Source organism: Nelumbo lutea, chromosome 6, assembly GCF_056320005.1.
Source record: "Nelumbo lutea isolate HS-2025 chromosome 6, American lotus-T2T, whole genome shotgun sequence".
NCBI classification, from domain to species: Eukaryota; Viridiplantae; Streptophyta; class Magnoliopsida; order Proteales; family Nelumbonaceae; genus Nelumbo; species Nelumbo lutea.
In genome coordinates this window covers 17740992-17796100 of record NC_142689.1, presented here as the reverse complement: position 1 = coordinate 17796100, position 55109 = coordinate 17740992, and the positions used below count along the sequence as shown (strand labels likewise).

The 55109-nt window shown below is 36.9% G+C and overlaps 2 protein-coding genes across 4 annotated transcripts; one reads left to right on the top strand and one right to left on the bottom strand.

The window, feature by feature from the left end:
- The first annotated feature begins 9445 nt into the window (after window positions 1–9445).
- NUP1 (nuclear pore complex protein) lies at window positions 9446–28703 on the top strand. Of its 2 annotated transcripts, none has more exons than XM_088952295.1 (9): window positions 9446–9805; window positions 10637–10725; window positions 13640–13755; window positions 14670–14886; window positions 15006–15314; window positions 15388–15477; window positions 15585–16253; window positions 25057–25535; window positions 26784–28703. In XM_088952295.1, exons 1-9 carry the CDS (start codon window positions 9556–9558, stop codon window positions 28291–28293), a joined length of 3729 nt encoding a protein of 1242 aa, XP_088808421.1. In that variant the 5' UTR covers window positions 9446–9555; the 3' UTR covers window positions 28294–28703. The 2 variants fall into 2 exon arrangements, with proteins under 2 accessions (XP_088808421.1, XP_088808420.1); XM_088952294.1 differs by having other exon boundaries at window positions 9448–9799.
- A 15256-nt stretch (window positions 28704–43959) lies between these two features.
- YAB2 (Plant-specific transcription factor YABBY family protein) lies at window positions 43960–50025 on the bottom strand. Of its 2 annotated transcripts, none has more exons than XM_088949728.1 (6): window positions 49592–50025; window positions 46860–46979; window positions 46349–46472; window positions 46144–46192; window positions 45923–45998; window positions 43960–44394 (listed from the first exon to the last, which is right to left on the bottom strand). In XM_088949728.1, the coding sequence occupies exons 1-6, from the start codon at window positions 49658–49660 to the stop codon at window positions 44278–44280; spliced, it is 555 nt and encodes a 184-aa protein (XP_088805854.1). In that variant the 5' UTR covers window positions 49661–50025; the 3' UTR covers window positions 43960–44277. The 2 variants fall into 2 exon arrangements, with proteins under 2 accessions (XP_088805854.1, XP_088805855.1); XM_088949729.1 differs by having other exon boundaries at window positions 46349–46466; window positions 49592–49890.
- Between the last annotated feature and the right edge of the window lie 5084 nt (window positions 50026–55109).

The following is a 55109-nucleotide window of genomic DNA, read 5'->3' as shown; positions in this document are numbered from 1 at the left end:
ACCAAATTATAATATATATGTTTAATATATTAAATATTATATATATTATATGTATATGGTTTTGAACTGATAATAATCGGGACACTATATCATGACACAGAACTGACTTGTCAATTCTAGAATCATATAATTATAACCAAGTCAATCGGTTCAGGTCCATCGGGGTCGTCAAGTCAGACCGACCCATTGACAATCCTATACTCAGGGGCAAAGCTAGGCTCCCAGGGGAGTCATGGCCCCTCCTATGGTCCCAAAAAAAAAACCCACTTGTAATGCACTTTCTTTCCCCTTTTCCCTTAGTCCCCACCCTAATTGTTCCCCCCCCCCCTATGGCCCATCAATATTTATTTCCCCCCACCCCAAATCCACTTTAGGTTTTGGCCAAAAATTATTGCTTTGCCCCTGGTCCTACTGACACTATATATATTGGGTCTTCCATAGATAGAATTGAGAATAAAGCTTACTTGAGTGATAAGGCTACTGATGTAGAAAATAAAGTCATTGTGATGGATGTACAAAATAATGTCCCATGCATTGACTGGCACAAGGGCAAATAGCTAGGCTATTGGGAAATGAAATTATTGGATGCAATATTGCTGGTCATGATGAGGGTAATAAGGGCAAGGTTTCTAATAATACAAATATTGTAGATGGTGAGGTCATAGAGGCAAAAACTACCATAAAAGATCTAGATATTGAGTCGGTGTTTGAGGTTTTCGAAAATAAGGTAAATGACCATGTCAATGTTATTGACATCTTGGATTCTTTTTTCATTTAGGTTGTGTTTGGTTTGAAGGAAAATGTAGGGAAAGGAAAGGAAAGGAAAGGTACGGAGACCTTTACAAATCTTGTATTGGTTTCCCTATCTTTCCATTCCTTTCCCCTACCTTTTCCTTCAAACCAAACATAGCTTTAAGGTTGGTGTTAGAGATTCTTTTCTTATTGAGGTCGTTTATGACATAGTGGCTCTTGACAGTTGAAAACCCCTGGCTATTATGCCCAAGACTATTAATGTTACAGATGAGGTCTTCCAAGAAAATTATGTTGCTCATTTGGTGTTGGAAAGGTTGGAAAAGCTGCAAGGCCAGTGCACTAAATAGGGGATGGATGTGATGGAGGTTCCATTGAAAGATTGTGGTGATGTTTATCATGAATAATTCTATTGCAATTATTCTATTCATTGCAATTTCGTGGCTAAAGTGAATAAACTTTTAGGGTTGAAGATCCACCCTTGTGTTAAAATTGGTAAACTGACGATGAGTATAGTTTGCTAGGGATGACAATTTTTAACATACTTGGTGGATACCCACCTTGACACACTTATTATTATTACTGTTGTTGTTGTTAATAATAATAATATTATTATTATTATTATTATTATTTTGCTTGAAGGACAAGTTTTGGGTGGGGCAAGTTCTATGATTCTACAACCTATAAAGATACAAGTAGGGTACAGTTAAGGGTGTTCAAATTCGGTTGATAACCAAAAAATTGAATCGAAACAAACCAAATAAACTAGTTCAATTCAATTAATTCAGGCATTGGTTCGGTTTGGGTTTTTTTTTTAATTAGTTATCAATTTTGATTTAGTTTGGTTGGGATTTTCAACTAAACTAAACTGAACAAAAAATCAAACTAATGCTTTTATTTAATTAAGTATATTAAATATTAAATATTTCATTTAGTACTTTATACTAACTAATTATTATCTTTCCCAATGACCAATTTGACAATTCTCCCTTGGGCTTTAGCCCATTCTAACTTTTAATTAATAATAGTTAATTAAAACCTAAATTAATTATTAATTGTTCATTAATCTTTAATATTGTTTGTGAATAATGGCCAATTCAACAATTGGGCTTTGGGGCCATTTTAACTTTTAATTTATAATTATTATATTAATTATTGAATGCTTATCATTTATGTGGAATTAGGGCCCAACCGAACCAAAATGAACTAAATTCGGTTAGGGTCAGTTCAGTTTTAAGCTCTTGTTTAGTTCGATTCAATTGGAGAAAATGGTAAAACTAAATAGTCGGTTAAGTCCTTAATTCTAACCGAACTGAGTGATTGTACACCCCTAGGTATGGTATTAGACTAAACCCAACCTACATATTGTTGGAGAGCATGCAAACTTTATGTATTAGATGTTGAATTTTATTGTAAAATTTGTTGTTTAATGTGTTTTTTACACATCTTAGTCAAATAATTGTAAAATTTGTTGTTTGTTTGTTTTATTTTACTTATTTATTGCTTATATATAACAAAAAATAATAGCAAATTATATGTGGGTTCTAACCCAACCTGTCCCTACCCTTGAATGTGAGGAGGGTTTTGCATGTTCATGTGTAGAGAGGGTTTGGATTCTCAAAATCCAACCCACTATGGGTTTTAGGCGGGTATGGATTGGGAGGTTTAAGGAAGTGGATAAGATCTAAAATTTACAAAACCCTCCCTGAATCTACCCCATTGCCATCCCTAGTTTGCTTAGCACTTTGCCATTAAGGCTATCTATACCCGCTCTACATGTTAGGCATTAAAGGAATATTGCATGATATGGTGGCTAATTGCCTAATTATAATAGTTTGTTTGCACCAGACTTCTTTGTTGATATGGTGGCTCATTAAGTGACAAGAGGCTTAGAGCATAAGTGAAGCCATAAATCATCTTCTAGAGGTCTTGATGAAATAGTTTGAAGCCTTGTCTACGAAAAATGCCTCTGATTATGGTGGTGGAGGTTGGGGTGATCCTTGATGTGACCAATATGTTGGGCACAAAGCATGATATATTTGAAAAGCATTACAAGAGCCTTCAATGATCAAAGTTGGAGTGACCTCATCTATTTTTGTATAGATATTTTATAAATTGTATATGTGAATGTCATAATTTATTCTCCTATAAATTGTACGAAGAAGTATGGATACACCCGATGCAGAATTATGAATTCCAGCCCCCCTACTACTAGCCCTCTCCCCCCCTATAAACCACATCCTGCCCATGGATTTGGCATCAATTCACGGTCAAGATGCATTCCTCCTGTACTATGGGGCTATAAAATTTTGTTCTAGGCCAATTGGTCATTCTCCCTATATTGTATTTGTATTATCATATGTAACTATATTGTAACTCTTTTATTGTGAAGGTGTGCGTGTTTCTCTTATTATAAGGTCATTTCATGCGACAAGGTTTGTGTGTAATGGTTTTAATTCTAACAAAATGATACAATTTTGCTAAAGTTACAAAATCTATGACATTGTAGGGTCTATTTAGGTGATTGTTTTGTCTGAGTTCACCATATCATCGGATCACGAGGTTGTGTTAACAAGGTCACCTATGAACAGGGCCTCTAGGAATGAGGTTTGTGTATGATGCATGTGGCTCTTAAAACTTTAATGGTTATAGTAAATTTATGTGTGCAAGGCCATGAGGTTTTCTGGACTTTAACTTTTATAATAGAGTTGGGCTATATGTGCATGACCACAACGTTTTTCAAATCAATTATTCTTTGACTGGTAGGCATGTATGAGTGTTGTATTGCTTTTATACTTGATTTAAGTGTTTGCTTGGAGCATTGAACTTTTTCATCATCTTTTGGTATGAAACTTTGATATGATTTTTCGAATTGGATATTATTTTGAGTAATAGGCATTAATTGCATTGGTGTGAAACTTGCAGAGCTGCACTTGTGTGAGGCACGAAGCCTTTGTACTATAGAGTCAGAGCTCATGAGGGCACATGGTCTTTTGGTATTGAGCATTTGTATTGTAGAGTTTGAATTTATTAGGGTGTAAGGCCTTGCAAAGTGCAATGAGAAGATCGTCGGTGATTGTATGGACGTGATCAACACAAGGAATATAAGTATCAATAGCAAGAGGCATGCATGTATTTGCATTTGGTGAATTTGAAACTTTAAAGGGATTAGATGGAAGTGGCATCAAAATCAAGCCTCCTATGCTAACATCTAAAAAAAAGTGGAGCAATACACAACAAAATAAACACAAAAACAAGAGTTAGAGCATTTGAAGCCAATAATGGAGAGGATGAAGTAGGAACATGACACATAGGAGCAAGACACTTATCCCTAAAACATTCCCCTTGAGAAAATAATAGTAGAGAAAAAATGATTGGATTCAAATATAGTAGCATTCATGGTAACATACCGACTATTTGACATTGGATCATAACAATAATGCCCCTTTTTGTTTTGGAGTGTACCCCAAAAAGACACATTTATTGGATTTAGGATCAAGATTAACATTGCAAGGACCAAGTATGTGAACAAAATATACACCCCCAAACTCTTAAATGATTATAAAGTAACTTACCATCATAAAAGAGAATGACAAATGGTGTTTTAAACCTAAAATAAAGACATGTCGCTAATTAGGTGCACAACATCACGACAAAAATGAATTGGAAATTAAGCATATATCATGATATTCTTAGCCACCCCAAGAATATGTTGATTATTTCTTTATGCTACTCCATTTTATTGAAGAGAATATCACCACTATGATGAACAAACATATAATCCAATGGATAATTTGCTAAATCTTTCCTAAAACAATATTTGGCATTGTCTTTCTTGTTTAACTTTAAGTTTTACTCCTAGTGGAGGGGAATTGTTCTCTTTGGCATTATTTGATCTAAATAACTCAGATTTCATTCTAAACCGTGCAAGAATCATCTAATGAAACTGTTAAATTAAAGAATGCATTTCATCGTGTCAACGCAACAAATAAAACCAAGAGAATCATGTGTAATCATCTATAAACAAAAGGAAATATCGACATCCACCCATGAAGGGAATAAAGTAGGGCCCCAATTATCAATATGAACATTGTCAATAGTTGAAACACTTTTTTATTAATTAAAGAAAATGAATGTCTACAATGTTTTACGAATTAACAACTTTCACACTCCATATCAAACATCTCGAGTGACTTAAACAACTTATGAAACAAAAAATGAAGATAACCAAAAGAAAAATACCATAAATAATTATGCCATAGCACAACCTAACTCACAATTTTTTCGTATGCATTACTATTGATGCTCACATAGTAATTTTGATAATTTGGAAGTGTATCCAAAAGGTAAATTCCATTCACCCCACTACCACTTCCGATCGTCCTCATTGTCCCCATATCCTAAAAAACACAATAATTAAAAATAAAGGTAAACAATGACCCTCTTTGTCTCTTTCTCTCTCTCTTTTTTTTTTTGTTTGGTGTCAGCTTGGCAACACAAAGGCAAATCTAATTAAATATTAACTTCATTTATTTTACTATATTTTATAGTATATTTACAAAATATGATGGCATTCTCTCTCATAAACTTGTTAATATATTTTAATACTTATTTTTTTTGGAAAACCATCTCATGATACCTTTTTTTTTGAAGGATAAAACAAACTATATTACTCAGGAGAACAAAATACATAGTTTTGTATAGAGGGAAGAAAATAAGGATAATGAGATAATAAAATATGTTCCTCCAAAATGTGTTTACTCCATTTTGCTAGTTCATGTGCAAGAACATTATATTTTCCGTTGATAGCTGCAAATTTGAGATAATTAAAGAAAGAAAGAAGGTTGGTAGTTGATATGAGAAGTCCTAGAGTATTCCAATGTAAATAAGACCTATGCTCGAGTGCATTAACAACCATTTGAGGATCTGAGCAAATTAACATATTGGATTTCTCAATTTGGTGAGCATGAGATATTCCTTGGAATATTGCAAAAGGTCATGCTTCTTCTACTGATGTCAAACATTTTCTTCCTCCTACAACTTGTAGACACTCCAATTGAGTATTTAGAACAATAACTCCTTAAGAGAAATATGATTGAGTAATTTTTTCTGCATCTGTAAAGATGATACAATCAGTATTAAGATTAATATGTAAACATAATTGTGGAGGAAATATTCGATTTGGAGTAGAATTTGTTGAATTATCCAATATTCAATTTGATTAAAGATAAAATTAGTTTTCCAAATAATCCAAATAATGGAGAGACCATAATCCTTAAAAACTCTTTTCATTTTTCGCAAACCAAATATAGTATAAAGCAATGGCATACCGACTCAGAATTTTCCAAAAATCATATTTATTGGGATTTTTTGTTCAATATCAATTATGCATTCAATCCAGTTAAGATAAGAAGAAGTGTTTAAAATAATGTTACAGGGAGAAGCAAAAGTATAGATTGAGGAAAAGAACATTCTAGGAGCAAGTGATTGATGGATTTTGGATTGGTTTGACAAAAGACACAAGTTTGATATTGATCTTGATTGAGTTTTAATTTTGAATGGAAGATAATTACTTATGACATGCCGTACTAAGAGTTGATACCAAGGGGGGCATGAAAGGTGCCATATCCATTTAATACAGAACTTTAACAACATCAAATAAATATTGGATTAAGGGGGCATTCCAATCATCATTTTGTATAAGATCAGTAAAAGTATAATTTAGGATCTCTACAATAATAGGACAATGGATCATTTGAAAAGAGTTATTATGTTGGATCTAATGTACTCGAGAAATTGGACTGGTGAAGTTTACTGAAACAATGAAACCAACCTCATGAAAAAGGGTTTGAATTTTATGATCAGTGGATTTCCAAAAATAAGAACTGATTTGTGGAATGGGTTGAGGAAAAAAATCATTCAAATAGAGATATTTAGATTTTTCAAATCTGAATCCAGCATTTATGTTGTTCATTAAGGTAACGCCAAGCAAGCTTTTTGAGAAAAACTAGGTTAATTAATTTTATTTCTCTGAATCCTAGTCCACCATGAGTTTTAGTTAATGTTAGTTTAGTTTAGGAACACTAGTGATAAGGATGAGGATTGTAATTGGATCTTTTTTTCCACCATAAATTTTTAACAATACGATCCATGGCATAAATGGTTTTTTGAGGTAGTTGTGCTACTATGATCATGAATGGAATGAAGCACATATTGAATAAGAATTCTTTTACCTGCTTGACTAGTGGATGAAGATTTCCAAGCATTATGTTTATTTCTAAGATTATCCAGAAGGAAAGAGAGTTGATTGTGTTTATTTATACCCCAAATTAAAGGAAGCCCTAAGTATTTAGAATTATCATGGAGGTTTTTCATTTGAAGTTGTCTCCTAATCATTCTTTGGTGACAAGGATGAGTGCTTTTGCTAAAATAGATTTCTGATTGTTCCAAATTAATTAATTGTCATGAACTTTGTTGGAAGTTATCAAGGATAATTTTGAGATTATCTAACTCCTCTTGATGACTTATCATAAATAAAAGAATATCATCAACAAAAAGGAGGTGACAAATAGAGGGAGCTCTAGAGGAAATTTGTATTCCTTGAAGCTGACTTTCATGTTCAACTTTTTGGATCATTCGAGTTAGACATTCCATGGCCAGAATCATCACATGATACTTGACTCTCCCCATCCCTCTCATAAAAAAATTTAATATCTCTTACATTTTTTTTTTCTGAAGATTGACCATCTACTACATGTACTTGATCTCTCTCTCTCCTCCCATACAAAATTTAAAATACTCATTTTTTTCTCAAAAACCATTTTAATTTTAATATGGAACCCTTTATATGTTTAAGGCAAAATGACTTTATACTTTAATGTGTTTTGTGAGATTACTACTACATCTAAAATGATCATTTTAATAACTTCCGTGTGATTTTACTAGTCTTAGTTTATAAGATGTAATTATTTAAATCTTGACCATTAACTTTTTAATTTATTTGCAATTAGGTAGGTTTAGGGCAAGGGTCATATTCCCTATTCCCCTCCCTAACTTTGAAACAAATCCCCATCCTCAACCACAATCCTTATCGGCGATAAAAGCTACCCTCCATCCTTGATACATAGCAAAGACAAGTTCTCCATTAGGGACCCAAATACATTAAACTTATTAATTATTTTCTTTTGTTGGAAAATATATTTGCTTAAAATAAAAGAAAATTTTCCTATCTCCATCCTCAGCCTCACAGGGTTGGGGAAGTCGGGGTGAAAAAGTGACATTCTTAAGTGCAATAAAGATGAGTAATGTTCAACACACATAAAATATTGTAATTACCAAAACCACCCCTTATTATTACGACCATAAATAAAATAATTTTATATGAAAATAGATTATATACAAAATTACAAAAATGAAACAACTTCAACACATTTCTAATAATTATATATTCATTATATTAGATAAAAGTGAACGCAATAATCGAGAGTTATTAGCTAAAAATAGAAAACGAAAAAGAATAAATATATGTATTTAGAAAATGACAACTTAATTAACTATTATTTATCAAATAAAAATTTAGTTAGTTGAACTTAGATTACTTTCTCTATCGAAAACATTAATATAAACAGAAGTAACGTAGATGATTTTTTGGATAAATTTATTATAATTGTTATTTTTTTATTGTGCATCATAACATTACTTTTGATATTTCCTCTATTTTTTATTTTTTTTGCCTATATCTCAATTTTCAGGGTTTTATTGCCCGTGCTACTATGCTAGTTCTATTTCTAATCTCTAATGCTATATTTGGTTGCAATGCGAATTTATTTGTATTGATGCAAAACGGTGATAGTGCAAATGATTTTGGTACAAGTTACGTTTTTTTGTTTTGTGGTACAAATGATGATAGTTCAAAGTTTATTTTATTTTGTTTTGTGGTACAAATGAAGTAAAATAAGTCCTGAATAATAAAATGAAAACCAAAACAAAATTAAACTAGAATTTGCATTCTCAAGCATTTATAGTAGAGCAAATAAAATTGCACTGCAACCAATCATAGGCTAAAAGATTTTACTTGATTGCACTGCAATTCTATTTGCACTAATACAAACACATGGGATTGTATATGAAAAGAATACGAATTCTGGTTTAATTTTATTTTGGGTTTTACACTTTTACTTTACTCCACCTCAGGTTTCTTCTTACTTCATTTGCTCAGCAATCAAACAAAATAAGGTAAAAGTTGAAACAAAAATAAGTAAAAAATTGCACACAAATTAATCGCACTACCACAAATTTACATCAGTGGCCAAACCGCTGTACATATTTGTACTTGTATTCTTCCCAAACCGAGTACTTCTCCGCGGACAGATCTTCCACAGTTCAAATGCCTCTCTCCAACCCCCGCTGAGGCGCTGAACATTTAAAAAGCTTTCAAACGCGCTCCTTTAATTTGTCTTGCGTGTCTATCTCCCATTGGATCACGTCACCTTTGATAATCTCCACTAACCTGAAAAAACCAACCGAATCATCACATACTCCTAATAGTATTGTAGATACTTCAACTCAACAATCTCGTCCGTCCGATCACAGATCTTGGACATCTAGATCGAATACATAGTGGGCGTAGAAATACCGTATAGTGTATGCTTATACGTTACCGATTACCAAAACCGAGTTTTCTCTCTCTCATTCGTATCGCGTTGTTGCTATTTTTCCTCTTCTTCTCTGAGAAATGAAAACCCTATTATAGGTATTTGTTGTTTCTCTTTCCGTGTCCCTGGTTTTGCTTCGAATTCAGCTTTCATGGCGACGGCGGCGGGAGGGGCTTACGAAGGAGGAGCAGGTGGCAAATTCCGGAAGAGGCCGTTCCGAAGAGCGCCGACGACACCTTACGACCGGCCGGCGACGGCTATCCGGAACCCTGTTGAAGCAAGGAGGAACGGGTGGATTTCGAAGCTTGTCGATCCAGCTTCGAGGATAATCACGAAAAGCGCCCAGTTGTTATTCTCGTCTGTGTTTCGCAAGGGTCTTCCTGCTCCGCCGCCCGGTACAGGTTCGATTCTCTATGCATTTGTCTAATCACTTGCTTCGCGTTGTTTGGCTCTTCTAGTTTTGCAAGCCATTGTGTTTTGAAGCTTGTCATTGGGGAGTTTTGGGGTTCTCGTAATTTTAGGGTTTTGGTGTTTTGTTTTAAGGCTTCTATAATTGGGCGATTGGGCACGGGAGATTTGGGTGAAATTCGTCGTCGTTAATGTTTGTTAGCAATCAAGTGAATATAATAATTGGCTTCTATGGAAAGGCGTCGCTTTTTCTTTTTTGCCAGAGATCGATTGGGAATGACGAAGTAGAGTTTGTGTCTGAAGTTGAAGTGGATGGTTTTTTCTGTTTTTGGAGTCTGAAGGCTGAAGCTGGAGAATTTTGTGGAATACATAGTAATGCAGATTTTGATTTTAAATTGGCAAAACTTCTAAAACGATTTTAATTTATTACTTTTTTTATAGTCAACTTTAATTTGTTACCATTATTTTTAGTCAGGAAGAACTTTAAGTTTTGCAATATTTGGTTGCTTGTTGGGGTATGGCACAGTTGTTATTTCAAATAATCACATTCTTTATTTTTAGAATATTTTAATTTCAATTATTTACTGGTAATGCCTTCCTTTGATAAGTTTTCTGTATCTCATTACTGTTTTTTCTTTTTTTTTTTTTATATTTTGATTTTGATTTGAGTTAACTCTGCCAAGTGTCAATTGAATTATGTTTTCTTCAACGTGCTCGAGGTGGGTATCATCTATGGGTTGCTTTACTGTTATTTTCTTTTGAGTCGGGACTGTTGTTTTACATTATTATTAATGTTGTTTCATATGAATTTTTAATGTGAACAGAAGTAAACAGAGAACTGAGGCTTGAGGCTCCTGAAGAATTGAGGAAGGAGACTCCTGAAGAATTGAGGAATGAGACTCCTGAAGAAATTGTAAGTCATAAGGTTTCTTATACTTTTTCTCTTGTGTCAATCATTACAGATGGGGCCATTCATGGTGTGTGTTCTGACTAGTGTTGCATGGTATCTTCTGAACAGATGTCACAAGAGAACTTCGAAACTCATTAAATTCTTGAGGAACACTTTTGTGTGTTGTTTCTTTCTCTCATTGCATATTTGACATAAACAAATAATTATTTACACATTGAGTGCCAATTTTCCTACAAAATGTCATTAATTAATAAAGACAATCTTATGAAAATTTTTCTATAGGTTTATAATGCTAAAATTGAACAAAATCTGTAGTATCTTAGTAGTTTCATTATTTTGTCTTATTGAGTCACTCATGATCCTGCATCACTAGTTCTGAAATTTATTCTATAGTTTTATAATACTATACCTGAACAAAATCTCTAGTATCTTAATAGTTTATACTTGTTTATAGATATGTCTGCAAGTCATTTTTTTGGTCATGCCTCTGGTCACTCCTGGACATGCATCAAATTCTGATTCTTGTGTCCGTGTCCATGCAACAATGGTTCAGAAATATAGTTGTGGTTCTTTGGAAATTTAACATGTTCTTATTCTTTTTTGCAAAAAGACCTTATTTTGCATTAGATGTGCATGTGTCTGTCTGAGTGAATCTAATTGTTAGCTTTTTGTTCCAGACAAGTTGCATTTTCCCCTGATCTCAATTATGATGTACCTTCTGCTGCACTGGATTGTGTGTGTGTATAATATACATATATACATATATATATATATCTTTTTAATTCTTGTGATTTATCTAATATCACCTAATCTAAACCTTGATTGAATGCTGTATTTAGAGTCGGAATCTCATATCTATTTATGATCACTTTAATAACCTCATTATAAATAGTTTTTGGACATTGTGTTTGTTGTCATTGCAAATTATCTCAGCTCGAGAAATTAACTTTTTCTAGTTCATGGTTTTAATTTTCTATTTCTAGGGAAGTTGGTAATTAGTCATGATCTTACATATATGACAAAAGATCATTTTGTTGGTAATGAATAAAAAAGGACATTTTATTAGAAAAGAAGAGAAGATACAAGAAGGTGACAAGATATCACCCACAAATAATGGGAGAAAAACTCAAACACCCTAACACCACTACCAAGACCCAAAACCCTCAAGGGATTGAAAGCTCTCTGTTCTCATCTTCAACTTCAGACATGATCCTAACAACAACCAACTTCTGCTCAGACTCCACATTAGAACTTTCCATATTCAAAACAAACATCAATTCCAATTTGCTAAAGGTTTTTCTTGCAAAATCTTCCCCTCCTATAAAAGATAATCCCATCAATTTGCTTAGTTGGACTTCGGTTTCCACTATCTTTTCCAAATCCACATTTTTTCTATTTTTCTCACTTGGAGTACAAAATCTGAGTTGGAGTTCTTCTCATTCGGTCTTTGTGCCTCGACTAGCTTTTTTTTTTTTTGATAAAAATGCTTCAGCTAGCTTCAACTTTGACTTCCCCCTCTTTGGTTCAGTGATGTGTAGAAACCCTTGGTTATATTTCATGAGATACCAAGTAGCCATTACTTAATTACTTAAATAGTTATACACGGTATACCATATTATTGACAAATGAGTTACTTAAATAGTCTTAAATTATTTTTTGTTTAAACTTAAAATTTAAGATACAGTTAATAAAAAATATTAAGGAATAAAATAATAGTCTAAAGGGGTGTATTAGTATTTATTTTATCACTTCACAAAATGCCATTGTATATTTCCACATATTTCGTAATATTTCCACCATGTTTATGCATTTTACAATATTTCCATCTGACATTTCCGATAATAGTATTCACTTAATTTATTCATTTTTAGTTTAAGCTTAAGATTTTAAGATACAGTTAATAAAAAAGACTAAGGAATAAAATGATAGTCTAAAAGGGTGTATTAATATTTATTTTATCATTTCACAAAATATCATTGTATATTTCCACGTATTTCATAATATTTCCACCATGCTTATACATTTTTCAATGTTTCCATCTGACATATGTTTCCATTGGCACTGACATTTTAAACCTTGGTAATGATGATTTGGTGGTGGTGATTTTTTTGGGGTGCAATTTGGATTTCTCTACCTGCAATCAAAAAGTGTTCCAAGGCATGTCATGTGCTAACATATGCAGGAATCTCCTGGCCGTTCTCTAATCATCACCATCTCTATCAATAAAGAGAGTTATATGGGAGAAGCATTGTTTGGGCATTTAGTGGCCTTATGGTGTGAGGTATTTTGTTTCTTACATGGGAACATTGGTATTTTGTAGACCTTGGGTTGGCTGTCCCTTGGAACCCTTGTTTCCTCTTTTGCATTAGGTGGGGGATGTTCTGGAAGGGGGCCAAATGATTATCAAATAAGCCAAATGAGATTTGCACCTTTTGGGCTCCTGCAAATTGGACTTGATGGTTTCTGAGAGAGTTGATGAGCCTTTATTGCCTTAGAAGTTAGATCATGTTGCCCTATTGTATCTTTGGTGGGCTACTTTTGTGTTTGTTGTCCATAATTTTTAGCATACTTTTATAATCACCTTTTATATTTAAAAAGCTCCTTGCTTTTTATATCTCTATGAAAATATAATATGAAATAAAACATAAGATCATGAATCTTAAGTATTTAAGCACCTTGGCAATCTGGTAAATCATATTCATTTATTGATAGGAGTGGACTTACTCAAACTATGTCTTTTTTTTCCTTTCTTCCTTGTATGATCTACACCAACATATATATAGGTATGTATGTTTCCTATTTTACTTGTAACTGTTAAATCGTAGCATTTTGTTGCTGTCTCTGTTTTATGCGGTTAGCGTTCCTGAAGTTTTAATATTATCTGTTGGTCATGTTGTATGTGAACCTTTTATTGCAGTATACTTCTGATGCACAAGAACGTGTCCACGGTGAAGGTGATGTCACAAATAATTGTTCTGACGGTAATGGGATTAATGAGCTAGAGAAAATTCTGAAGCAGAAGACTTTTACCAGGCAAGTTTTGTGTTAATCAGATATTGCTAGTTGCCATATGACCAAATATGTAAACTGTATTTACTATTTACATTGATGGCTACTCAACAGTGCTCATATACTGTATAGTCTGCATCACACCCTTTTGTTATTTGAGCTTAATGTTTTATTTGCTCCTATTATGCCTTTGATTGTAAAATGTAATATCTATCATGGTAAATAACATTGTAATTCATATACAATAAATTTTATTTAAGGGTCAAGGAAAATGGGAATAAAGTGATCATACACCCAATGGATGCCTAAGAAGTGCCTTTGCTATGAAAGTATATGATATTTATTATTTAAAGTTTTTGTATACAATGATTAAGGTGTAACAGTTAAATAGAGTTTTGAAAACCATAAGTCTGGATGATAGTGATATTGCTATGTTTTTGTGAAACAAAATTGATTTGCCAACTTGGTTTAATTGTTTTGACTTTTCCAATCATGTGAAATGCTGAAGTCAGTCTAGTCAGATGTAAAGAAGCTATGTCCTCTTATGCCATGATTGTGCATACATTTGGACCATGATCGACCATTTTGATGAGTCTTGTTCCTCAAAAATACTTTGGGATGAGAGCCCGAGACATGTCCTGACTCCTGATATATTAATCCTAGTTGAATACAGGTGTCTTATCTGTAATGCTATACTATATAATGTATGCTTATTGTTGTCTGGAACATAATATTTTGTAGGTTAGTCCATCAAATAGCTCAAAAGACTGCATGTTTGTTGTTTTTTCCTCACAAATGCTCTCCTATTCTGTTATACTTTTAAGTACTTTTTTGTTGTAGTCTTAACAAGGCACTTGCATGGCATTTTAAATGATCTATAATTTCTAATATTACCTGCTTTATAATTCTACATGTAATGTACTTCCATTCCTGTGCAGAGATGAGATTGATCACTTAACAGAATTACTGCGGTCGAGGACTGTTGATATACCCGCAAGAGATGATAAAAGGCCTGAACCAAGTAAGTCACAGCTGGTACCAGTTCTTAACAGAGTGGAAACTGAATATATTCCAGGGCAAGCAGTTGGGGTGGAAAGCCATAGATTGGTCGGAAGCATTTCAGCTACTGCCGTCAGCTCAAGTATAGAAAAACAGGTTCATTTCCTCCTTTCTTATACTTGTTGATTCTTTATGCTTTTATATATTTCTCATCAGAGAAGTTGCTTGCTACCAAATTTCTATTTTTGTATTTATTGTTTACTATTTTTTCTCAGATCCTTGAAGAGGATATTGCTTCACCAGCTGAACTCGCTAAAGCCTACATGGGTACTAGGCTTTCAAAAGTGTCCCCATTAGGCTTGCGTAGCCAAGCACTCAGGGGAGATATGTCTTTGCTAAGTAATGGACCATTACCTCAGAAGTCACCCAAAATGTCACTTGCACCAAGGTCAGCTGTCCGCTTTGCTGGTGTTTCTGGGGCTTCTGAAAACTGCTATCTGACTCCAAGACCTCGAGGCAGATCTGCAATATACAGTATGGCTCGTACTCCATATTCAAGAGTTCATTCCACTGCTACCGTTAAGGTATATGCCATAGAATGTTTTGTCAAGTTCTTAATCTCTGAGAAAGCAAAATCTTATATTGGTCATCTTCCAGGCTACAGAGTCGATAATTGATGGGTATGCTGGCACCTCAACATCATCTCAGTGGACATGGGAGAATGGAACACTTTCTAGTGGTAAACAGGTGGGATTGGTAGTCCCGAGTCAATGGAAAAACCATTACATGCATACATACTTTTGGTTCAGTTTTTTTAATATGCAAATGTATTCATTGTAATTGCCAATATGCAGGTCTCTAAACGAAGAATTTCAGTTTTAGACAATGATATTGGATCTGTTGGCCCTATACGTAGGAATCGTCAGAAGACTAATCTGATGACACCTTCAAAAGGTCTGGGCTTATCAGTTCCTGGGAGTCCACTTTTGTTCGAAGAACCTAAACAAAATATTTCAAGCATGAAGCTTGCAGAAAATGGGGATAATAGTGTTCCCAGCACAAGTATACCATCTATCCCTTCCCAGTCCACTGAGATGGCTTGGAAAATATTGCAGCAGCTTGATAAGTTAGTACCTTCTCCTAAAGAAAAATCATCTGAGCTCAAGCTGGCTATTGCTAGGGAGAGATCACCTTCCAAGTTGATGCTTAGTACGCCACATGAACATGCTATAAGAAGTATGGATGAAGTAGATTCATCAAAGTTGCTGCCTAGTATACAAGGTACCACTGGTGGTGTTCAGCAAACTCTGGGCATTGATTCTAGTTGTCAAAAGCTTGACAAGGTTGAAGAAAATGTGCCAAAGAATATGGGAGACAAATTGGCTCCTAAAGCTAATGGTGCAGAAACTACAATGTTGATTAAAGATGCTGTACCTGCTTTTAAGACTGCTGATTTGGTGACCTCCAACTTTACTTCAAATCCTCCACAAAAGAAACGGGCTTTCCAAATGAGTGCACATGAGGTCAGTATGAGTTTATTTGACATAGTTCAGCTAGACAATCTTGGATTTTGGAATGGTTGTGTTTCATTGAATTTGTCTTCTCTTTTCATTTGGATTTTAATAAATTTTTCTGGATATCCTTACTTCTGTTATCCTATTTTATATTTTTAATTAGTGCATGGTGCATATGAAAATGTAGCATTTTCATGCCTCCTACTATATGCATGGGTTGAACTTGAACACTAAGGGTTCTTAATAATCTGTCCTTCAGATTCTCCCTGATTAAATCATGGCCTTATCTTGATAGAAATGCTTCTACTTCAGACTAATATGGTGAATGTTCTGGAAACTCCACTGACATAGATTTGTCGGTCCTTATCATTAAATGGGGTCACTGCTGCACCTTGACATCGGAAATCCCATATCCAGGATTCCAAGGGCCCGTTTGGCTTACAGGAATAGGGGTCTGGAATCAGAATTGAAAGGTGATGCTATACTATTGCCTTTCTCTGAGAAGAAAGCTATCCTGGAAGTTGATGTTCAGAAGTGGAGCTTCAACATGATACAGATTGATGGCGGATTGGTACAGATACAAAAATGGCTCCCAATCTGTAATGAAATCGAACCAGAAGAAGGTAGCTTTTGGATTAAGTTGCTAGGACTTCCTTTTCACCTCTGGAACGAAACAACTTTTGAAAAAGTAGCAAAAACCTTGGGTGGAGTAGTGCTGGAGATAAACCAGAGGAGCTTGCGAGCAGTGGAACTTAGAGTTGCAGGATTGAAACCAGAACAAGTGCCCCGTTCGATTGAGATATGCTCGGAGGGTGCCTGGTACAAAGTTTGGATTGCCTCAGTAGTTGAGGCGTTGCTTTGGGGAAGACGAACAACTGAAAAAGGAGATGCTGAGGTAGCCAGTCGGAGTACATGTGGCTTTCAGGGGCTGAAGAAGAAAACTGGTACAATGAAAATAGAAGGGTCGCAGGAGGTTAACCAGTCCCAAAGCACTCCATTTAAAGCAATTAATTCAATTTTTTTTGAACTAAAGACTTTTGGCTATGGTCGACAGTCCTATGCTGATGTGGCAAGAAGGGGTTTGGGTTCAGATGGTAATAACCAGGGCACACACTCTGAGCCGGTTCGAATATTGGGCGAGCTGGATAGCATAAACACTCATAGAGGCACTTTAAGTTGTCACGTGGGTCGGGAAAGAAAGAAGGAGATGATAGATGAAAAATCCCATCTATCATCTTCCAAATTGCGCTGGCCGAATTGAAACAAAAGGAAAAATGCCGAACAGAGAGAGAAACTTGATCTCTGTGTTGGGTCCCTCGACTGGGTGTTGAGGAACAAGAAGGTAGGGCAGCAGATCACCCTAATCTGCACTATCTGAGGGATAAGAAAGAAGGGAGGGATGTAGAAGACCAAGGGTGGATAAGCTGTGGTTCAGATTCCAAGGGCCCGTTTGGCTTACAGGAATAGGGGTCTGGAATCAGAATTGGAATGGGCCATTTCGGTTCCAACTGTTTAGTTAGACAGAATCAAAGTCCCATTCCCATTCCTGGTGGAATGACATTCCCCCATTTGAGGGAATGGCCATCTCCCTCCCTTGGGAATGAAATTCCATTCCTATTCCTGTGTCCTGTCTGAACCAAACAGACTATGGGAATAGACCATTCTGATTGGTTTTGGTATGAAATATGTACTTGATGAGGAGGAGATAAGAGACGAATGGTGGTGGAGGAAAGTTTTAGGCTGGCGGGGGGTGGAGAAAAGATCTGAGCATTGAAATGAAGAGATTCATCTTCGAGCAAGGATGAGCAAAGGGTAAAGAGTCCCTGAAAGTCAGGGAAGGTAGCAGGACTGCGATCCTTTTACCAAAGGAAGCCTGTTTCTGGCTGAAAGGCTTCGTAGATGGAACAGTTAATCAAGGCAGAAGGGTGGAAAGATTCTTTCGGCTACTCCGGAAAAAGATACGAAGCGGTTCTGAAGAGGAACGGGAGAGGTTGGTTTTTCACAGTTTTAGAACACTTTGGCATTAATAAAAAGCAGATGATTTGCGTGCCTGAAGGTCCGAGGAAGCAAGGGTGGGCTTCCTTTGCTGGTGGTCCTCAATCTTTCCTCTTGAAAGTTGAGAGTGAGGCAGCAGAAGAATCACCGAAGGGAAGTAACTCCTGCTCCCAGTGGTTACCTAATACCAACCTGGACCAGACCCCTGTCTGTCGAGAAGTAACGGTAGCAAGCTCAACCGTACGTCGGAGATTAACAATTGAAGAAGGGAGGAAAAATTGGGAGCACAAAATGGTTCTGACGGTTGAAAGGGAAGTAAAGGACTGGACAAAAATCCTAGATGCAGTGGCACAAAAGTTAAAGTTGAAAGGTGATCCTATACTATTGCCTTTCTCTGAGAAGAAAGCTATCCTGGAAGTTGATGTTCAGAAGTGGAGCTTCAACATGATACAGATTGATGGCGGATTGGTACAGATACAAAAATGGCTCCCAATCTGTAATGAAATCGAACCAGAAGAAGGTAGCTTTTGGATTAAGTTGCTAGGACTTCCTTTTCACCTCTGGAACGAAACAACTTTTGAAAAAGTAGCAAAAACCTTGGGTGGAGTAGTGCTGGAGATAAACCAGAGGAGCTTGCGAGCAGTGGAACTTAGAGTTGCAGGATTGAAACCAGAACAAGTGCCCCGTTCGATTGAGATATGCTTGGAGGGTGCCTGGTACAAAGTTTGGATTGCCTCAGTAGTTGAGGCGTTGCTTTGGGGAAGACGAACAACTGAAAAAGGAGATGCTGAGGTAGCCAGTCGGAGTACATGTGGCTTTCAGGGGCTGAAGAAGAAAACTGGTACAATGAAAATAGAAGGGTCGCAGGAGGTTAACCAGTCCCAAAGCACTCCATTTAAAGCAATTAATTCAATTTTTTTTGAACTAAAGACTTTTGGCTATGGTCGACAGTCCTATGCTGATGTGGCAAGAAGGGGTTTGGGTTCGGATGGTAATAACCAGGGCGCACACTCTGAGCCGGTTCGAATATTGGGCGAGCTGGATAGTATAAACACTCATAGAGGCACTTTAAGTTGTCACGTGGGTCGGGAAAGAAAGAAGGAGATGATAGATGAAAAATCCCATCTATCATCTTCCAAAATTGCACTGGCCGAATTGAAACAAAAGGAAAAATGCCGAACAGAGAGAGAAACTTGATCTCTGTGTTGGGTCCCTCGACTGGGTGTTGAGGAACAAGAAGGTAGGGCAGCAGATCACCCTAATCTGCGCTATCTGAGGGATAAGAAAGAAGGGAGGGATGTAGAAGACCAAGGGTGGATAAGCTGTGGTTCAGATAGTGACTTTGAGGAGGCGAGTTCAGACGACATCTCAAGTTTTGGAAGCTTGGAAGATGAAGGATCTCAAGAGGACCATAACAGGGAGTCCCTAAACTTGGACCGCCTATTCCATGGAGATTTGGTGGGAGAACAAGAAGGGAACGAGGAGGCAGAGATGCACAACACAGAGGCTGAAAACAGAGAGACTCACAATCAAAGAGGTGGGGGGCAATTCTGGTGCCCAGAACTGGAAAAACCTCTCTCAAGCGCTAGTGCTGTACGGAAAACCGAGATGTTAGCTTACGTTAACCCAGAACTGAGCAAGAATACATCACAGAATGGTAAACAATTGGGTAAGTGGAGCAGTCGTTGTGGAAACAGAATAATGGGGAGTATTTCCTTCCAAAACGAGGAGACAGAAGACTCCAATTTTGACACACACAGCTTGACAACCATCCGTCCGCCTACAATCCCAATTCCCTTTGCCCAGCCGAACCCAGGTAACCCTGCTAACCCTGTTCATTTAGCTTTTAACAATGATGCGGCTTCTGTTTCTCTTGTTCCAGATTTCATTCCCAATCCAGTCTCAGAAGCCCATGAGAAGGAGGCCACACTGAGTCCTCAAGGAAAGAAGGGGGGAGAGGTGAGGATGGAGGGAACTTTAAGGGAAGAAAGAATATGGGGAATCATTAAGAGCATAATGGGTGAAATCGATAAAAATGAGCTACAAAGGAGAGTTACAAATGGGTCTGAGTTGGTGTGCAATGAGGAGGAGGATGTTAGAATGGAGGAGAGGACTAGTTATGGAAAGAACAGAAATAAAAAAGGGAAGGAGACTAGGAATGATGATTCGATAGCTGAATTTGTTGGAAAGCTGGGGTGTAAGATGAAGAATCTAAATGATCTAAAAGTTTCCCTAATAAAAAGAAAGGAGGAGAGCAAGATTAAGAAAAGAAAATTGAGTGAAGTGGAGAGATTAAAGAGAGATATCGAGGGGGATAATAAGTTTGGGGTGAGAGGGGATAGAAGGAAAGGATTCAAATAGATATTTGGTGGTTTTTTAGGGTTAAATTCTAAAGTTGAGACGAGAATTCTAAGCTGGAATATGAGAGGATTGGGTAATGCAAGGAATAGAGCAACTATCAAAGAAGTAATTAGGAAGTTCAATCCGGATGTGGTGTTAATTCAGGAGTTCAAGAGAATGGACTTTGATAGTAGATGGGTAAGAAGTGTTCGGAGTTCTAAAGGGATAAAGTGGGATGCTACTCCGTCTTGGGGAGCCTCGGGTGGGATCATAACATTGTGGAAGGAAGATGTGGTGGTAGGTTTGGAAGAAATGATAGGAGATCATTCAATTTCTTTGAAATTTAGGCAGGTGGAAGACGATTTTGAATGGATACTAACAAATGTATATGGTCCCAATGACTATAGGAAGAGGAAGAGGTTATGGGAAGAATTGAGTGATATTAGGGGCCTATGGGAAGGACCTTGGTGTGGGGGGGACTTTAATGTAGTAGGATTCATAGAGGAAACCATCAATCTCAGACAGAGAGTGACAACCAGCATGAGAAATTTCAATCAAATCGTGGATAATTTTGAGCTTAAGGAATTCTTGATCCAAAGCAATATCTACACTTGGTCCAACCTTCAATCTAACCCAATCTGCTCTAAGTTAGTTAGATTCTTGTTCTCAACAGATTGGGAGGAGCATTGGGGGAACCTAAATTCTAGAGCACTCCCTGGACGCACTTCAGACTATTGGCCTATAGTGTTGTGTAAGGAGGACTTAAGAGGAGGTGGACCTGCTCCCTTTAGGTTTGAGAATATGTGGTTGATCCATTCGGGATTCATAGAAAAGATCGAAGGATAGTGGGAACAACACAATCTGTTAGTTGAATGGGAGGGGATGAGATTCCACAAAAAGATTCAATTCCTAAAATCTCAAATAAAGGAGTGGAACTATTTGGAATTTGGAAGAATGGAGGAAAGAAAGAAGATTTCAACAGAGCAAATTGAGGAACTGGATATTGTAGGAAGAGATAAGTTGGAGACAAAAGTCTAGATGTGAATGGTTAAAGGAGGGACACAGAAATACTAGATTTTTTCACTTTGTGGTAAACACTAGAAGAATATCATTTCTAAGCTAGAAGTTGATGGAGTTGTTCTTTCCCAACCAACAGAAATAGCAGAGGCTTTTGCAACCCATTTTAAATCAAATTTTGGAAGGCCTCTAAATGAGAGGATTTGGGTGGAGGGGTTGGAATGTCCAACTCTTAGTTTAGAAACCAAGGTGGGGTTAGAGAAAAACTTTGACTTAGAGGAGATAAAGGAAGCAATATTTTCAATGGATAGAACGAAAGCTCTAGGCTCGGATGGATTTACAATGGCATTTTATTAGGATTGTTGGGATATTGTGAAGAAGGACCTAGTGTTGGTTTTTGAGGAGTTCCATAGGAGGGGAATCATCAATCTGGGTTTAAACTCCACATTAGTTGCATTGGTCCCTAAGAAGAAAGAGGTATCACATCCAAGGGGTTTCAGGCCGATTAGTTTGGTGAATAGTCTGTACAAGATAATTGCAAAAGTCTTGTCTCTAAGAATTAAGAAAGTTTTTCCAGCCATTATCACACCCAATGAAGGAGCTTTTGTGAAGGGAAGGCAGATTCTGATCAAAATTTGATTGCAAATGAGAGCTTTGAGAATTTTAGGAAATCCAAGAAAAAGGGAGTGGTTTGCAAACTAGACTTAGAGAAGGCTTATGACCTGGTTGATTGGTCCTTCTTGGTGGAGGTAATGAAAAGTTTTGGTTTTGGAGACAAATGGTGTAGATGGATCTGGGGTTGTATCAGGAGTTGCCATTACTCGATATTGGTGAATGGAACTGCGGTGGATTTCTTTCCGACCATGAGAGGAATAAGACAAGGTGATCCACTCTCCCCCTTTCTCTTTACTTTGATTGCAGATGTCCTGGGGAGACTGATACATAGAGCTGATTCTAGAGACTTAATAAGAGGTTGGAGAGTCGGAAGGGGGGAAGTACCACTTACACACTTGTAGTTTGCAGATGACACAACCCTATTTTGTGAGGGTGGGGATATAAGATGGATTAGAAACCTAAAGCTGACAATACAACTCTCTGAGTAGATGTCTAATCTTAAAGTGAACTTCTATAAGAGTTGTGTGGTGGGAGTGAATTTGGAGGAAAGGGAAGTAAGTGATTATGCATGTGTGTTAGGGTGTGCTATCTCGGAGTGGCCTATCACTTATTTGGGCCTCCCCCTAGGAGATAACCCCAAGAGTGAAAGCTTTTGGAACCCGGTAGTAGAGAGATTTGAGAAAATGCTTGCTTTTTGGAGGAAAAATTATCTCTCTTGGGGGGAGAATCACTTTGATTAGGTCTACCCTTTCCAACCTTCCTATTTACTTCATGTTAGTGTTTAAGATTCCTACAAAGGTCTCCAACAGGATAAAAAAATTAATGAGGGATTTTTTATGGGAGCCAAGAATGGAAAAGAAAGACCATAGGGTGAGGTGGGAAGTGGTAAATAGGAGCAAGAAGCTAGGGGGCTTGGGATTGGGAGTATCAGGAAAAGGAACATGGCATTATTGGGGAAATGGTTGTGGAGATTCCCGTTGGAAAGGGACAAATTGTGGACGAAGATTGTGGTTAATATAATGGGTTGGATGAGAATGACTAGGATCCTGGAATTTTGGCAAGGACTACTGCCGCATCCCCATGGAAAGCCATTCATGATCTGCTTCCAGTTTTCTCCCTTTGGATCAGGTACGATTTGAACTTCGGTAATCGAATAAAATTCTGGGAGCAAATTTGGGTTGGGGACCTACCCTTAAAAGACAAATTTCCATCATTGTTTGCTTTGTCAGATTTGAAAAATGAACCCATTTCCTCCTTGGTTCCTTTTGATTCTTTTTTCGGGTTTGGGTGGAATCTGGGGTTGAGAAGGGCAATAAGGGATACAGATTTGGGGTATATGCCATCTTTGCTAACCATCCTTGAAAATGTTTTCCTGAACCCTAGTATGGGAGACACCAGAATCTGGACCCCTTATTCATTTGGCTCTTTCTCTTGTGCTTCGTTTTTTGAGACATTAGTCCAACCTACTACTACGCTTGGGCTGTCATTCTCGGTTAAAGAGATTTGGAGCAGACCCATTCCTCCTTGGGTTGGTAGTTTTTGTTGGGAAATTTTCCTGGAAAGAGTCAACACAAATGACTTGCTTCAAAGAAAGAGGCCCAACTGCTGTTTACTTCCCAATAGGTGTATTCTTTGCAAAGCTGATGGGGAAATGGGTTTATCATATTATGGTTACTTGTTTACTAAGACTGTTTGGGAGTGGGTGTTATACTTGGAATCCCCCCCTGAGTGTGCAATGCTTGTTCTCTCCTTTCTTTAGTTGGCCTAAGAGAAGGGGGAAGATTATGTGGAGAAGCATCAGGGCTGCAGTGTGTTGGTCAATATGGGAAGAAAGAAATTCACAAATTTTTTCAGATAAGGAAAGAACCACAGAAAACCTAACAGATTTGATGCTTTCAAGGGTTGCTCATTGGCTGAAATCAATGGAGATGTTCTCTGAATTCACTATGGCAGACATGGTGAGAAAGTGGAAAGAGGTTGCTACTGCTGTTATGTATAAAAGGAACTGTAGTCCCACTTGGACCCCCCTCCTGCCGGATTCATAAAACTGAATTTTGATGGGATGTAGCTTAAGGAAATCCAGGGCCCTCTGGGATAGGGGGTGTTTTCAGGAATGAGGAGAGGTATATTACTGCCATATTCTCCGGGCCAAATGGAGAGGGTGACTCTCTTAGAGCCGAAATTCTAGCAGTTCTTGAAGGGAATCCAAAGAGCAAGAGAATTAAGCGTTAGATGCTTAGTGATTGAGGGGACTCTTAGGTGGTGATTAGGTGGCTGAAAGGATATATCAGTGGCTTGTGGAGCTACAGCAATGAGAAGAAAAATTTAATTGGCTGTGTAAGGACTTGGAGGTGCAATACAGCTGGGTGAAGAGAAGTGCTAACTCAATGGCTGATGGGTTAGCTAAGCAAGGGGTGGCTAAGGATTCTTTGTTTTGGGCACATTTTTAGTATTTTGTTGCCATTTTGATGTTGGGGAGTTAAGATAGTTTACCTCCCCATTTTCTGTAATTAATTTTCACAAGTATTATTCATTAATAAAGATTTCTGTTATCGATAAAAAAAAGACCATTCTGATTCCAATGGATTTTGATTTCGATTCCAATTTCGACTGTAAACCAAATGGACCCTAAACCCCTTTTATGTTTTTCATGCACATTGTGGAGGGATGCTGGAGGTGGGTGGATAAAATAGGACCAGCGTAATCTCTTTTGAAGACCCTAAGTTTCTGTTTCTTTTTTCACTTGTTCCATTTCTTGTTATCAAGAGGTGTCATTGTAACAATTTTTTTTTCATTAGTTAATTCATTTTTTTAATTTATTAATGTTTTCACTCTCATTTTGAAGGATTTTTTGGAGATGGATGAAAATAGCCGCGGAGTTTGCAGTACAGCTACACTATTGGCTTCTGGAAAAGGTAAATTGGACACATCTGCCATGGAGAATATAACCACGTCTTCTGAAGCAGGAGCTACAGAGAAGTCTCCAGTTTCTTCTGCTGAAACCAAACTCCCAAATTCTGAAGCCAAGTCCTCTGTAGGTTTCATATTCAACAAAATTGCTGATATAGTAGCTTCTGAAGGATCAACACTTGCAGAAAAGAAGTCTTCTCCCAGCACAATTACTCAGCCAGCTAAACCCGCTCCTCAGTTGCTGCCAGTATTTAGTAACATAGCTCCACCAAAAGAACCAATTAGTACTCCAATTTTCAGCTTTGGCTCTAAAAGTGTTGAGAAGCCCTTTACCATAGCGCCTTCTAGCTTTAATGAATCATCAGGCCCTAAATTTGGTGCTGAGCCAGGCTCAAAGCTAGAGAATTTTGGCAGGTTAGTTTTCATCCTTACAGTTCCTTTATGAGTTAGCAGAATGGCTTTATAATTCCACCTCTCAGTGTTACATGGGCTCTCTTAAATGGATGTGATGTCTGGGGATTAGGCTCTGATATTCCATTGATTCTTGAAGGCACTTCTATATAACTTTATTCGACTGTTTCATTGCTTATTTAGCGATGAATGCCATCTTTCAACTTTTTTTTTTTCCCAAGGTTATTTATAATGTGAATGCTTAATAAAATATGGACTATTTTTCCATGCTTTTCATAGATTTGTTCATGAGTCCTAGTTTCTTCATCTTGCTAAGTCAGACTTCAGGACACATGTCAGATTCTGATTGCAGTGTCTGAATCCACGTAAAACTGGCCTCTTCTTTTTCCTGAAAAGAATATTCCAAAGAAAATAAACAGTTTACTGATAACCTGGATTGTTTTATTATGCCACCAACGTTGAGTCACCTAATCTATATTTACTTGGGCAAGTTTTGGTTGTAATGTGTTTTGGGAGAGGGAAAGAAAATGCTTAAGGGCATCTAGAACAGTTAAGTAGATTATTAGAAAAGCAAACACAAGTTTTCAAGTTTTCTTCATGATCCAAATATTTAGAAAGCATGGCTATGGAAAAGGAAGGTTATCCAGACAACTCAGTATCTGGTATGATCTTTACTTCTACCAACCCACACACTACTTCTTACTGCCACTACTAGTATTCTAGATCCCCGTTTGGCGTTAAAATAATCTTTAGTGTTTTCCAAATAAAGGATGACGGGTTAATCTCTAGGGAAAATGTTTCTGGCAATTACAGCTAATCTTAACTTCCCATATATTTATTGATACCCAAAAAAAAAAAATTCCCATGTAATGGTGAAATGCTTAATGAATTTTAAGCATTCAAAGTGATTCTGGATTATGAAGTCATTCACATATTAGGAGTCTGCATTTGATGTTGGAATCCTTGGATTGATATTACATAATGATGTAAGTTAAAGCAAAATGCTTAACACATGCAATCATGCATGGATGATATCAAAAAAGAATCATTAGGATCTTAAACTTTTGTATTTCATCATCCCCTGTATGTTCCTGTTCAAGAATTGAAAGAGAGATTCTTTGTGAAGTAATGATGTCAGAATCTTCATGACATCACCATAAGTTGCTTTGCTTTGTTTTTTTACTGTAAATTTAATATTGGAAACAATCTTAAAATTTTTTGTTAACATTCTCCCTTTGTGCTATTGATTAGTCCTGCCACCGTCACTTCTACAACAACAGAAACTGTGTCAAAAACTGGAGAGTCAGATAAATCTGATAATGGTCAGAAAGCTGTAGATTCATTCAGAAAACCTGAACATTTTATTTCTTCTGGTCTGTCAACTTCAACTCCTCCAAGCATTTTGTCTTGTGGTGCCTCTAATAACAGTTCAGGACTAAGCAATGGGTCCCTTGCCACAACCGCTTCTATTTTCTCAGCTCCTGCTGCTAGCTCTTTCAACCAGATTTTTTCCACCAGCTCTACATCTATTACTGCCACTACCACCATTACAACTATTCCTGCGACTATTGCCAGCAGTCCATCTACCTCGGCATCAGCTCCTTCATTTCCTGTGGCACCCATATTCCAGCTTGGATCCAGCAAATCTGCAACAGTTGCATCAAATTCGGTTTCAGCACCAACAATATCTGGTGCAGAGTCTACAGATTTGGAGCCAAGGTCCAAGCAGGCTTCACCATTTGGAAGCATAGGCTCTTCTTTTGGCACATCATCTTCATTTGCAGGTAGCAGCAGCAGTGTTTTTACATTTGGTGCTTCAGCCACTGCTAATACTACAAATGCTGCTTCGTCTTCCTCTAACCAGTCTCAGAGCTCTAATCTTTTCAGTGCTGGCACTGGATCACAGTTTGGTGCTCAGGTAGCTTCTGCGGGAACTGGGCTTTCACCTTTCACACAGAGTATGCCAAGTCAGTTTGGGTCATCTGCCTCATCTCCGACGTTTGGGTTGAGTGGGTCTTCTGCTTTCAGTTCTGGAAGTTCTTTGTTTGGTTCTTCAACTCCTCCTAAACTTTTTGGTTCAAGTCCTGCCTTTGGACAGGGTACATCAACTACCTTCTCTACTGGTGCTAATTCTTTTAGTTCTAGTAGCAGTGCTACCAGTATATTTGGTTCCAGTTCACAGGCAGCTACATCATCAGTATTCGGTTCTGCCTTTGGTACTGCATCTTCTCCAGCAACAGGATTTTCTTTTGGAGCATCCTCAACTGCTCCTGCTGCTGCTACCGGGAGCACACCAATGGCATTTGGCTCATCTATTGGTTCCTCATCAGGATCTATTTTTTCATTCACTTCGGCTTCTGCATCTACTTCAGCCTCACTCACCCCATCACGCCCTTTGTTTGGGGCCCCAAATCCATCAGGCACGTTTGGTACAGCCTCCCCAGGTAATGATCAGATGAACGTGGAGGATAGCATGGCTGAAGATACAGTACAAGCACCTCTACCGGCAGTTCCAACATTTTCCCAGCAAGCTACTACATCACCTAGTTTCACATTTGGTTCTCCATTTCCGGCAAGCACACCTAATATTCTTCAGTTCAGCACGCAACAGAGTTCAGTAGCTCCACAGACTACATCTCCATTTCAGGGGTCTGGTAATCTCGAGTTCACTGGAGGAAGTTTCTCACTGGGCACTGGGGGTGGTGACAAACCTAATCGGAAATTCATTAAAGTCAAACGAGACAAACAACGGAAAAGGTAGTATCCACTGGTTTTTATCTACCTAGGTGGTCTGAACTAATGGCAATGACGGGTCAATTATAGTTAGAGATGCTGCACGCGTGCATTTTCTTATGTTAGATTTCCTGGTAAATTGGCCTATTTTGTACTGGAAATCTGGTAGCCCGTTTACCTCTTTTTTGCAGTTTATTCTTGCCATGCAAGTCAAAAAATGTTCCAATTTTGGTTTAGTCGTTGTGGCGAGATCAAAGAACTTGAGCATCGATCTCAGTTTCCTTCAGAGGTTGTCATTTTGTACTTTGGTCTGTGTAACATAGAAGAAAAGGCTATGTATTGATTAAAGACACTTCTCAGCCAGTGCCCCATGTATCTCCTTGCCAATCTTTAATGATGAAAGCAAGCAAATCAGCTGTAGCAGGAATACTTAATATACTTTTCGGGGTCAAATTTAGCAAAGCAGTTACCCAATGGCTTTATATTGTGGCCTCTGAAAGCTGAAGGCTAGACAACTAATTCTTCAGATCATGGTTGCTTCAATTGAATTCATTCTCATCACATTTTGTGTTTTTCAACTTTATATGAGAGATGCAAAATATTGTTATTGCGATAAGATTGGAATCCGATCATGCCACAGAAGCCGATGGAAAAAAAAAATTAATTCGGTGTCTACAAGGCGCTTTACTTGGAAAGATTTGAAGCTGTTTTTAAGGTGACTTGTCCTGTGTGGGGGCATAGGGCAAATGTCATTTGAAGGATTTTGGTGGTGAATGGGGATTGGGGAATGGATTGAATGGTTCGCGTAATGTGATTTGGGAGAAGAATTGAATACTACATTTCCCAAATGTCCTGTGTGGGTGCAGAGGGCAAGTCCAATGGTCATTTGAAGGATTTTGGTGGTGAATGGGGAAGGGATTGAATGTTTCGCGTAATGTGATTTGGGAGAAGAGATTGAATATGCTCTTGTTGCCATTCCTGGTTAACTATGATGTCTTCCAACTATCTACTTGGACATTTGGTAATGGGCCAGGTAAGTGAAAGGTTTGGAGAGCTGCGTTAAGTGCCAGTCCATACCTAAGCTTACTAGGGGTGTCAATGGACCAGGTTTGGGTTGGACCCCATCAAATCAAAACCATTTTGAATGGGTTGGATGGTCCAATATGACATTAAATTGGACCACTCCAGACTTAGTGGTCCAAAGTATTTATTCAGTTGGATTGGACTTGATCCATCGGTAATGGATTTATATTGGATTGTCGGGTTGAACCAATATCTAGTTTATTGACAGAGAATTGGTGTTAATTCCCTAATCTGTGTAGGTGTTTTTTGGCAACTTGGTTACTGGGGCAAATATATAAACTTGATGAGTGCTTCCCAGGCAACCCTTTTTTACATGTATTCTTTCATCATAAAATTACTTGGGTTAAGGTAGGACCGTAGGAGATTGCATAAAATTACTTGGGTAAGGTAGGAGATTGGGCAATATTGACCGTTACATATTTTAGCAGATTTCCTCTTTATGTGGGAAACTTCACTTACCCAAATAGGAGATGGGTATCACTTAACCAAGGCAAATGTGTTTACCTATGAGCAATGTTCAAAGTATTGTTAGGTATTGGCCCATATCGGTTGATACATATCATTCTGGGACCCTTTTGATACACCCCTACAGTGGGTGTATTGGGGGTCTGACCGGTTCAGGGGATGGAGGGGTCCTAGACCGGCTCCTTTGAACTAATTTTGAAAAAAAAAAAAAAAAGTAAAAAAATGCCCGATACACCTGCGTATCGATATTTTGAACCTTGCGTATGAGATTGGGCAATATCCCATACTTGTCTTACTTGTCACGATTCGGACAGAGATAAAAACTTGTGAGGTGGGGGAATTTCAAATTTCCCCTACTTCTGTCTCTATGAAATGGGTGCCAACTCATCAAGGGATAGGGTGTGGACTCGTATGGGAAATGTAGTATTTTTAAAGGTGAAAGGGTGGTTAGGTTTAGGTGTGTAAAAGATGTGTAAAGAGGGGAACGGGATCAGTTCCTCACACATGGGCGTTTCACAGGCACACCCACCATGCATTGAAAACATCTCCCGTGAATAATATATGGGAGATGTTTCCAATGCATGGTAGGATGTGCGTGTAAAGTTGGTGTGAGGCATTCTGAGTGAGGAGAAGATCCGGTCTCGTAAAGAGGTGAAAAATTGGGTGCTTATAGTTGTCTTTATTTAGTATTTGCCAAGTGCTTGTTTGGGAAGGTTTATATTTTTATTGTTGTTTCTCGTTATTGCAAATCAATCTTGAGTTAGGTCGCCGGCATCAGAATGCTGCTTCCCCCAACCTTGAAGGTAGAAAGACCAAAGTCGGAGTTTAGGTAGATGGTCAACTATCGAGGCACATATGTATTGATGTTGGTTTTGCAGGTTCCATGGCAACTGAGTGGAAAAGACAAACAAAGTGGGTGTGTGCTTTTCGGGATTGGGTCTAAGTGAGGGGCTGTTTAGTTCCAATGCCATTTATTTAATAAGCTTTTTGTACGACAATCATCTTGAAAAATGAAACCATTAAGCATCACATAAGCTGAATAGTGAAAAAACTCATTGATGTTGTGGGAAACATTAAAAAGGAAGTTTCTCCCAAAAGATACCTCACACAAACCGAGACAAATGCCATATAATGCATTTCACTAGAGAGGGTGATAAGGTGGCACCTTGAAGTGTTTAACCAAAAGGAAGAGCAGGAATGGTGGTCTAACTATTGAAGATAGTGACAAACTAATTCAATAACACAAAAATGGGACGCATTATGTAAAAATTAAACATACAAGGGTTAAAAAGAATGGATTTTGTGGCAATTAAAGGAGATATTGGGAAGACAGAATAAAGATAAAAAGTAAGAGGAACAGGGAGGGAAGGGAACATAAAAGAAAAGAGTGGGGAATTGGATCGGAAGAGGTAGTGATAAAGATAGAAGAGGAAAGAAAGGCAAAGATAGGTTAAAAAGGAAAGGAGCTTTATTGGGAACGATAAATAACTCTAAAAGAAAATGGGTCTCACTAGGAAAAGAAGGTATTGGATCTTGTTCAGGACACTCAATTGAATGATGTATGCATTGGTTTTATGTTTTTACTTAGGTGAATGAGTGTAGGCTCGGATGGTTGTATGCCTAGTGTAAATATACCCTTGAGTGTATATAAAGTTTAAATACACAAGTATAAATGGCATAAATACACTATACATGGATTTCATATGTTTTAGTTTGGTGGATGGGCTCATCAACTCAAGCTGGGGCAAGTTTCCAGTCCTTGGCCCAGACTGGAGCTCAGAAGTCCACATCCAATTGTTGCAAATCCTCGGGTTGGGCCCATCAAAGTTTTGGGTATAGGCTGTTAGGGATGAAAATGGTAAAATCGAGATAGGATCCCTGAGAGCAAAAACTTTAAATACACTCTGAAATTAAAATCACTTGTGCATTCAAGAGGACTTGAATCTTACATATAAGTACGGGAGATATTCCTGATATGCAGCTGAATTCTATATGCACGAAGCTTTTGATTTCAAGAGATTCGGTGGGTTCTTTACCTCCTTCATGTTAAAACTGTTGGCTGATTTGTTTGATATGAAGTTGGCCGTTTGGTTTCTTCACGATGAATTGGGTGTGTAGGGATGTCAATAGGTTGAGTTAAATGATAAACCAACCTAAGAGCTTAGATCTCCTACCCACAAGAATTCTACCGATACCTACCCATAGGACATTACAACTGTACATTGAGAATATTCTCCGTATTTTACATGTTATCATTCACGGGGAGATGTTCTCAATGTACAACTGTAGTATCCTGTGGGTAAGTATGGGCAATGTTCAAAGTATCGATACGTATTGGCCGATACGTATCACTTTGGGACCCCTCCGATACGCCCCTATAGTGGGTGTATCGAGGGTCTGGCTGGTTTAGGGTGTGGAGGAGACTTAAAACGCCCCCCCTAAACCTGTTTCAAAAAAAAAAAAAAACGTAAGAAAAAGGTATCAATTCGCCTGATACGCCCATACCAACGTATCGGTATTTTGAACCTTGGGTATGGGTAGGATTCTTGTGGTAGAAAATCTGGATTCAGATTGAGATTGTGTTCACAAATTGGGCTGGTAGGTTTCTCTATCAATGAGTCCTTGCCACATGCCTTTTCATGTGAAAAACATTTATTTTTTAAATTAAAACCATAAGGCTCAAATTTGGAAGGAATATACATACAAATATGTGGGGTGCAAAATTATATATTTTGTATGTATTTGTATTGCACATATTTGTGTTTGTAATCCCTCCAAACTGAGCCTTAACCTACATAAAAATATTAGAATGTAAAACCTTATATTTTGTACGTACTTATACTGTACATATTTGCATTTGTACTCTTTTCAAATTGAGCCTAGCTATGTCATGGAGAAAAGTCCACATATATACGACCCTTTAATCTTTTTAGTATGAAGCCATTCTTCGGGCCCAACAGGGCTCTACTTGTTCTATCCATGCTGCTCTAAATATGCTTCAGGCAAAAACTTAATCCACGTGTCCAAAGTGAGCATTTTTAGAGGAATTATTTGGGTTAAAAAGTTAAAATTGCAATCTTATCTAAAAGCAATCTCTGATAAATCATGCCATATCCATTGGTTAAGTGGAAAACATGATCAACCCTAAGTTCTCTTATCAAGAGTTTGAATTGACCATGTTATTTTTCCATTTCCTGGGGCCCTATAAAGCAGCCATTTTACTTGGTGTAATGATAAAATCTAGGGTTAGTTAGCATGAGACTGGATGGGCTGGAGACAAAATCATGCGGGCTGAGCAATTTATCATGAGTGAATATGTTAGAATATGTTAGTGTTATGTACATGTAGGGCCTATATGAGATTCACATCTTAAGCATATGGAATATTAACATATGTTATGTTTGGTACCATTGCCACTTTTATGATATATATGTATTCTACCACAAATGCTTTGACTTATCAATATAACATTGAACATTATTGTTACTTCTTTAAGAAACACGTCAAATCTTATGTTTCTACTATAAACGTCAGCACTTAATCCAATGCTTATAATTTTTTAGTGAAAATGATTATCTGATATGACATAACTAGACAATCTCAAAAAATTGTATTAATCAACACAAAACTAAGTAGAAGTGTCAATGATACCAAGCATAATCATATTCACTCATGATAGATTGTCCAGCCCTTTGTGTATGATTTTGTTTCCGGTCAATGTAAACCAAATTAACACCAAAATGTGAATTTGAGTCTAAAAACGGTCATTTTGTGAAAACAAAAACCCAAGTTTGAACCGTATCTGCTCTCCCCCTCGCAAGACCCCAGATAACAAAGACCAAAATTTGAAAATGGGTGTTGGGATCTGCTGCAAATGCATATAAAATGGGCTACAGTGTTTCATATACATGAAACCCATGTGGAGATATACGAGGTCTGATAATTAGGCCTAGTGTAATGAGAAAAAGGAAGAGATAGCCCTTAAAAGGTCAAAATTTTCAGCGTAGTCTCTCTCTCTCTGAACTGTCCAATGGTGAGTCTTCAGCCTCTGATATAGGACAAGTGTCCCTATATGATTTATCCAAGTTAATCCTACTACCACTTTCTGGTTTTGTATCAGACTTTCTAGGTATAATTTTTGTGCCTTACGTGTCCCATAGATGATACAACTTGCTTTCTATTTTAGACCATGCTACTTTATTCTTTTTGACTTACTGTACGACTGTGCTTTGCTATGTCACACAAATCTGGAATCATATTAGTTCTGCTACCGTACCTCCGTTTTGATGGGCTTTAGCCTTTAGGGCTGAAGCTCGACTCCTTATTTCTGGATTCCTTGTTGATTTGTAACGAATAACTTGTTCTGTCTGCTAATTTGAGCTTGGTAAAAGCAGCTTTTTCGCTTTACTTTTTCATATAGACTACTGGGTCATGGACGAAGCACTAGTGTAGTGTTTGTCAAGATCAGTCAAACAGTAATAGACAAGTACTCATGGTTAGGGGAGGGCATCCCTTTTGAAATTCTAAGGATCCGAAGGTTGAACAGACGGGGCTCTCCATAATCCCTGAGGCTGTTGCAGTATTTCTATTAGCTTCTAGCTAGGCTCGTCCAGCTTTAGCAATGTCTTTGAAATTGGCAGAGGAATTCTATCTGATCTGTTTCCTTGAACAAGCAAAGCTAAAATGGTCCTTAATTAGGGTCATATTCAGAGCCCCATAAGCTTACCACTGGATGTCTTGATGCATTGAAATTTGATCCAAAAGGCAAAAGTGAGGCTAATAACTTTTAAAGATTCGATTTAATACCCCACTACTATTTCTTTTTACCTTTAGTCCTTTAGCCCAGTTTGTTTGAAACATGGTTTTCAAAACCAGATTAGACTTGGATGGTTGGACCGAAAAAATTGGGAACTGGTCAGGTGACTCGTTCTGTTTTTCTCCAAAACCGGATATTTGCAAAAAATATTGATTTGGTCAGTAAACCACTGACCCAGGTGATTGAATCGTTTAACGGTTTTGACCAATTTTATTTATTTTTTATTTTTTCAGAACGGGCCGACCATTCGGTTCGAATGGTCAGACCGTTTGACCAGGGAACTGAACCCCTGACCGGTTCGATTTTAAAAACCTTGGTTTGAAATGCAATTTCATTAATTTACAGTGGTGCAGAAGTATGTAATGTGCCAATGGGTAGAATATTTGAATGGAAAATCTGATTTACTCTTATTCCAAAGTTTACTTTGTTTTGTTTGCGGTGTAAATGATCAAAGCCATTTGCCAATTAGTGTTATGTTGGTCCCAAGCCACAACTATTTGGAATATTGGGAGGAGTGTATAGAATGGATACAGTCTAAACCTTTGGCATTTTCTGCACAAAGTAGCTGCTCTGTCTCAGACTCAAATCTGTGTTTCATGAAGTGATCCATTGCAAATTAAAATGTAAAGCAGAAATTAACCAGAATTTACACTCTTTTGATTTGTATTCCCATACATTTGCACTAGTGATTGATATCATTTCAATATAGAGTTCTTTATTTTTAGGAGAGTTCAAGCTATGGATGTAAAATGAAATAACTGCTTTTTGTTTTTCATGAGAGACTAGAGATTTGAATGAAATAAAAAGCATTTTTCCTTTTGACTCTTACTGTTGCGTTCCATGGAGGTCTATATATATACTGCCAACATTTTTTCTTAGAACCAGAGGCCACCACCATACGTGGTATTAGTGATAAGTGAGACCCTTGACTAAAGCACTTAAGAGATTGCAATGGCTTTAGATCTAAAGAATGCCAAAGGCTGCAGCAACTAGCAGAGAAATAATCCACTATCCTTGGAAAGCTCAAAGGATGCCTCTCAAGTATAGAATCCTAACATTCTTTATTCTTGTTCTAAAGCTCTGTTTATGTTGGAATGCTCAACATATAATCTTATCAGAGGGGGATCCTAAGATAAAGTTCCTATCCGACCCAAACCAGACCACCAAATTTTTTTTCGCTGTCATGTAGGAGACCTAGGGTGTGCAAGTCAGGCTGGGTTAGGTCGGGTTGAGGTCAACCGTAACCCAACTCAAATTGGTGAACCCTCAACCCTAACCCTAATCAAATAGATTCATGCTAATTCAATATTGGCATTATCATTTTAATTAGAAAAAATAACCTTGATTTTGACATATAATATATATATATATATATACATACATATATAGATAGATAATACATACTTAAAAAAATACAAAATTATATAGATATATACATTTATGCATGCGTAGTTTCATATACATATATACATGCATGAATACACGTACACATAAATAATTACATACATAAATACATATTTATATAACATTTATACTTGCAAATCTGAAATTAAGTCAGATTCGGTTGGATTTGGCCCAAGTTACAGCCCTACTGTCATGAAGAGAACCTTGATCTACTGCTCTCCCCACTATGTCTAATGGGCTATATATGTAATCAATCATGAGTAAACACATACACTAGTGTTTCCATACATAGTACATGAGGAGAGTTATGGAAGTACTACTGGCATGCTCACTTGTAATTTGTTTATTCCACTAGGCCAAGCATCAGATCCTGAGTCTCATGAAGGGATCCCTCCTGCAAACATAGACAGCCAAAATCCACATTTGACAGCCTGAGTTATGGAAGTACTATCCAGCCACATGCGCCTAACAACACAGAGTTCGCATAAACTAATGATGGCAGCCTAGATCAAGGGTGCCAATGGACCGATATTTTATTGGATCCCATTCAGTTCAAAATCAATTTGGATGGATTGAACGGACCAACAAGACATTGGATTTTACCAATTCGGTCTAAAATATTTATTAGATTGGATTGGACTTGGTCCGTCCATAACAAATTTATATTGAATTGGATTGGATTAAGCCAATATCTGATCCATTGATATAAGATAAGAATATATGTGCCAATAAACCGGGTTTGGGTTGAAACCAATTTAAATCAAAATAAATTTGAACAGATTGGATGGTCCAGACATTGAATTGGACCAGTCCAAATTGATCCAAAACATTCATTGAATTGGATTGGGCCTGGTCCATATATAATGGACTCACATTGGACTGGATCAGATTAGACCAAATCCAATCCAATTGACACCCGTAGCCTAGAATACTGAACATGGGCAGCCAACGTTAATTCTCTCAACCAATCCTACTCGCTTGAGATCTAGAATTAAGTTTAGAAGTTTACTTCTCGCTCTTTATTTTATGCATTTCATACAGCTACTAGGAGGACAACTTAAAATAAAATTAAGAACATAAATTTCATAGATATTTACTATTCAAGCCTGGGTGTAAGAATGGCCCAAGCATCTATGTTGTTTGCATTCAAGCAGGTAAAAATGTTTGTTTCAGTTCTTGTACTGCAGTTCTTAACCTATTTAATTATTCTTATAGCTTATTTACAATGTCCAAATGTTGCTCAAACCATCTATCTATACCTAACCCAACTGATGAATCAAGCAGGGTCTCTATAGGATGGGTTAAGTAAATTATAGTAAGGCCATATAGGGCTGAAGTTGACATTCAAGTAAGGTTTTATAAGGCTAAACCTTTTATATCCAATTTACAATTTTCTTCTTATTACATATTAATATATTCTTTTTAACATGAATCTTACATTTCTGAAATTTTATTTTTTATTTACTTTATTTGTAAAATTATATTCTATTTCTTTATTTGTAAATTTTATCCATCTAGGATATACTTTATTTCTTTCATACACAATTTATTCATATTTACCTCTTTATCAGATATATTTTCTTTAATATGAAGCCCATGCTTTTAATATTTTATTTTATATTTATAACCTTTACTGAATTACATTATTCTAGTCTATTTTCACTATAAAGTAATTTACAAATTTTCAAATAAACACTTATTTCATCTTATACAACTTTATTGGAACTAAATGGCTTAGAAGTAAGAGTGGATAAAAAAGAGTTTGACAAATTTCTTTAATTTTCTATCATATTGATAAATTCTATTTTTTTTGATTTAAAGAAAAAAACAGCACATTCTTTTTTTTGTTTGAAGATTATTAATAAATTTAATAATTTTAATTAAATTTCACTAAATTCAAATATTTAATAAATCTTTTTGTTTTACCTTTTCTTTATTATAAGTAGCATTCTTTTATTAGTAACCATTTAGTCTTTTGTATCTTTGATTTTTTTTTTTTACTTTTTTTAACAATATAGCATTGTTCAGATGAGGCATATTCCCCACCAAATTAAGACATGAGGGAGTGAAACATTCACCTCTGCTTCTTGGCATAGGCACAAGATGGTTGGGGCAAAGCGGTTTGGTTGCCTCACCTTAAGTAATAAATATTGTTAGAAAATAAAAACAATCCCATTCAGGAACTTCATCTAACAACTTAAGCTTTTAGGTTGAATGGTTCATTGATATGGTATTAGAGTCTGTTTGACCAAATGGTTTAGTGTGTGATCCTTGCTGCCTTTATTATAATTAATTAAAATTTAGCTCAAGGTGGTAATTTGGTTATGACAATTATTATTCTTGCTGACAAGGACACCTCCGTTAAGAAGCATTAACTGAAGACGAGTTTTGGAAAATAAAAACTTTCTGACATGGTGAGTTTTAGACATTTTGAAAAGTTGTGTTGAGTTTAAGAGAAATTTTGAAAACTTAGGGTGAGTTTTAGACAATTTCCCTTTTGTTAATTAGAATGCAAAACTAATCAGACTTGATGGATGGTCAATATATTTGCGATGAGGATGTATATACTTGATTCTCAGCCATCAAAATGAAACCTTTCTTTGATGGTGGACCCAAATGGATAGGAAGACTTAATTGAAGGTACGTAGTAATTTTTTGTGTAAGGTTTTGGCTTGTGCGGGACCCATCGTTGTTGTCAGAGCTAGTTTTTTCTCATTGTTGCTTGACAAGGGCTCCAATATGACCAAGTTTACTAATTTGATCACAGTGGTGGAATATAAGTTTCTATGGTTAGTAAATTGAACGTTGAATATGTAGAAAGATAATTCCGAAAAGATTGATTATTGATTATTCTAATGGCCTGGTCAATGTTGTTCTGTCATAGTTCAGCGTCATTTGAAAATGATAGCTGCCATATCCTCTGATAACATTAATTTATGCTACATTGTGCAAGTTTTCTGGTTAAGCTTTTGGAAAAGACATGAAATTGACTAATGAATTGGTACATTTACCTTTTCTAAGGTTCATGAAGAATATATAAGACACTAATTAATTAATCATGACTCTTAAAGTTAGATTTGACCTACGGAGAAAGTTTTCAAGTTCAAATCTGTTACGATTTTGTTATTTATATATTGAAAGATGTTTTGTTCAGCCAGAATTAGGATTGAGCATGGAAAGCCAAACTAGTTTTCTGGATTTTAAGGTAGAATTTTTTAGGTCCTTCATTTGAGAGACCCTTATCTTTTATAGTAAGGGCGTCTACCCTCTTAAGTTTTTCTTTCTCAACCACCTCAGCTCCCTTCTTAAGCAAGCGCAGGAAAAAACACAACTCTTACACTGAAAATAAAACTTTGATAATAATCACTCATTCACTCCGTTAATTATATAATATATCAAAAGTAGGAGGAAGTCAAATTACCACTTCTTTTTTTTTTTTGACTAAATACTTGAAGAAGTTGGGAGAGAAAATGCAATTGAACAAAACTCTTGAGTCCTGACTGATATGTAACTTATAAATTTACGTCATGACTACCACCAAGGAGAGTTGAAATTAATCTGGTCAGAAGTTTCTGAAGTCTCTGCTCCTTCATTTTGAGAACTAAACAATGGAATGCCAAATCTTGTGGAGTTGGGTTTCCACACCCAACTCTTTTTCTTGCCTACTGCATGTGGGCATCTTGTTTCCTTTATACCCTCCAACCTGCACTGTTGACTCACTTTAGTACTAAGGTAGGTAATTTCAGTATATACATGGGAGGAATCTTGGTGCTAGCTAGACACAAAGGAGCCAGTGTTGTGATGTACAAAACTGCAGAAGTTGTTGTTAATGTGTTTTTGCAAAGTACCATCACAGAACAGCAGGACCTTCTGGCCCATTTTCCCAATTGGATCAACAAGCCATGAGATGAGCTAGCCTAGCTAGGAGCTTGTGCATGTGCCCCCTAGCTAGGGGTGTCTCTTAGGAGGGTGGCTTTCAAAATGTGTAGGTGCCCAAGTAGTTGTCTTCTAAATGAGGACTATCTATTAATGTAGGTGTACTTGTTATAAAAGGCCCATCTCTCGCAGTGGAGAGGGTAAAATGTTTTAGAACATTAAAAGATTTTACCCACCTTCAGCCTCTTTCAATCAAATTCTTTATTGTGGTCAACGGAGGTTCTCTAGTTAAGGCTGTGTTTGGTTTAATTTGAAGGAAAAAAGTAGGGAAGGGCAGGGAAAGGTAGGGAAACCTATACAAATCTAAGGAAACGAGTATGCCATCTCAGATGGGCATGTGGTAGTTTTTGTTAACTCCTAGATGATTGAGAAGCCCGTGATGATGATTCATCTCCCTTTTTGGCTTCAAGTTTGTTGGGCAAATTAAACCAGATGCTCGCCAAAGTCATCTTTGGGTTGCAATAAGGAGCTGAGCTCAAGGACCATGGAAAGAAAAGGTACGTACTTTTCAATATTTTTCTTAAGGCTCAGTTTGGAAAGAGTATAAATACAAATATGTACAGTGCAAATGCATACAAAATAATATAAAATATAAAGTTTTGTACTCTATATATTTGTGTTTGTACTCCTTCCAAACTAAGCCTTATATCTCATATTTAATTTGTATTATTTTTGTACTGTATTTGTACTCTTTCCAAACTGACCCTAAGCTATTAATGAGACTTCATTAAAAGGTAACAGCCATTAAATATCAACCCTTGATTAGTTAATTGCATGGTTGATATAATTGCTTAGTCGACCATTAGCCCACTGTAGTCTGTAGTCAAACAACCGAACAAGCATTAGCTTAAGGACTCTATATATATAGTCTGTCTGTCTGTAGATCGTTCCGCTAGCTTGTTAAGTGAAGCTTCAGCATGTAAATTTAGATTTTGCTGCTTTCTTTTCAAGTACGTTCTCTGTTCACTGGTGTATGCAACCATGATGGTATTGCTGCAAAGTATCGATATAAGATTTTGATACTCTTGAGCATTATAAAATGAGGAACCAGTTGGGGGAGAGGCCCATCATTTGATGGTCCTACCAGGTTCTCATGGCGATCCACTTTTAGCTTGTGAGTGACCTAGTAAATTTGGCATTATGTGGTTTGTGCAGTAGATGGGCTCCCAAACGAGAAGGTAGGTTTGGATCTTTACTCTGTGGAATTGTTTATAGAGAGTGGAGAATCATCGGGAAGCTTCAAGCTAGATAAACCGTGTGAGCCCACCTCTGTGTTGTGTTCATCACTCAATTGGTTTTCTGAAGGTTTACTTAATGGGCATGAAGCATCCCTCCATGATCACTTATTTAACCCCATTTTTTCAAAATACTTCTGACATAATAAAGACGTGCAGGAGAGAGAGAGATGGGTGGGGAGAGGCCGGTTTGGATAGGTTAGAATAGGACTTGAGAGATGGCAAATGAAGTCTGACAGTGTCTCTGGCAAGTATGTTGGCACCCACGAAAAGGTTGGTTTCACTGGCAGCTCTGCAGGAGGAGAGAGAGAGAGAGGGGATAAACTTTCAGAAAGCTAAATCCTCATATCGGATATTCATTTGTTTAGTAAAAATTCAAAAAACGAGAAGACATGATTTGACGTTTCAGATTCTGTGCAATTACTCTCACAGTCTCACCCCAACAAACACGACAGCAACAGCTCTATATCTCTCTCTCGGACCAAAAGTCCCCTTCCATAAGCAAGGAGCGTAGTGTGCATCCCCTCGTCATGGTCTTCTGGACTGTATAACAGACCAAAAATATTCCTTCTACTTTGAGCTTAAGAAAAATTCCTTTCTTGTATTTTGGGAAGAAAGATAATTAAGCTTGTTAGTTAGAATGTAAAATATTGAGATTTGAGAGCAAGCAAGAAAGCGGTCCAAAGATTTAACTACTCTGAATGAAAGTGTAGATTCCTCGCAGTTCTGTGCATGCAACCTTATTTTCGCTCCTTGACGAGTCCTTTCGAGCTTTCCACTGACAGACACGTAATCAGGTTGAGCATCAGCCCGAAAAAAAAATCAGTAATGATACACTACTGGTTACGTCTCAAGCAGTGTAGATTCCTTATCACCAACAAAAAGATTCTGTACATGTTAGTGTATATTCTGGACTATATGGACTTAGATGACCAGTTGGACACTTACTAGTCCACGTGGCTATTTTGAATGCAAGAGTATTCCTCATCAGTCTGCATGGCTACATGCCAACGTACATATATAGCCAGGACTAGGAGGTCCGGGCACTTAAAACAGTCCAGATGGCTAAAATTCTCTCTCTCTCTCTCTCGTGGCTAAATGATGCATGGGTTAAGATCCCATGGCATGGATGAGTGGTGGAAAACAGGGGCGTTTCTCCTCCGAAATCCAGTGTTGTTTTTCCTTCTTTTTATGACAAATGTCTGTCGTTTCAGTCTCGCACTTGCACGCAATCAACGCACGATTTCATTGAAATAGTACGTACTGATAGCACGGTGATGGTGTGGTAACCAGTGTGTCTGATCCCCGGCGCAAACGAGACGATCCGTTTGTGTGTTTGTGGCGATAATATGATTCTCTCTCTCTCTCTCTCTCTCTCTGCGCATTCATTTCCGGCATCAAAGTTATTTTCGTTCTGGTTTCTGCACGGACATTCGGACCTGAAATCTGAAGTTGACGGATGAACACCAAAAGCTGCAACCATCCAATCTCTCTCTCTCTCTCATGAGTTGTATATGTAATTTAGTGGGTGGAATATTTACTTAATAAGGCCCTTAAAGAGTCACAGGTTTTGAAATTCACTAGATATACTGCATGTGGACGGATAATTTTGTATGACAAAAAGATGAGCAATGCATATACCTAGGAAAAAGACAAGAACGTGATGATCTCTTCATTCATCTTGACTTATCTCTTAAAATTTGAATTTGATTTCGATTTTTTTTTTTTTTGCATCATTTGGTTTTGCATGACTTTGTTGGCTTCATCAAGAATAACCTAGTGGCATATCATGTTTATATTCAAATTAAAAGCAGAGAAGAAATTAAATGAAGAAACTACCTTACAGTCCATAGAAAAAAAGCCCATAGAAAAAAAATGATGGAATGATGCTCTATGGATTGTTTTCTTCTACTGGACTTCAAAAAGATGGGGCCTTATACACATTTTCTCTTGTTAATTTTTGGATTTTTATATGTACTCTGATTACTTCATAGACTAAAGATTGAAAATTGTGTCCTTCATTTGCTGTTGTTTTGGTTCTATCTCAGTCTTTCTGGCAAACCTTTGGATGTCACGGTTCACATAAAATAAAATGCGTAATTGAGGTGTAGAAAGGTGCTACAACAAAGTAATGAACCAAAAATATGGTATAAACAAACGTCAGTTAAATATAAATTTTACAAAATAAATTTGTTCTGTAGATTATACTATAGCTATTATTGAAGTTTGAATATATATCTATATACCTTTCTCGTAGATCAAGAAAATCATTTTTTCAAACAGTAAATAGTTTTAAAAAAATCACAAAAAATCTGAGAAATCAGTGATTTTTGAAAAATCTCATCAGAGGAATCAGCATCTATCCCAAACACTCTACAAGGATCCTTAGGTGAATATCCAAGCTCTATGCATGGAACCATTCATGTGTAGTCTATTTATAAATTAGATATGACAAATAAATCAAATATAATGTATGGATTAAAAAAAGAAAAAGGGATGCATAAATGTGCTGCTATGTTTGCATGTGCTAATAATGGTTTCTCTGTCATGGATTTTCCATGTTTTTTATTAATATATTAGACCCTTTTCAGTTAACTTTCTTAAAACATTTATACTCACAAAAATGATAAAAATTTTCTTTTTGAGGTAAACACCCTACAAGGTGTTTGTCAGATGAACCTGTTTTTTGAAATCCAGTCCATATAACTTTGCAAATACAAATTAAGTCAAATGAGAAGCACTCTTACACTAGAAATTGATGGTACCATGTAAAAGTAAACATATATAACCAGATCAACCTTGGTTATCAACTTAAACAAGTTTAGTGTGGCATTAGTACAACTGTTTATTATTTTACCTTAATTATCAAGTTCATAATAAAAGGAAATCACAAGTATAAGAGAACTAATACCTTAAAGGAAATGGACAAGAAATAGGAGGATGAAATACAGAACTCGAGAGATGTTTAGAGGTTCCACAGTTCCTACCTTGGATGAGAGGCTTGATGATCGTCTGGGTCTTAGTTCAAAAAGGATATACTAACACTTGCTTCTATTTTCAAGATATATTGTGTCTAGTAGAATCCTTGAGTCTTTTTCGGCCCTTCCCCAGCAATTGCTTCATCAAGTTGTTGTACATGCTTGTTTCCATCAAGTGTTAGCCCAAAATGAATGTGAGGAAAATGAGCCCACTGCAAGAAAATAATTAAGTTAATAGCTCCTTTAAACAATTTGCATCTCTGGCATAAAAGATTTAAATCAACACCAAGTGGTTCATAAAAAAAATGAATTAATGTTTCTTACTTTTGGTGTGACATCATTGTTCTTCTAATCAACTAAAGAAGTGACGCGACTATCATTTAGAATATACATTACTAAGTGATATGAGTTTGTTTTTATTTGGTTGATAAACAAAGATATACTGTTTAATCTACAATCCAATATCAGTGATAAACATAGATTCATTTTGAAATTATATTTCTATGAGAAGGTGAACAAGAAGGCAATGTAACCAGACCCTTGTATCCAACTATGCACTTGTTATATTTAGTTAGAGAGGTTTGGTTGATATGTACTTTCAATAAATTACTAGTGCAAATGCTTTTGAAAAATACAAACTGACAATAAGTTCGTATATCTTGTGATTTTGACTAGCTAGAGGTCAAGATGTCCTTGTCAATTCTTTAATATTATCCAGATCTTATGGCAAGTTAACACATATTAATCCCTATGTAAAAAGGAAAAGTTTCAAAGTAGTGATTTTAAGAGCGTTGTTAGAGAATAAAAACATATTCAGGGACCTCACTTAAGCTGTTAGGTGAGGTCCCTGAATGGGTTTTTATTCTCTAACAGGACCTCACCTAAGAACTTAGGCTGTTAGGTGAGGTCCCTGAATAGTTTTTTTTTTCTCTAACAACCTTTGATTGGTCATACAATCAATATGAAGTAACAAAATTCAAAACAGTTTCGAAATAATGCATGAGAATGTGGTATAAAACATTATCTCAGTTGATTCAATTGCATGAGACATTTATTAATAATAAATGGATACTACTATGAAAATATAAAGAAAATTATAGTAGGAAAGTTGTATGAAGACAAAATAGCAGACAAACTTTATGTAGGGAATGAGACAAAATTATTGCTCAAATTCTCCAATTAAAACTTAAAATTAGCTGTAAAATTTATGGTTAGGCACCTTAAGTATTGTCTTCTGAAACAACTCAATTAAGCCTTCTAGAAGTTATAACAGTTTTATGGCTAAAATACGAAGTTGTTCTGGAAATCAAACAAAGCTTATTTTGGTTGGAGTGACATTAAAATTTTAGTGTCCTGGGAATTTATAAGAATGGTGAGGTATGCTCAATTTCATTTTTCTATTCTTCTTCTTCTTCTTCTTCTTCTCTCTCTCTCTCTCTCTCTCTCTCTCTCTCTCTCTTTCTGGTAATCAAGGGAATTATGATGAAAGATGTTTATGAATAAAGACATTAATTTGGATCAATCTCCCATTGAAAGAAGCAACTACTGTGGATTGGTTGCAAAATCCTTGTCAGCCTTATTTTTATGTATTCTACGTTTCCTCCTAAGCAATTATTCATTAGTTATGGGCTCCTTCTGATTTTGCTAAGCCGCTTCTATTTTCCTTTTTGATATTTGTTTATGTTAGATCAAAATTTGAGGAAGAGGAGCCCCTCGATCAAAATTCTTGTTGTAACTCACATTTTTTGCTGCAGTGCTAAAGGCTTCCCTGTGGCTAATGTCAGGGTTTCTGGCCTTTATCCTTTGAATCTCTTCCCTGTAACAAAAGAAAAAAAAGACAAGTCAAATTATTCTTCAATACTTACAGATGCTTCAATTACAACTTTAAGCATTTAAGTTGTCACTAAGAAATTTAGCTTTAAAATGTCTAATAATTAATGTTCAGAAATCAATAAACTCACTTGATAAACCTGTTATATGCAGATGGAACACGTTGTCGCTTCTCTGGAGCTGATAAATGCATTGATATATAAGAAATATAGTTCAGCTTAATTGATCAAGGCAACAACAGGTGCATCGAAAATCGTAATGTGAAACATGAGAGAGAGAGAGAGAGAGAGAGAGAGAGAGAGAGAGAGAGAGAGAAGAGAGAGAGAGAGAGCTAACGGCGTATGGGAAGCATTCGGGGTTGCTCATTCTCTGCAGTATCCAACATGGGAACCTTGTTGCATTTGGACGAAGAACCAGAATCCTTGCTCAAATCACCAGTGCTAGAATTGTGATTCTGCAACTTCTCTCAACAAGTAAAAGAAATCTATAATCAAATCCTTCGCTCTATTTTCCCCCCTTTTCTCATCTATTATGTATGGTTTGGATTTCTATATTTTCTCCTCCCACGTGAAAATTCAACTGATACACTAAATAATTATTCCTACTTCTACAAGGGAGAGTCAATTAATCTTGTTGGTATTTAGATTTTTTGATGGTGGGACAGAAGATGGCAGAAGATACATAGTGGTTTAGTTTAGCCTTAGAGACTAAGAAGAAATCATCACATCAGCGAGACCCTTTTCACTCATGAAAAAAAGAAAAAAGAAAATGGTATCTGGTATTGTATGTTGATAATAATATTTCAGATCAAAAGTTCAAGGGAAAATTTTGTACAAGGGCTTCATACCTGAATATCTTGAAGTGGAAGTGACTGAATCAAAGCTCCCATGTTCACAGACAGCAAGTTAGCACAATGGCCACATCTAACCGTTACAATGTTGTACAGACTAGTGCTTGGAACGCTAACCTGCCAAGGCGATTGTAGAAAAGAAAGAACTGTATAACTTCAAGATGCGTAAGTGGAAATAAAGAACATAGATATATATGGACTGTAATACCAGAAGCGCAATTAATTTTTTCATGTGATAAGAGGTTTGATATATCTTTCTTTTTAAACTTATCTAGTTTCATGAACATTTGATGCATCTCAACCAAACTGAATTCCAAACATGAAGAAAAGCCTGAATCGATAATATATATCATTATCCCGGGAATCCAGTACTATTTTCTTTTATTATTTCATGACTTAGTTATACTATTGATAACACTGTTTCAGATATTCATGTTTTTCTTTTTTTTCCTCGAATTTGAATGGGTACATGTTTGATAAGAGTCTAGCACAAATAAGACAGCCATTGGTTTGCTTTCTATTTGTCTTCATGGAAAGTTTCGTTTCCGAAATAGTAATTTCTAGTTCAGAATCAGAAGATGTTTCACAGACCCATTTCCTTGCTTGCTGTTCCAACCCGCAAATGCCTAGAAGCCCTATACGTTTCTTCAGTTTCACAGTGCATTATTTTCTATATTAAATTGTTAAGGACTCGCCTATCAAAAGATAAAAAAAAAAAAGAAAAGCAAATACCAAAAAAATCACAGTAAAAAGAAGAAAATGGTGAGAGAGAGAGAGAGAGAGAACAAGAAGAAGTTCTGATGCTTTTAATTTTCTGTAATGGTTTTTATTTGGCTTCTGGATTTTAAATGCATTCCGTATGTAAAACTAAAAGCCAACTTCTCGATCCTCCTCTAGACCCAACATCTCAAGCTTTACATGGGTAAGGCTTAAGCTACAGTCTACCATCTCACTTCCCTTTCGGTGCTCCTGACTTTTCTGCCTGACCCCAAAAGCAAGAAAAACATTAATAAAAAGGAAAATATATATGTTGGGAAGAGAGATTTGAAAAGGACGTGACTGGAACGGAAACCATAAAGCCATAACCACAGCGGAGGGGAGGGGGAGGGTTGCGGTGGGGGAATTAAGGCAGCAGATTTTTAGCTCTTCTTGCAGGCAGTGAAATTAAAGTAGTGATTTTCAGAAGAAGAAAAAAAAAATCAAAGTGATAAAAATGGAAAAGCTTTAAAAGAGTTGTTAAAGGAGGCCTGCTATGATGAAAGGAGGTTGAAAAAAGAAAGAAAAGCAGCATTTTGTACTCGCCAAGAAAATGCTTCATATTGGTCTCTCATTTCTTTATCCAACACCAAGAACCGTGCTGAAAAGGAGATAAAGTCATGGTTTAGATTGTAGCTTGGTGTAAGATAGAGTTGCAGGAGAACGCCCACGACGGGAAAAAACATTAATGAAAGTAAAGCCATCAAAAGAAACTGCAACTGTGCATATTTTTACGTAATTAACCATGTCTTAAGAATGGTGTGTATCTATCAGAGATTATTGAAGAACACCAAGCAAAAGGAAACTATACCCAGAAAAGTAATCCGACTGTGCACAGGAATTCATGTTACTAGGCAAATCTGAGAAGGTAAAATAGCTCCAACTCGAGACCCTTTTCTTGATTCGTGAGAAACTCCAGCACCTAGCCCTATGCGTATCCTCAGACCTAACTCTTTTGAATTTGTTGGTTCGGAGACCCAGAAAGGATTTCCATGGTTAAGGGAATTCTTGTGGTTTTCGAAAGTTAGAACTACAGAAAAAAAAATAATCTCCTACAAGTGGCGATACTCGACACATGAGGCCAAGCAAATCTTAGAACGTAAAAAGCTCTAATTTGACTCTTGCCTTGACCTCTGAGAAACCCTAGGACCTAGCTGTAACCCTAAAAATAAGCGTGAGTCTTTATACAAACGGAGGGAACCTCCTTGGTGACACATGATTATCATGGTGAAGGCAGCTCCTGGCTTTGGAAAGATGATGTCTGAATTATCCCCAATCTAAACTAATATTGGGTTAAAAGCCGAAGATAGGCCTGGATAAAGAAACTGATCATCTTCAGTTTTGGGTATTTTGAGTTGACAAGACTGAAACTCCATGATCAGCTGTTTATTATTCTATTATATTCTTTTGTATAATAATACATCTGTGTTTAAACAAAGCAAAACCTACCAAATACAGTGGCAGTTGAGTTTGAGCTTGTTGCAGTTGAAAGGCCTTCAAGTTATAAAAAAGATTGATACATAGTTGTTTCCTTGAAGATTCAGAATTTTGACCGATTGAAGAAATTTTAAGGTCTCGTGACTGGAAAAACCAACTTAATAATCACCGTAAAACATTACCTATTACCATGAAAGGAAAATTCGTTCTACATAAATTGAACCATGAGCTCCTGCTTTATCTGTAAGCTCCTGGATCATCAAATTAAAAATGAGGGCCCGACATTCCTTTCTTCAAACCAGAGAATTTGGATATTGAATCCCATATATGGGGCCTCCGAACGGGAACCCACTTGATCATATCGAGCAGCGCAAATATTAATGGAAGAATTAAAATCTGATTTTGTAGATGTTGATGGCAATCTGGGTGGTTTTAGAGTATGAAATCTGAATATGAAGTTAGAATTGAAGCCAATGAAGCGCAGGTTGTTAAAGATTAAGAAAGGAGAAAGATAGTAGAGAGTGGTAGTGGTATACCGCTAAAATGGTGTTGCAGAAGTTGCAGTTGACATAGCAAACATGTTCAGACGCGACGTCGAGTGACATTTTCTCGAGAATAGTCGATTGCCAGATCCGAGAAAATTGGCTACAGAAAGGAATGGAGATTATGATTTATGAAGATGAACAGAGCTGTGGAGAAAGAAGCCAGAGAGAGAGAGAGAGAGAGAGAGAGAGAGAATATGGTGGGGGATGGTTGGATTTATTAGGGATGTATTGTACAAGTAGCAAAGACCAGCCATGGGATTGGTCGGGTCGGCAGGGAAAACCGGAGTGGCGAGGGATGGTGGAAGTACGGAAGAGTGGTTTTATGAAGTGGAAAAAAGCGGTTTTTGTGGTTTGGCGGATTGTGGGTTTCTGTTCTGTCTGTGTATGTACGTGTTGTTACTTGTTAGTGTGAAACTGAGAGAGAGAGAGAGAGAGAGAGAGAGAGAGAGACGATATTATGATCAAGTGAATGAGTGGGTGAGAGTCTCTACACTAACTGTCCAAAGCTTTCTGTAGCGGACGAGGGGGAGGCCGAGATATTAATTAATGGTTTGGATCTACAGACTAGAGAGACAGAGGTGTTTAATAGTTACAAAGCATTTATTCTACAGAAGTAAAATTTCCAAAATGCCCTACTGTTGTTTGTCAACCTGCAAAACCGACATAGCTGTAGAACTGCCTAAAGAAAAATAGTACTGTACAGAACTAGAATATGTTGCTTTAAACTAAATAGTAGACTAAACATCAAAATCATCATCAGGATTTTTGTAAACTAGAGTTTGTTTTTTCATTTTTTTTTTCTGTGGGGAACTATAGAAGTTGATAATGATGAAATCATGGTTCATTATAACAATCAATTTCACCTACCGCCTTATTTTACATCTCCCCCAGCTGGTATATATATATATATATAATTATATAACTGCATGTGAGAGAGAGAATGAATGAATGAATGAATGAATGAGATCTCCGAGAAACGTCCACCCAATCAACTCAGTCATACGGTCCCATCTAAGATTGTTGGAAAATAGATGAGATTGTGAAATGATGCAAAGGTTCAAACAGCTAGAGCTTCAGACTTTCATCCACGGACAGAACTGAAGAGGTGTCATCTTTGAGTTGATAGCTACAAACACGGACCACGGTCCCAACTGGCCAACTCCCGTCCTGCACTGCACTACTGGGTGCTGCAACGACGTAAACGGCCGTCCCTTCCATGTAGGATCACTGAAACCCATAAATTGAAAAAGGTTTTGGTTGTCTCAGAAATTACTGGGAGCCCTAGGTTTCTACCATGTCACCGTCACATCAGCTACAGCTGATTTCTATTAATTTTTCTACTCAAGCAAAAAAAATAAAAGTCTTTATCTTCTAAAATGACAAAAATGTCCTATGCCCATCACCATCAGGGATGCAAGTCGGACCAGCTTAAGTCATTTTGAGGTCAACCTTAGCCCTACCCTAACCCAAGGTGTTGAGCCACAAACCCTAAACCCTGTCCCAACTCAACCTGATTGTAATATACAAGTATTGGGTTGGATCGGGTTTGTAGTGGCCCAGTTTCTTCATTTGTTTGGATTTTTGAAAACATCCTCACTTCTTTCACTTTGGATTGACTGGTCGGTTAATTTTGCTATAATTGAAGGGACCAATAAGACATGATGTGGTTGGGTTGAGTTGGGGACCTTGGGGTTGCGTGAGTCCCTCATGCCTAACTCAACCTGAGGTTCAATCGGGTTTTAGACTGACTTCAACCCAACCTGACTTTTTGGAGTTGGGTCTGGAAATATCCAGCCCAAGTTGCACTCCTAGTTCCCGTTCTCTTCTATCTGTTGCTACTTGCTAGACCTCACAAAATTCTGAATGAAGAAAGTGGACCTAAAGGGAATACCATTGATAAGGAATACCATTGATTCTTACCACATTCTCAGAGGTGGTTCAATATTGGGAGATTCTGTTATACAAGGAACTGTGACAACTTAATTTACACAGTTGTGGCTGGTCTATTCCCTAACTAATCTACACAGTTGTGGCTGGTCTATTCCCTAACTTTCAACTAACTTTCTTACTAAACATAATTGCTTCAATGAGAGCTTCCTAATGTTAAGTGCCCTTAGAGAGCATGGATTGGAACGCATAAAACCCATGCTTCACTTCTTTCCAGATTGATACAAGGGTCCCTGCATTGTATTGAATCACCAGTGTCAGTACCATTGATCGATACTGGTTTTCTGATCATCGATCCCACCAGTTTACTTCTCATTTCATTTATATGTTATTTTGTGTGTCTAAGGCTCTGACCCCATATATCTCAATTCTCAACAGAAAGTACTCCTAAGATGGGGGACCATGTTTAGCTTATTAGTTCAGTAACTCCTTTCTTATGAATTAATATGTTTCATTTGTATTTACAGAAAACCTCTCTGAGCTGGGGCAGCACAATTTCATTTCATTTATTCTAGCAAATTCATTTGTTTAATTGTTTCATACTTATAGTTGTTATAACCAATGGCGGTGGAAAAGAACTAATTAGGTTGGATATGGGATTCTTTCTTTCTTTCTTCTGGGTTACATTAAGGCTGTGTTTGATTTGAAGGAAAAAGTAAGAAAAAAAATTAAGAAATTAAGAAAAAATTACAAGAGAAAAGGGGTGGATCAACCCCAGGAGTCTTCAAGCAATAATATCCTCAGCAACTCACTATCAATTTGGCTAAACAATCTGCTGCTTGGTTCCCTTCTCTATAAATGTGTGATGTGTGTAAGACGTGGCCATTTTCCTAATTGATGATGGATACGATGTCTTTGATAATAGTTATAATGGTCCAAGGTGGAATCAAACGTACCTTAATGGGGTTTTGTATGATCCATTGACATGGCATCATTGAAATGATGGAATCTTTGTTCTCATTCACCTATTTTCGTTTTCCTCCTTCTCAAAGAAACCAACTCCAATTATGGAATCTTTGTTCGTTGTGTTTTTCATGGCAGTTTTCATCTCCCGAATGGGCGATGGGCTGTTTGATACCTAGATTTGACCTGGCCACCCTCTCTTTTGTAATAGGAAGAAGTGCAGAAAAAAAATCTTCAGATCTCTCTTATGGCCAGGGCCAAGTGGGTCCATGGGAAGATGAGATGGGTCAAAGGAATTCGGCTTCGGTCAGGGTAAAGCCCATTCGAGAAACTTTTACAGCCTTGCATTAGGAATATCTCCTTGCTTATGTGCTTAATTTCATGGGGAGATATTCCCAATACAAGGTTGCAAAAGGCGGTTGGAACGGTGTGGGCATGGGTTTGCCCTGATGGAAGCCAATCTTGGATCGAAGAAGAGAAAATCAAAGGAACACAACATAGGTGTGCTGTTACTTGGGGAAAATGAACAATGTCTTGGGAGAACTGGTTTACACACTCTCTCTCTCTCTCTCTCTGATTTTGTGCAAAAATAATGGATTCTTAATCATATACTGAACAAAACATGAAACTTTTAGAGGTTTGAAACACATAATCAAGGGCAAATAGTGCCTACATGCATCACAAGGAAAACTTTTAAGATCCTTCATAGGTTAAAGTGACAGGGTTGAGCAACCATCCCCTTCTAGCTCTGGAGATTAAAGAATGGAAGCCAGAGCTAAATCTGACCAGCTTGCTTTCTCATCATCCTCTCTTCTTGAAAAAGACCCATGTAGAAAGGCAAAAGGAAGGAGAAGAAGGAGAAGGCATGTGGCCTCTTCAAAAAGTAGATGAGAGAGGAAAGAGATACATCTATTATGGGCTTTTGTCTGAGGGATTCGTGGAGTTTCCCCTAAGCAATGTTCTTTGTTTGTCAGGTCCACACATACCATGTTCTGAAATTTAATTTAATAAATTATAATGTGGGCGATGAGGACCAAACATTAGACAACTTGGTCAAACAACTCTAATGCATCTCAAAGAACTATTCAACCTAAAAGCTTAAACTGTTAAGTAAGGTCTCTATTTTCTAACACATACTAATTCCTTACTTAAAATTTTTGGCTGGACTTTTTTTTTCATGATCCAAGGGACTACACAATAGGGATAGTCCATCCCCCAAACTCATAAACCCCTAATCCGGGTACAGGCAGGATTCGATCGTAAGTCTTTGCTACAATCATCATGAGACCTTACCAACAAACTTAAACTTAACCCTAGGGGTTTGTATTGAGAAGATGGGGTAGGTGAAGAGATAAGATACTTCCGTTAAGTTTGAGTTGGTTCATTGTTGCTAATGTGACATGGAAGGTCCATTGGCTTGAACCAATAAGAACATCTAGAAAGGATGTATTCTGTCCTTCATTGGAGGAGCAAAGAAGAACCTACCTTGGTTGAATATGGATGTACTATTGTGGGATATGTCAAGTGAGGTTCAGTGTCCCATTTCCTTTAGTCGGGACTGGTTTCACATTGGAGTAATTTTGGGTCGAATTAATGTTCAATCAAACCTAAGCTGTTGATACCCCTACTGACTGATATGCATGGACTGTTGTTGGAATTGCAATAAATGGCGGAAAAGTAAAAAAAGCAGATAATCATGTTTGAGATATTTGAATATGTACATACTGTCGAGACGAGAGAAAATTATAGAAAAATATTAGTTAAAATTAAGATTTTTGAACCGTTGATTCTAATGGTCGGACTGTTTGGTCCGAAAACCGTTTAGGCGGTTTCATTTTACCCCAAATTCGACTTTTGGCCAAAAACCGTTGAAAATTTAACAATCCGTTGATCTGAGCAGTTAAACCGTTTTGACTATTTTTTATTTTTAAATTATTTTTAATTTATTTGTCAGAATAGGTCATTCATTCAAACCAGACAATCAGACCATCGACCAGAAGACTGATGGCCAAAATGATTCTATTTCCGAGTGATTTTTTAAAACGTTGGTTAAAATAATGTGTAGGTAAAAAGGTGATACTAATATTCAAATTACCATGCATGTAAAAATGCACTGAAATTACATGCAAGTGGACATGCATGTACACAATATGCTAAGAGTTGATAAATGAAATAGTAAAAAAAGTTGTGAGATACATCACAAGTGCAGATTTAATGAGATGGAGTAATAGATCTACAGTATTGACCATTCTTATGAAAAAATTATGCAGAAAAATATATAACAAAAATATGTGAAAATGCATGCGGGCCCATGATAAAATTAGTGCAAATTCAAGAAAATGACCACATGCTGTAAGTAATGCTGGAAACTTCTTAGAATCCTAACACACATTAAATAATAAAAAGTAAATTAAATTAAAAGGCTAAAAATGTATGTATCAGTCATTAATTTCAATTTAATAAATATAATTCTTGTAAACCACATACCAAAGGCCTATATTGTATGATGAACTAATAAAATTGCATAAACATCCTCAATGGTGAAAGATAAATTGTACTTACCTGGTTCTCGCCTTAAAATTAATGGTCTTAAATGATGTTCATGTCCTCCTTAGGACTAAGGGTGTCAATGGACCGGTTTTGGGTTGGACCCCGTTCA

What these genes read in the sequence shown, in the direction of transcription:
- NUP1 (XM_088952295.1), top strand. Translation starts at nt 9,556, where the DNA reads ATGGCGACGGCGGCGGGAGGGGCTTACGAAGGAGGAGCAGGTGGCAAA. An exon ending in GCTCAAGTATAGAAAAACAG is followed by an intron (nt 14,887 to 15,005) that starts GTTCATTTCCTC and finishes ATTTTTTCTCAG; the next exon opens with ATCCTTGAAGAGGATATTGC. An exon ending in CACTTTCTAGTGGTAAACAG is followed by an intron (nt 15,478 to 15,584) that starts GTGGGATTGGTA and finishes GCCAATATGCAG; the next exon opens with GTCTCTAAACGAAGAATTTC.
- YAB2 (XM_088949728.1), bottom strand. Translation starts at nt 49,660, where the DNA reads ATGTCACTCGACGTCGCGTCTGAACATGTTTGCTATGTCAACTGCAAC. An exon ending in CCGAATGCTTCCCATACGCC is followed by an intron (nt 46,193 to 46,348) that starts GTTAGCTCTCTC and finishes TGCATTTATCAG; the next exon opens with CTCCAGAGAAGCGACAACGT. An exon ending in GCATATAACAGGTTTATCAA is followed by an intron (nt 45,999 to 46,143) that starts GTGAGTTTATTG and finishes CTTTTGTTACAG; the next exon opens with GGAAGAGATTCAAAGGATAA.